Raw genomic sequence first — 72,089 nt, 5'->3', positions numbered from 1 at the left:
TGCTGTTGTTATATCATATAGTTAAAATGATAGAAAGATATTGTAACAGATAGTGGCACTTTCAAACATTTCGATTTCAGTAGCTGTGGTGATCTATGCGTGTCTGCGTCTGTCTGTCCTCACTGTCACAGTGCTCATTAAAATGTACAAATTAATTATTATAGTTCAGTTACCTTGCACTACTGAATTCCCAAATGAATAACAACAGTTTTAGCTTTTTGTTTTCCCTCAGCCTCAAGTTGTTTGTTCTGCATCTTTTGCTCTATCCTTGAAATGCCAGATGCAGGTTAAAATGCATGGACTGGAGAAATTGGGAGCAGGTGTGTTAGGAAGAAACCCTTTGGATTTAGCCTTTGCAGTTCAGAATTTCATTGCTAGTCGCCACAAACCTTTAATAGTTTGTCCCCTGACGTGTATATTTGAGAATCACGTTGAGACTAGTATTTGCCAAACGTGGCCTACATGTAACCCTCACTGCAACAAAATATGGGAACATAAGATGTTTGACAAACGAGAGAAGACCTGTTTGTTTAGCTAATTGCTAAGTTGTCTCAGTATCATATCCAAATTCTTCTTAAAGTTTGTCAAGGTTTCTGCTTCAACTGCATGTCATCACAGTTTATTCCAGATCCCCATAACTCTTTGTGTAAAGAAGTGCCCAAATGCCCTTCCACTTACTTTTTAGATTAGATAATCAATTGTACGCCGCATTGTGTATTTCTGTGGTAATTCAGGTTAATGGGGAAATTTTAAATGGATCGATGTTCATCAATAGTATTTAGCAGTCTTCCACGATTAAAAAATTGACAGTTACGCCCCTACTTACACCTCTATAGAGTATCCATCTGTTCATCACTGTTGTTGGTAGAAATTCAAACAAAGCAGTCAGAGATTAGATGTGAAGGACAATGTTTGAAAATACTGAATGTCATTATATGTCAGCTGAAGTATGAACTCATAGGTAAGCATTCATACATGGGAGTCACTATGAGTCTAAAAAGTAAAGATATCCATGAATTAAAAATAACTAACTACTTGTGAACAGTACGTTTGCACCATTTATTGTACAACTTACACATAAAACACATGTTGGCCTAATATTTCATATGTACATGAGAATGCAGATTTATTTGTACTATATGCCAAAGCTTAACAATATAGTGTTTAATAAAACTGTTTTGATATTGATGTACTGTCTATTTTTTCTGTATTTGCAATTATTAAAAAAATGTTAAAACTTTAAAATTAAAAACTTTAAGTTGATAAAGAAAATTACAAATATAATTTTTAAAGGGTAATTGCTTCCATTTTCTTGTGTTAAGATGGATCCTTGTCTGTAGACGTCTGAAAACAAAGGAAGAAAAATGAAATTTCTCTGGTAATTGTCTTTTAAATGGCAGAAAGACCCACAAACACAGAAAAAAAGCAACAAAAGTTTTTTTCTTTTACATTATAAGATTAATAAGGTTACGTATCCTTCAACACTTAAATGCCCCATGCTACATTTTGGTAAACAAGTCTTTCAGTTAGCTCACTGATTCCTGATAAGTTTGTTAAATTTAAGCACTTTGATAATCAGCTGAAAGGTTATAATCATGTAGTGATTAGAATACATTTGATAAAATTTATTATTCCAAAAGAGAAATTCAGATGCATACAGTAACAAAAACAAGGGTACAGCCTAACTGAACAAATAATACAATCAATCAATCAATCGATAGATAAATAAATGCATACATACATAAATAAAGATGAACTTAGCGAGTATATTTGGAAGAAGCATTGAATTGCCTGTGTGGCAGATGGCCAGGGCCCTTACCGGCCGGGACACGTCTACATTGGAAGGACCAGAGGAAGGAGCGTTTCCAGAGCATTGCCTTCCCAGAAGCACTAGCTGGAGTGCGGTGGTACCACGGCTTTGGTGTTGCCTATAGCACAGCTGCCTAACCCTGCTTCTATGGCATGGGATTTGTGTTAAAATAAAAATAAAATTATGAAATAAACAGTCACATGCAACACGTCTTCAATATATATAAATTAATTTGTATCTTTTGAAAAACTACATCTTTGTATATGAAAGATTTATTAAATTAAAAAATGCATGGCTAAATAAAAGGTGTCTAGGTATCATGGAAAGCTACATTTTATTCAGTTCCAATAATATACTTTTTAATTTCACTGTTTCAGGTTTTATTTCAAATTGGCCATCTTATTTTAAAAGCTGTTTCATAGTGGAACTTTTCCAGACAACACATTTAAGAATAGCTTATTTAATGCCAGCACGAATTTATTTTAAAATGTCTCTTTTTCTGCCACTTTTGTTGTCTTATCAATCAATTAATTATTTTTAGATACATTGTTGACTCGTTTATATAAATTTACTTGAATTTTTCATACAATTCATAGTTGCCTTTTAATTATAGTTTATTTAATTTTAGCACAAATATCCTTCTCTACGCTCCTGCCAATTGCCATTACCTGTCTAATTCAATACACCAGACTCAAATATTCCAACGTTCTTTCTGAAAGGAACACCTAACTGAATTTTAGCAACTGACAAAGTCACAACAGTAGAGTAAAATATTAGTAGATGTTAGATAATGTGGATAGGAAATAAGTGGATACGACTGGCAAGCTTTGTTGGGCTGAATGGCCTGTTCTCGTCTAGAGTGTTCTAATGTTCCTCGACTCAAGGGAGCTGGCTAATTAGATGACAATTTAGCTAAGACTAAAAGTCTATTGTTGAAAGCCTTGTCTTATCTTCTTGGTTTTCGGATTAGCCATTCTATATTCAGAAACCATCCAGCTGACCATTTACATTTTCTTTTTCCTCATTCTTTTATCTCATTTTGAAAAACTAAAGGTTGCAACAAAGGTTCGATGGGTGAACCAACGGTATCATGGCAGCTACTCATTTCTTTGGCATACAGTTGTAGGATCTGAATTTTGCACTACACTGGTATGTGTAGCAGTCTTAATTTACACATTTAATTTACGTGTTTTGTAGTTTTCAATAAAAAGCTACTGTATGTGCTTATTATGTCTTATTTTGTGGACTGTTAGCAGTTTGGGGTAGGTTGAATTACCAACTGGAACCCCCTCCCTATAAACACCCCTACGATGTGCACTAATAGTTCCAGAAGTACTGTATATATTTAACAATATTTTAGCAAAAAAAGCACATTTTGGGAATACAACAAGATAACTGCCATGGCACGGGCAGGCCTGGGGTTCTGGGGCTGCTCCGCCTCTGGGCTGGGGTTCTGGCTGGGTCTGGGGGGCTTGGGTCCTGTGGAGTGTGTCGCCGGGGTTGTGGGTCAGTGAATATACTTGGGCCCGGCCCTGGCGTGGGGGCTGTCAGCGCATCGGCGGAACTGGGGGCCTCGTTAGCTGGCGGGGAAGTTGTTGCCATCTGTCTGCAGGTGGTCCCTGCTTATGAGGTGCCCACTCTGCAGGCGGGGGGAGCCAACAGAGGTGGAGGATGGACTCGGCCTGGGTTTCTATTGTCATATGTAGTTTGGGAGTTGACTGAATGTTGGGATGGGCATAGTTTTTGCATGGTGGTGGGGGCCGGAGGGCTGCGCCGTTCTCCGGGTCGCCTGGTGGTACCGCTGGCGTGGGCCCTGGTCTCGTTGGGCCTGGGCCCCCTGCCCTGGATGGTTTCTGGGGAGCGGGGGTGCCTATGGGGGTCAGAAGGGGAGCTGGCACCGGGGTGGGGGTGGCATTCCCCCCCATTCTTCCTTTCCTTCCCATCCCTTAATGCTCCCCTTCTCCCGCTCCATCACAACAACACTCATGTAGGGCCTGGAGGTGCAAGTGAGTTGCTGGGGTGCAGGGGAGGTATTCCTCCTTTGTCCCCTAGTGACCACCTGTATCTCTATTTTAATTCACAACTTAGACATTCCCATTACCTACCCTTTCATGACACATACATATAGGGCCTTGGGGGTGGACACACTGAATGGTGTCAAGAGGGCGGTCTGTTCATTCATCCTTACCTCTGGCGCCAGTGTCTACTTCTCAATTTTAAATCACACATAGACAGTGAGGGTTCTCAGGAGGAGAGGTGTTCAGAGCCATATCCTCCTCCTTTTTTAAAAGCACTTCAGAACAACACTCACCAACATCATATTAGAGCGGGAGAGGCGGGGCCCCGCTCTTTCTGTTCGCCGGCTGGGGCTGGGGGCTGAGAGGAGGAGCTGGCCGTCGAGTCAGGTTCTGGGCTGGTGGGCCTCCGGACTATGCGGAGCTGGGCGGTCCTCCTGGTCTCCACTCCAGAGGTAAAGTATACATGGGGAGTGGGAGTGTGTGTACAGTGTTCATTTTTGTATGTCTCCATGTTGGATGAGTGTGTGAGCGATTGTATACGTGCACATGAAGGTGGGAACGTATGCTTGTGTATACGTGTGCCTGTATGTCTATGTCTTTGTGTCAGGTCAGATCTTAGATTCCACCTCACTCAAAACATCGCAAGCTCCCTCAGGGGAGGGGGCCTTACTCTCCCCCACTCCCTGCCGGTGGATGATCCCCCCAACTGCTGTTGTGTTGGCGGTTCTCGATGTCCTGGGCTGGATACTCGGGTGGGTGCTGGCTCACTCCCGGCGATTGCTTGGCGGGACCTGGACCTCACAGCTGTGTCAGGCCCCTGCTGGTGGGCGGGGGGCTCTTGGATCCCGGGGCACAGGGCCCGGTCCTCCTGGTGCGGCCGACTGCCGACGGGGCCCGCGGGCTAGCCACCATGGCCCCCCAGGGCTTTGGCACAGTGGCTGCTGGATGACCTTCCTCCGGGCTCTCCTCTGCTCTTTCTGAGTGGGGGCTGCAGTCATCCCTGCGTGGATCCACCTAGGACTCCTGTGTCCGGGGGTTTCTCTGGATGTCTGGGGCACGGGTCTCCTACATATCTGCTTCGGGTCCTGGGGAGCGAGGCTGCTGTTCCCCACACACACTATTACACTATTAGACATTTACATGGAAGAACCTTATGAATACAAGTGCGCTCACATATACGGGTGTGCACACAGGTGAACACGTGTGTATAATCAGGTAATCACAGACACACACTGTCTTGCCTAGTGGCTCCCTCTAATCCTATCTTGTAATATTAGTACTATGTGCTGTTCAATAGCATTTAATATTTATTAATCACTGTGATTGATACAGATGTTGGTTGCTGTGTTTTTGCCTGCTGTTTTTTTTTTTTCTCCTCTCAACAGGTATTGAAGCAGATTGTCGGTGTTTTGTTTTGTCTCCCCCTCTCTCTCTATCCTCCTTTTTATCTTTTCTTCCATTGTCCACCATCTGACTCTTTCACCACTTTCTTCCTTTTTCTTTTGTTTTTGTTTTCCCCCGGTCCTGTCTGTGACTATAACAAACCTATTTAAAAGAAAAATAAATATATATATATTTAAAAAAAAAAAAGCCATGAATGATGACAGCACAGCTACACATACATTACATATGCATGTGTCATCTGTGTTACTGACAGGCTGGTAAAAAAAGATAACTGCCATGTGCAGATTATGCGACACAAATAATGTGAGATTTGTTTTTCTTCATTACATTGTTTGCCGTTGTACAGCACTGGTCACCATTGGCTTCTATTATAATAAACTTTTTTATTTTCATGCCGCATGAAAGCATGAGATTAAAAATTCTTCTCAGCCTTCATCATAAAATTCATGAGGTAAGCACCTGAAGGCAAACCCTGTATGACTGAAAGAAAATAAAATGCGTTGTACGTACAATAAGCATTGAGAAAAACGTCTTTCCAGACATGAGTCCAAATGTTGACTGCCTAAGATGCCAGATCTTCTGGCTTTAGGCAGTTTCTACAGGAAGAGTTAAGTCCACATGGACAGGCACCGGAAGTGACGAACTGGTGTTAAAGCCTTCAATCTTCTGGTGTGCAGAGGAAGGAAAAGAAAAGCCATCAGACTGAAGGTTCTGTCAAGGGATGGGTAGACTCGGAAAGTGGTGACACATCCTTTATGTGATCTTGAATCTTTGGCTTCCCCACAATTCATAGGTCTAGGAGCGTGACAGCCACTCAGGTTCAAATTTCCACTCCCGACAAGCCTACATCTGCTTGTCTGGACTGACACTGTACCTCAACAGTACCTTGGCGTTTACAGTAGTTGGTCATAATCAGCAGCAACCTGCTTGTCAAGGTCGTAATAAGCCTTCTGAACCGGTGCCCCTCAAGAACAGTGGCAATATATGCAGTCACTCTGTATGCCTCAGTGTCATCATCTGGATGCAACGGTAGCAAGACCTGGGATGGTCCCAACAGTTGTTTCTACTGGAGTGCAGCATGCGTCTGGTTAACTACTTCTGCTCAGCAAGCTGAGTCTGTTATGAACCTGGATCTCTGCAGCCATGGCTTGCATAAGTGTAGACACATATTGTTGCTATGACATCTTTGCAACTTGTAAAAATCCTGCCGACTACACCACCAGAAGAAAAAAATGAAGAAACAAAATAAAAAGTTGGGACCCCTGAAGGCAAGCCTCATACGCTAAATACCAAATAACTGGAAGAAAATAAAACATGCTATACAATATGTTTTAAGAAAATCTTGTTTCAGATGTGAGTCTAATCTTGCCCTTAAAAGAGTATGAAATCTTGGGATGGGCAATTCAAAGAGACCCCTTACCAGGTAGGCTGGGGGTGCAATGGCCGTCAAAAAACAGAGTAAAATACAAGATGGAAACCAGAATACAAATTATCCTCTTCACAGTGCTAGATGGCTACTATAGTCATTGGTCTCATATTAAATGAGCACATCTCTTAGATGTATGTGATGAGTGGAGCTGAGAGGGGTCTGCAGATCTTTCCATAGGTTTTTGCTGGTTTTGTCACACATCACATTGGTCATATCATTGAAGCTGAAGTGAAATTGACTAATGCAGCAGGACAACGGTTCGAAGCACAGTCAAGTTTCAGTGTGCATTCTATTTCGCAATCATAAAACTGAATAAAAATGTTTTTTTGCAGGTCAAACAGAAGCAGTGAAGAATTTATACATTTTTATAGTTTTAAATGCCAACTTTTTGTTTTGTATTTTTCAAATTTCAATCTAATCTTTTTAATTTTCCTTAAAGTAATGCATTATATTTACTTGTTTATTATTTTATTCATTGTTATGAGGTTATGTTGTATTATGGAATTATGGTATTATGAAGTGTGCTTCACAACATATTATAACATATAACAATTATATTATAATTATATAATTAATTAATAACACAATTAATTATTATGTTATATTATTATAACAATATAACATATAACAATTAACATATTATGTGTAGATTAACTGTATCATCTCATGTCAGGTAAGAAGGGGGCTGCAAAAACATACCTTGCACTAGGTGGCATTATTTAATGCCCTGGGGCCTCATGTATAAACGGTGCGTACACAGAAAAATGCTGCGTAAGAACGTTTCCACATTTAAATAATAATGTATAAAACCTAAACTTGGCATAAAGACACGCACATTTCCACGGTAGCTCATACCCTGGTGTACGCAAGTTCTGCGATTCGTTTCTTGGAGAAAGAAAAGGAAAGACAGGAATTGGAAGTTAGTACATTTGCAAGAGACAGAACTGCTGCAATAAAAAATGTAATCGAAGGTCACGCACGGTGCAGCAAGCATCTTGTGAGAGGCATGAAGAATCACTGAGCCACCGTGTTCCGATGTTCAACAACATGCTTTAACTCCTATCATCATGAAAATTATATCCCGTATACATCTCAGTATTTTAATTATTCAGAGAGCTGTAATATTATGAATGTAATGAATTTGGTGTTCTGTCGAAGGAAGAGAAAGCCCGGAAGCACGTAGTGATTCACACACATAAAGCACATAGAAGATCAAATACAAAACAAAGCATTTACAAAACAAAGCAACGTTATGAGGGGATTTGAGAAACTAGTAAATTCAACGATTTTAAGATGAAGTTTATGATGTTCTACTTTAATGACAACATAAACTACGTGATTAACGTGGAAATTTCGATATTAAAGTTGACATTTTGAGCTTTTTCCCCACTGTGTGCCTGTTTTTTTCTGTGTACCCTTATAAGCTTTCATATGACTCTCAGACGGTGGGCTACGACTCGCCTTTTCACGGCAACTTTGATATGTCACAACTTCTTTTTTATTTCAGGCACTGTGCGACTTTGTGAACTTGAGCTTTCAAGTTTCTCAGACACTCTATGTCACTCGATCAACTTCCTTTTGTTGTTTATACCATTCTTCCCCAATGCTTTTCCCATTGTCTTTTCACAGAAGGCTGAGCTTAAGGGCTATTTATATTGATTTGCATATTTAAAGAGGCATAATTTTGGGAAGTTGGGTTGGGACAAAAGGCGCGTGCACGTGCGTTGCTTTTCATGCTGACCGGGATTTATGGAGTGAAAGAACATGGAAGTTGGCGTTCGCACAGATTTATTCACCTGGATTTTGTTGTGCGTAAGCACATTTCCGTTTTTGTCCGCACGCCATGTTATAGTGTGAATTCTATGCACGCCGTTATGCATGAGGCCCCTGGAAACTTTTCTAAATGTCTATAATTTGCTTGCTGTATCATTTGTTTTCATCACCATTTATCCCCAGATCCATCTTGAAAATGAATTCAAATCAATTTGATTTACTCTACTATACTATTCTTTGCGATGTAAAGGTGTAATGATCAGATCAAGCATGTAAGCCTTTCGTGAATTTTTCAAATAATTTACCGACAAATCTGCTTTCGTTATACATGCATAAAGCAATCTGAAGCTATTTGACAAAAACCTTGACTAATATTCATTAAATTATTGTGATATTAAATGTGTGTGATAATTGAATACAATAGGAAAAGGTAATTGTGGCTAAAGATTCGTGAAAGTGTTGAGAATTTTGATTAGGGATCAATGAATTTTCTTATTAGTTTTGTGCTGTTAGCTATGAAAAGTTTAGGCCTGAAACAACTTTAAAAGGACACCATTAATTTTGTTAAAGAGGCCTCTTGGCTGCCTGTCCTTCGTACTTGCTTTGTTTTCGAGTTTCTGCAAGGCAAGCTGTGAGACGAGGTTATCATGTTCTTTCGGAGGAAGCAAGGCAAACTTTGTTTTGAAAATTGCAGGAACGGAGCTTTTTCTAAGACTAAACAAACTGCATGTAAGGCCTTTGCCTATGTGAGTAAAGGTTAAGCTCTTAAGCTAGCGTATAAAACATATAAGCAATTTAATGGCATGTAGAATAGAAGCATTAGAGTTCATTAATAGCTTAGGCAATAAAATACAACACCATGTATTATGATATTAGTTAGTTTTGAACACTATATGGATTTAAGAGTTTAAGAACTTTTTCCTGAACGTGTGCCGTGTCGAAAGCAGCAGGTTGGCCTCTGTCAGACCACCGGGCAGCTGTGTGCCATGACTTAACAGTACTGCTGTCTGCGTTCATGGGCTTTTTATATTAGTACACACATATATATTTTACATTAGCATTTGCGATATTTCTTTATATAGCTTAGTGATAATAGATAATAATAATAAGATTTAGAAGCAGATATGAGTGAGCGTACAGAAGCAATTTTTAAAAGCTTGTCTTTTTTCTTCTCTCTCAAGCGTGAAGCACTGTGCCATGTCAAGTTTGTTTTGCAGCTTAGCTCTTATCAGTGCAGCTGTGTGCTGCCGCTCACTGGCACAGCCGCTGACTAAGTTACCCTTAGCCTTACAGGACGCTAGTGCAACAAGTAATCATTTATTGAAGTAATCAGTTATTGAATTATTAATTAGGCAGTCCAGTCCAGTTAGTTTTTATTTATGGGTCCCCCTCATCTCAATTTAATTGTTCCTCAACTTAATTGTTAAGTTCGGAGTTGATTAACAACTGAAAGGCCATTGACCTTACCAGCCAAGGATTAGGTCTTAAAAATAGAGGAAGGAGTAATCAGGTGATGTTTATTGCCAGGTGGCAAATATGTCCTGCCAGCAATATAATATATAATATTGTTATGAAAAGAAGACGGTTATGGGGATGTCTCCAGGGGCAAGAATATTGTTATGAGAAGGTCTGGGACACCAGGTGATTGTTATGGGTAAAGGTGCTGAGTGGGGACAACATCATGGGAACCTCCATAAAGTAGATGCTGGGAACCTAGTCTGGAAGAGGGCATTTAGAGATAAGAACTGTAATATATGTGGGGCACTCTGGACACTCAGGGCTCACTTCATGAATTGAGACAGGCTTCATGTGCTCCGCAATTGTTTTCTCTGCTTTGCAATAAAGTCTTAAATTCTGACTGCCTTTCTGAAGACTCTGCTTGTTTTTTCTGAAATTTCTCCACAACAAAAGCTACAGTGGTAAATTCTTATTTATGTGATTTGGATTGCTAGACACTGTGACACAAGACTAAGATTTTAGAATGCAAAATAATAGTAAACCTAATCTAAACCTTAAGTGTTCGCCCATGAAACTAAGATTAAATTGAAAATCAAAAATGAAAGAGAAGAAGAAAATGAGAAAAAAAACAATGCACAAGTTTAATTAATCATTACTATAATCAGTTGCGAACAGGCTGTGCAACAAACACTGTATACAGTTTCACAGGATGGCATTTATGATCGTCCCCAGAGGTGAACCTGCTTTTAAATAAAGTGTCAGAGCCACAGAGACATATTTTCCAATACATTTGATAAGAATCATCACGTTTATTGCATTCTGATGAAGGCAAGCTATACAATAATAAAATAAATTACTCAACAAGCTGAGTTGGAGTTTACTCTACTTTTAATTAAATCTGGAGGCAAAAAGAAAGTATATATCATTTATGAAAAAGAATAAAATCCGAGCAGCAAAAAAAAACAAAACACAAAGTCTGATCTCAAGTGAAATCGATGGATTGCCATTGTGCTTGTTTGCTAACTAAACAGATATAATTTCAACGGAAACTAAAGAATCCAACCACAAAATAATCCAATACAACCTCGAATAACATCGTGAAGGTAATTTTTTTTTCTAATTCAAATTGATATTGATGCTCTGCTTTAGTTGTAGCTGCATTTGTTGAAGGTTTCCAAAATAATTAAAAATACAGCTACTGAGAAGAATAAAGCATTAGTATGATGCATACAGTATATTAAAAATTCCATAGCCTAAGTGTTTTTGTTTTGAATGTTTTGTAAAATTCAAATCAAAAAGTTCATACAACAACAAAGTCAATGATTGTTCACAAGCAAGTGTACAAACATCTTTTGTATAACGTTTCTGTTTTAAGGCTGAAGTATCCTAGTTAAATTTCTTAAAGTTTTATATATATAACCACATACACTATGACATACATGCATAGAGTTAGAAAACTATATACAGTATCTCTTACCTATACCTTTCATTCATGTTTCTGTCTGTCTACTTAATGAGATGAAATCATTCTGAAGTTACCCCAGAAATACAGGAGAATATTAACGAAATTCCAAAATGTTATCTTAAGGAGGATTAAACAGAATCTTCCATTATTTATGTAGTGTTGTGAAACTTGCATTTTATCAAATTGAGCAAAAATGTATTTGACTTTACCATTAACATTAACCTAGAAACCGCAGACCTCACCACGGTCACACTTCCCTTGTACATATCCTGTACTCGCAAAATACCTGCGCTTCGCAGCGGAAAAGTAGTGTGTTAAAGAAGTAATGAAAAAGAAAAGGAAACATTTTGAAAATAACGTAACATGATTGTCAATGTAATTGTTTTGTCACCGTTGGAAGTGATGAGTGTTGCTGTCATATATATACATATATATATATATATACTTATATACACATACATCCAAATATATATACATATATACATATACATATCTACATATACACACATACATATACATACACACAAATACATATATATATATATATATATACATACACACACATATATAAACATATATATACAGTACATAAACATTCATATCTACATATATACATACTGTATACACACACATATATGTATATATATATATATATATATATATATATACACACACTCTTTGGGGTGCGAGCAACTGTTGCTGAGGGTGCCAGAATCCATCAAGGAAGAAAAATGAAAAACATTATTTGTACAAAATCTTAATTTATTTATCCATTCCTAAACAATTAAATGGGCAGGCTAATTTGTATCAGTGCAAAATGCTTCTTGTTAAAACGGATGACTCCCGCTCTTATGAGCAAATATGCGTGGATATTATGAACTATCGTATCTGTTCAAGTTCTATTTAAATTTTAAATAGAAGGAATTTTTATTTAGTCGACAGAAATATCTTTGGTAGGAATGTAAGTTAAATGTAGGCATCATTGCATAAATTTTTCTTCACCATAGAAATGTAAAGAGTATATTCGCCTTACATTTCAACCAAAGATATTTGTGTCGACTAAATAGAACTTGAAGAGATATATTTTTTCGAATGTGATCGCCCAATTTAGATCGAGTTGACACGCACTACATCAAGCCCGCATGCTATTGTGCTTTCGCCTGCGTGCCTCAATAAGTCACCCTCCCCTCGCTCTTACTTTTTTACCATTCATCTAATGATTACACTGAGTATGGCTTTACCAAAACAATCATTGATGGCGAATAAAGTATCCATTATTCATAAAGCTTCAATTGGTGATCTGTCTTTCTGTGTTAACCGCAAATTTTTTCATACTTCTCAAACCAAGGGGGTGATAAGTGCTGATATATATGTAGGTGTGTGTGTGTATATATATGTATGTATATACACTCAGCTAAAGGATTATTAGGAACACCTGCTCAATTTCTCATTAATGCAATTATCTAATCAACCAATCACATGGCAGTTGCTTCAATGCATTTAGGGGTGTGGTCCTGGTCAAGACAATCTCCTGAACTCCAAACTGAATGTCAGAACGGGAAAGAAAGGTCATTTAACACTAGAATTACCAGAGCCTACGAAAAAACTTGTAATTCCGTCCCACCTTAAATCGCTTCTTAAATCCCTTCACACCTCTCCGCAAGCACCCTTTGTCTTCTAAATGTGCTGATAAAGAGAAGCTAGGAGCAGCTGGCTATTCCGTCCCCCCACCAATTTAGAACGTGCACGAACTTCTCCCAGCTCATGCCTTGATTGAGTATCTGGGAGTGAAGTGGAGTTTTAGACTGGAAATAATAGATCGTTATTTGGAACACACGCATTTCATGTCTGTTCCGTTTCTACAGTAATCTGTGTAAAAACATTGTTAAAACAGAAACGTTTTTTATATTCTAGTAGTAGATGACAAAATGTAGGCATAAACTATATAATGTATGAAGCCTGAAGTCGAAATATCAAAGGAACATTTTCATAAAAGGTTCAAATATAACAACAATTGCGCTTTTATTCAAAAATACAACTGCAGAAACAAAAAGCCGCTTTAACATGCGACATTGACAGTAGTTAATTATAACTGCCTCCATGGTGCAATGGAATCAGTTCTCGCCTTGGAATCAAAAGGTTGGGAGTGCAATCCTGCACTACTCTCTTTTGAGAAGTAAACTGCTCTTAGTCTTACTATTTTAGAATAAAAGCATACATTTGATTTCAGTCTGTAACAGCCGGTGCAATTTATGATCCTTGTAAAGGTTAGCTTTTTTTTAAATTCACTTTTCATTCTCTCAGTCACGTTCAGAATCAATCCATACAACCCCATCTGACACGGCTCTTTTCACTAAAGACGCGCTATAGCTCTGCAGTGTACCACGATGCATACTAACGCCTAACCTCCCCCAACCGGGTTCTGACACACAAATGCTGGCGAAGCTGCCTTCTTCTCACCGTCACTTGCTTTTCTTTTTATTCAGTTTTACTGAGTGTTCCTGCCAGTCCCCGCATGTTGCTGTATGCTGTTTCTTTTGTACTCCAAGACATGCAGAGGAAAGAATGGTAAAGAGCAGTAACTTCGGCGCTATATGCAATCATCAGACACTCCCCATCTGCCCGTGTCGTTCAAACACAGGAACATATATTGGTGTAAAAGTATAACAAAAGTGCACTTTTATTCAAGTGCACTTTTTCCATCGCCTTTTCCTGTAAGAAGCAATGTACACACTTCTCTCTATGCTGTGGTTTCTATTACACACCTGAAAGAAAGAGACAATATATGTGAAAATATAATCGCACTAATGCAATATTATTTGAAAATGAACAGCGTCAGATCGGGTGTGAATTTATGCAGGAACTGGAAATTCTCTGATGCGGGACCTTGTAAGTACAGTGTCAGGTGCTCATTCAGTGTAATAGAGAGGTGTGTACACTGCAACAAGTACACGTGTTGTAAATGTAGGAAGGATGGTCCTTGGGTGTGTGGGAACTGTTAATATTTGAATGTGATGATTTTATATAGCACGGAATGAATATCAGCACTTCTTAGCATTGCACCATGCAAGCTGTCGTATCAATCGCCTACTGTAACTTGCTTTCTTTTTTCTTCGGTTATACAGGTAGTCTTGAATAAAAGGGCACTTGTTTTGTTTGCGAAATGAAGTGTCTGCGTGCACTTTTCGTGGCATTACACGTGTATTTTTTGAGCATGCCCGTTTGAGCAGTGTAAAAAGTATTGAAAAATATAACAAAACAACGGGCAGATGGGGAGTGTCTGATGATTGCATATAGCGTCGAAGTTACTGCTCTTTACCATTCTTTCCTCTGCATGTTCCTGTGTTTGAGCATGCTCAAACAGGCATGCTCAAAAAATACAAGTGTAATGCCATGAAAAGTGCACGCAGACACTTCATTTCACAAACAAAACAAGTGCACTTTTATTCAAGACTACCTGTATAACCGAAGAAAAAAGAAAGCAAGTTACAGTAGGCGATTGATACGACAGCTTGCATGGTGCAATGCTAAGAAGTGCTGATTTCCATTCCGTGCTATATAAAATAATCACATTAAAATATTAACAGTTCCCACACACCCAAGGACCGTCCTTCCTACATTTACGACACGTGTACTTGTTGCCGTGCACACAACTCTCTGTGCTATGGTTCCTATTACACTGAATGAGCACCTGACACTGTACTTTCTTCCCTGGGGGAAGGTCCCGCATCAGAGAATTTCCAGTTCCTGCATAAATTCACACCCGATCTGACACTGTTCGTTTTCAAGTAATATTGCATTACTGCGACGATATTTTCACATGTATTGTCTCTTTCTTTCAGGTGTGTAATAGAAACCACAGCATAGAGAGAAGTGTGTACATTGCTTCTTACAAGAAAAGGTGATGGAAAAAGTGTACTTGAATAAAAATGCACTTTTGTTATACTTTTACAAGGATCATAAATTGCACCGGCTGTTACAGACCGAAATCAAATGTATGCTTTTATTCTAAAATAGTTAGACTAAGAGCAGTTTACTTCTCAAAACAGAGTTGCGTAGGATCGAACTCGTGATCTTTTGATTCCCAAGCAGGAACTGATTCTATTGAACCACAGAGGCAGTTACAATAAATGGCTGTCAATGTCGCATGTTAAGGCGGCTTTTTGTTTCTGCAGTTATATTTTTGAATAAAAGCGCAATTGTTGGGTTATTCTTGTGAAAATGTTTCTTTGATATTTGGACTTCAGGCTTCATACATTATATAGTTTATGCCTACATTTTGTCATCTACTACTAGAATATAAAAAACGTTTCTGTTTTAACAATGTGTTTACACAGATTACTGTAGAAACGGAACAGACATGAAATGCGTGTGTTCCAAATAACGATCTATTATTTCCACTCTAAAACTCCACTTCACTCCCAGATACTCAATCAAGGCATGAGCTGGGAGACGTTCGTGCACATTCTAAATTGGTGGGGGGATGGAATAGCTGGCTGCTCCTAGCTTTCTTTATCAGCACATTTAGAAGACAAAGGACGCTGGCGGAGAGGTGTGAAGGGATTTAAGAAGCAATTTAAGGTGGGACGGAATTACGAGTTTTTTCGTAGGCTCTGGTAATTCTAGTGTTAAGCAAATTTGAGCGTGGCATGGTTGTTGGTGCCAGACGGGACGGTCTGAGTATTTCACAATCTGCTCAGTTACTGGGATTTTCTTACACACAACCATTTCTAGGGTTTACAAAGAATGGTGTGAAAAGGGAAAAACATCCAGTATGCGGCAGTCCTGTGGGCGAAAATGCCTTGTTGATGCTAGAGGTCAGAGGAGAACTGATTCAAGCTGATAGAAGAGCAACTTTGACTGAAATAACCACTCGTTACAACCGAGGTATGCAGCAAAGCATTTGTGAAGCCACAACATGCAAAACTTTGAGGTGGATGGGCTACAACAGCAGAAGACCCCACCGGGTACCACTCATCTCCACTACAAATAGGAAAAAGAGGCTACAATTTGCACAAGCTCACCAAAATTGGACAGTTGAAGACTGGAAAAATGTTGCCTGGTCTGATGAGTCTCGATTTCTGTTGAGACATTCAAATGGTAGAGTCAGAATTTGGCGTAAACAGAATGAGAACATGGATCCATCATGCCTTGTTACCACTGTGCAGGCTGGTGGTGGTGGTGTAATGGTGTGGGGGATGTTTTCTTTGTACACTTTAGGCCCTTTAGTGCCAATTGGGCATCGCTTAAATGCCATGGGCTACCTGAGCATTGTTTCTGACCATGTCCATCCCTTCATGACCACCATGTACCCATCCTCTGATGGCTACTTCCAGCAGGATAATGCACCATGTCACAAAGCTCGAATCATTTTAAATTGGTGTCTTGAACATGCCAATGAGTTCACTGTACTAAAATGGCCCCCACAGTCACCAGATCTCAACCCAATAGAGCATCTTTGGGATGTGGTGGAACGGGAGCTTCGTGCCCTGGATGTGCATCCCACAAATCTCCATCAACTGCAATATGCTATCCTATCAATATGGGCCAACATTTCTAAAGAATGCTTTCAGCACCTTGTTGAATCAATGCCACGTAGAATTAAGGCAGTTCTGAAGGCGAAAGGGGGTCAAACACCGTATTAGTATGGTGTTCCTAATAATCCTTTAGGTGAGTGTATATATATATAGAAATAGTTTTACTGTGAAATAATGCAAAGAGTACGCAACACAAGTTTCACCCTAATTTTGGGGTCATCAGGCGTACACCCTCTCTCAGGAATCAAACCTTGGACGTCAGTGCTAAAGACAAAGCCTCTTCCATTGCACCACAGCATGTGGCTTGTCTATTTGAGAGTATGTAGCTCGGGGTAATATATATATATACCCGCGCTTTGCAGCAGAGAAGTAGAGTGTTAAAGAAGTTATGAAAAAGAAAAGGGAACATTTTAAAAATAACGTAACATGACTGTCAATATGCAGTAAATGTTTTGTGAGTGTTATGAGTGTTGCTGTCATCAAGGATTTGATTATCATTATGTCTTTCAATCAGGTTCGTATTTGTACGATGTGTTGTGTTCAAGTTACATTCCGTGTTTGTCAATCGTTGTAAAGATAACAGGTTTCATTCATCGATTCGTTTCTTACTGCATCAATAAACAGCTTGTCTTCCTCTTTAACTGAGACGTGACACACTGCATGCACAGGTTTTTTTTACGCTGTCTTCCTTTAGCCGGACATTGACTTTTTCCACCGTGTGCTTTGTTTCCGCAGTAGCTGCACTTATGAATATGCTTGTATGTGTCACACGCTTCATATTTTTTTGCTGCCTTCTCAATTGTGTAATTCGGTTTTTGTTCAGCACTCTTTGGAACTGTTGCTTTTTGTCTGTGTACTGTGTCAGTTCACGTGAGCCGCTCGGTGTACATGCATCGAAGGTTCCCAGCTCTGCTTGTGCCATCTTGTGCGATGTCCACTTAAAAGTTTCTCTTGCAGTTTCACTGAGTTTGTGCCAAACACCACCCTGACCATCTCATCTTCGTCTGCATAAGCACAGTCCTTCACCCATGAATATTTATCGGCAGTGTTTCTATTGGATTGCCACTAACAGACGGCCTTATATGAGCAGGCACTAAATTACGTGGCACGGCCATCGAGCAGAAGTCTATTATAGTATATGGACGAAAAAATAGGTTCCAGTTATGACCATTACGCGTAGAATTTCGAAATGAAACCTGCCCAACTTTTGTAAGTAAGCTGTAAGGAATGAGCCTGCCAAATTTCAGCCTTCTACCTACACGGGAAGTTGGAGTATTAGTGATGAGTCAGTGAGTGAGTCAGTCAGTCAGTCAGTGAGGGGTTTGCCTTTTATTAGTATAGATAACTCTTACAAACTGCTTTATGTACTCACAATACAGATCTATTTGAAAAGGTAGAGCAATTTCAATTTTAAAGGATGCCAATAATGCGATGTCCATTAAATATTAAAATCAATTGAAAGCTTTATTTTTTGTGTCATACATATCTTCAACAATCACATAGAATCACAATATTTAAATTGTACATGTTAATATTTTTTGTAACTTTAGATGTTGTTAAAATGGTAAACTTCACACAGATTTGGAATGAGAAAATGTATTGTAATGTTCCAAGTCATTAGTGTCACATTTCTTTTTTCTTCATAATGTTTGTTTTTGTTTTTCTTGTCTTTCAGTTGAAAAAGCTACCATGACAAATGCGACCTTTGTTTCAGTGTCTGAGTTTGTGTTGGACTGTGTGATTGACCCAGAGAAGAAAAACCTGACGATGGCGATTCTTGTTCTAATCTACTTGGTAACTCTTGTTGGAAATTTTCTGGTTATTCTGGTTATATTAGTGAACCATCAGTTACAGACACCCATGTTTTTCTACATTGGTGCCTTAGCTGCAATTGATTTGGTAAACAGCAGTAACCTCATCCCCAAAATTATTTCTCTTCTTCTGTTCAACTACTCAGTTGTTTCAAATGATGTTTGTTTGCTGCAGATGGCTCTCATTTTCCACTTGGATATAATTGAACCCCTGCTTTTAGGTTTAATGGCATATGACCGCTATGTGGCTATTCTACACCCTCTAAGATACCCTTCCATTATTACAAATAAAACTCTTCTTGCCTGTCTTATACTTTTTAATTGTTTTGGAGTCGTTGACTTGTCACCATCTCTGTTTTTTGCTAAAGAGCTTTCTTTCTGTTCTACCAATGTCTTACCATATTGCTTTTGTGATTTTACCACAATGGTTCGTATCGCTTGTACTAAAGACCCTAAATATTTAGCTGTTTTGTCCGCATTATCTGCTGTTCTTGGCTTTGGGACTCTATCCCTGATCCTGTTTTCGTACGGTCGGATTGCTTATGCAGCTCTTAAGATCTCCTCGAGTGAAGGGAACAGCAAAGTTTTTAGCACCTGTGTGACTCATCTATTAGTGGTTGGACTTTTCTATTTTCCTTTGTTGTTTTCTTATTTTCTCCCAGGAACCGGAGTCAAACTGTCAACTGAATCCTATAACACAATGGTCATTGTGGCTAATATTATTCCTCCAATGCTGAATCCATTAATTTATAGCTTCAGGAACCAGAAAATTAAAAAAGGTATTTATAAACTATTTACAGGAAAAAGAAATGCTACACCATAAATAACAATGCTACAATATTGCGTACTGATTTCAGAAAATTGGTATTGATCCTCCACCCAGCAGAGTCGAGCAGAAGCAAGTTGGTTGATAGGGTGCCAGTCCATCCCAAGGCCTGCTTACTCATTCAGGGCCACAGATGAATTGAAGAATAAATATAATGGGAATACAAAAATTAATAGTTTTGTGCACATTTTGTAACATTAAAAGACTCAAACTGGGATGAACATATAGATGTTTCAAAAGGTGAGTGAGCAATGGGCTAGATTTTAAAAAATCTAAACTAAAAAAACTATTCATACAAGGACTAAAAAAACTACTCGATGGAGACCAACTCTAGGAAAAAAGAACCAACAGTAGATATGGAAAAGTCCTGTCTGAGTAACCTGAGACATTCAAAGTGTAATAATATAGAGGATGAGGTCAGTAAAATTAGGCTAAGAACTTAGATAAGCGGAAGATGTCCCCAATCAAGCGGGTGGAAGCAGAGGAGCCATGGAGTCATGAAGCGCATTCCAAAAATGTAAAATCCTAAACTAACTAAGTTTGGCTGTATTAATACCTAGTGTGCAGTTTAGGTCTCCAGGTTACAAAAAGGATATAGTAGCGCTGGAAAAGTCCAGAGAAGAGCAACTATGCTGATTCCAGGCCTACAGGGGTTGAATTACAAGGAAAGAGTAAAAGAGCTGAGCCTTTACAGTTTCAGCAAAAGAAGATTAAGAGGTCACATGACTGAAGTATTTAAAATTAGGAAGGGAATTAGTCCAGTGGATCGAGAAGGTGACTTTAAAATAAGTTCAGCAAGAACACGGGGCACAGAGTTGGAAACTTGTTAAGGGTAAACTTCACACACACCTTAGGAAGATTTTCTTTACTCAGAGTTCCATACAAACATTAAAAAAGTGACCAACGAGTGTGGTATACAGTAGAACTTTAGGGACTTTTAAAATTAGACCAGATGCTATTTTTTACTTTAGTCTTGCTGAAATCAGATGCATAATCTATAAGTCTGGAGACAACCAAATTTTGTTTCAAACTCAGTGGAAACAATTAGACAGTTCATGGAGTGTCACATTTTTAAACCAATCCAATACATCATGATGGCTGCGCTCAAAGTAGGGGTGGTGATTTTGAATTGCAAAGATCAGAGGTGCTCTCTTTAACCCGGTCCAGCAGAGAGAAAGCTGTTTATCATGAACTGTCTATAGTTGAAAAGACTCCTAAAGAAACCCTATTAGACAAATAATTGTGTGTCATGTTTGTGGAGAGCACAATGGATGAGTGGTAAACGTGAACAATTTGTTGTTGCAGGTGCTGTGTGCTCTCTGTTGTTCACCATTACGATGATAGTGTAGGAGTCAATGTAAGCCTGAAGGAACTGGCAGCCATATTCATGAAAATATGAAGTGTAAAATTTGCATTTGAAGTACATGATGTGCCACACTCAATCAAAAAGTCTGACATTAAAGAGAGCTGATAATGAAGAGCCACAGAAGATGCAGATTTCAGTACTCAAAACACCTGAATCAACAAATCTGTCAATGAGGCTGCTCAACATCTATCTTCTGACTGCACGTCTAAAGAAATAGCTAAAGAAATTTAACATTACTGTCTAATTGGAAATGCAACCATGATGTGACAAAATAGCTGCAGTGTTTTAACCCGCTGTATACTATAGACAACAATGCTTGTCTAAACTCAATTTGCTGTTCTTATATCATACAGTTAAAATGATAGAAAGATATTGTAACACATAGAGGCACTTTCAAACATTTCGATTTCAGTAGCTGTGGTGATCTATGTGTGTCTGCGTCTGTCTGTCCTCACTGTCACAGTGCTCATTAAAACGTACAAATTAATTATTATAGTTCAGTTACCTTGCACTACTGAATTCCCGAATGAATAACAACAGTTTTAGCTTTTTGTTTTCCCTCAGCCTCAAGTTGTTTGTTCTACATCTTTTGCTCTATCCTTGAAATGCCAGATGCAGGTGAAAATGCATGGACTGGAGAAATTGGGAGCAGGTGTGTTAGGAAGAAGCCCTTTGGATTTAGCCTTTGCAGTTCAGGATTTCATCGCTAGTCGCCACAAACCTTTAATACTTTGTCCCCTGACGTGTATATTTGAGAATCACGTTGAGACTAGTATTTGCCAAACGTGGCCTACATGTACAATACAATACAATACAGTTTATTTTTGTATAGCCCAAAATCACACAGGAAGTGCCGCAATGGGCTTTAACAGGCCCTGCCTTTTGACAGCCCCCCAGCCTTGACTCTCTGAGAAGACAAGGAAAAACTCCCAATAAAACCTTGTAGGGAAAATGGAAGAAACCTCGGAAAGGCAGTTCAAAGAGAGACCCCTTTCCAGGTAGGTTGGGCGTGCAGTAGGTGTCAAAAGTAGGGGGTCAATACAATACAATATACACAACAGAACAATTCCTTAAGACAGCATAATAAAAATTTTAGAATTACGGTTTAACAGTAGATGATATGACATAATTAGGTTTGGATATTTTTAGAGTCCTGGAGACCTCATCCATCTAGCTGCATCTCCATTTGGCCATGCCACGGCTGAAACATTGCTCCGATGAAAGGACCTCTCTTTCCCATGATTCCTGTGATCCTCCATCAGGGATGACTTTACCATAGGCAGGCAAACAACTTGGCAGGTGGGCCGTGGCACCAATGGCCACATTTGGGTACCGAGAAAAGAAACAGAATAGGTGAGGGTTAGTATTCAAATATAATTATCATGTTACTTATGTTATAGTGCTAATGACTAACAACAGAGATGCAGTATGTACAGTTAATCAGCAGCTCTAGTCAGGATATGCTAAACTGAAGTAGTGAGTCTTCAGCCGGGATTTAAAGGCTGAGACCGAGGGGCATCTCTTATGGAAGCAGGAAGACCATTCCACAGTTTAGGGGCCCTGTAACTAAAAGCTCGACCTCCCACTGTTATTTTATTAATCCTTGGAATCCTAAGCAGACCGGCATCTTGAGATCTTAATGTGCTCAGGTTTGTAAGTCATGATAAGTTCAGACAAGTAAGCGGACCTTGGCCATTTAATGCTTTATATGTTAAAAGGAGGATTTTGAAATCTGCCCTAAATTTAACTGGGAGCCAGTGTAAAGATTTAAGAACTGGGGTTATGTGTTCATATTTTCTTGTTCTTGTAATAATTCTTGCAGCGCATTTTGGATTAACTGGAGGCTGTATAGAGAACAGTTTGAACAGCCAGTGAACACCGCATTGCAGTAGTCAATCCTACTAGAGATAAATGCATGAATTAATTTCTCACAATCCTGTTTATTTAGAAAGCGCCTTAATTTCCTAATATTTTTAAGATGGAAAAACATGTTTTGGACGACTTTGTAATATGCTTTAAATGACATGCTAGAGTCAAAGATAACTCCTAGATTGCGGGCTGATTCAGTAAAATTAATTGGGATTCCAACTGAGTTAAATGACGACAAAATATTGCTGTGATCAGCGTCATTCCCTCCAACAATTAACATCTCTGTTTTATCTGTATTTAAAGACAAGTAGTTCTCATTCATCCATTCCTTTAATTCACTAACACAACTAATTAAAGACAACATCGGAGAAACTTCATTTGATTTAAATGAAAGGTATAACTGGGTGTCATCTGCATACAGTGAAAATTAACATTATGTTTCCTAATGAGAGATCCCAGTGGAAGCATGTAAAGTGAAAACAGTAAAGGTCCCAGTACTGAGCCCTGCGGGACACCATATTGAACTTCTGTGTATAATGATGGAGTACTGTCAGCACATTTCTGTACATACTGGAATCGATTTGATAAATAAGAACTGAACCAAGCGAGCACGGGCCTGTAAGCCCAACATCGTTTTCTAGCCTGTGCAGTAAAATAGAATGGTCAATGGTGTCAAATGCTGCACTTAAGTCCAACAACATAATTACAGTGGAATTTCCTTCATCAGAGGATATCAGAATGTCATTTACAACCCGTGTTAGTGCCGTTTCTGTACTATGACCAGTGCGAAAGCCAGACTGGAATTTCTCAAATAAATTGTAATGCTAAGGTGTGACTGAAGCTGACTGGCGACTACTTTCTCTAGTATTTTAGAGAGAAATGGTAAATTTGAAATAGGCCTATAGTTATTTAGTATGTGTGGGTCTAGGTCTGACTTTTTAAGTAAAGGTTTAATGACTGACACTTTTAGTGCATCAGGTACTGTGCCATGCAGTAATGAACTATTGATAATGTTTAGAATTGGTGCTACAAGAACATCCATTGCACTTTTTACTAGTTTTGTTGGCACTGGATCTAGGGAACAAGTAGTGGGCTTCGTTTTAGTAATTAAAGTTAAGACTTCCTGCTCAGTTACAGGATTAAAATTATTAAAGTGCTGAATGCAATGTGAGCAGGGTCTGCTAAGCTAGTATTTGGTTTGTACTGTGATGCTGAGATCTGGGATCTTATATTTTTAATTTTCTCATTGAAGAAGTTCATAAAGTCTGTACTGCTAATATCTGTTGGTATTTTGCACTGTTGATCTGAATTCCCATTTGTTAATTTAGCCACTGCTCTAAAAAGTACCCTAGGATTTTTATTATTGCTATCTATTAATGTAGAATAGTATTCTGAGCGAGCTTTAAAGAGGGCTTTTTATATTTATTAACACTCTCTGTCCATGCAATTTGAAAGACATGTAGCTTTGTTGTTCTCCATCTGCTCCAGTTTTCGACACTCTAATTTAAGAGCTCGAGTGTTTTCATTAAACCAGGGAGAGTTTCTATGTGCTTTGATCACTTTTGTTTTAGGGAGCCACTGTGTTCAGAGCATCTCTCAGGGTCACATTATAATGTGATATTAGCTGATCTAACTTGTTTTCCACGTTTACATTTGATGTTAACTGATCTAAATGGTTTTCCACAATTACACTCGACTTACTCAAGGTATCTATAAATTTTGAAGCAGAATTACAATCTAGATGTCGCACTGTCTTTGTTTTAATCTGTGAGTGCTGGCATGGGCAGAACTAAATCAAACGTAATTAAGAAGTGATCGGAAATAACTACATTTAATGGAGTAATATTTAAATTTTGAATTTCAACTTTGTAAGTTATAATTAAATCTAATGTATGGTTATGATTATGAGTTGGACCTTTGACAATCTGACAAAATCCTACTGAATTTAACAAATAAGTAAAACATTTGCTAAAAGTGTCAGTTTCCACATCAATGTGTACATTAAAATCCCCATCAGAACTACGTGATCATAATTTATAGCCAAATCAGACAGAAGGTTGCTAAATTCAGTCATGAACAATGAATATGGCCCTGGTGGTCTGTAGACTAGCACTATAATTGTGTTGGAATCTGTTTTCATATTTAAAATGAATGCCTCAAAGGATGTAAAGTTGCCTAAATTTTTAGGAGTGATTTGCATTTTGTTACAATGAATTATTCCAAGGCCTCCTCCTCGACCAGAATCTCTAGACTTATGAAGGAACGAGTATCCATCTGGTGACGCCTCAGCTAGGGGAACAGTGTCACATTTACTAAGCCAGGTTTCAGTAAGAAGACACAGATCAGATTTTGTACTTAATATTATATCATTTACCAAAACAGCTTTAGTGCCAAGAGAGCGAATGTTCAATAAACAGCATTTAAAACTGCATGGTTCTTTCTGAACTGCTGATATATTTTTGTTTTAATTTGAATTAAATTTCTATTACAGATGCCCCTGGTGGAGTGTCTGGTTTTATCCCTTGGTCTAATTATACACCTTATTTTTGGTTATCAATTAATTTATGGTTTGTTCAAGACTAAATTTACTGGATGCCCCACAACAGGGATTATGGGTAACAGCTTCAGGAAAATAACAGGTGGGATAAAGAACAGCCTGTGATTTAAGATCACATGACTGCGGCCTGGATGGTGCTCTAATCAGTCAACCAGGCAGTTTTGCTGCCATATTTTGGGATAATACATAAGATCCCTCCAGTTAGGATGAAGACCATCTCTTCTGAAAAATCCAGGCCTTTCCCAAAAATCATCCCAATTGTTCACAAATGCTATGCTTTTATTTGCACACCAGGTTTCTAGCCAGCAGTGAAAGGAATGCAATCTGCTATAAATCACATCCCCTCTATACAATCTTGGTAAGGGACCAGATACAATTAAATTCCGACATTTTGTTTTAGCTTTGGTGCATAGAGAGATGAAGTTCCGCTTTAATACCTCAGATTGCTGTAAATAAATATCATTAGTGCCGACATGCAGCAATAAGGTAGATACTTCATCGTCGGCAACACGGTCCAATGCGGCCTTTATGCCAGAAATCTTGGCCCCTGCAAGGCACTTAACATTAACTGCTGGTTTAACATAGTTTGGAATTCTAACATTCCGCACTATGGAATCGCCAATTATGAGCACTTTATTATTCTCAGTTTCCACAGGCGCGCTGCGGAGAGCTGAGAACCTGTTCTGGGTCCGAATTGGTGACCTGGGTGCTGGGGGACTAAATTTTGGATTCTTAGACCCCGTCTTACTGTTACCCACTCGCCCTGTGGCTGAATTGGTGCTGCTGATTTCGGCCTCGCACTGACTACAGTGGGACCTGGAGAGACTGAAGCCGAATCAGATGTAGCCGAATTGTCTAAACAAACCGAGTCGATCCAATTTTCGGTTTGCCTAATCGCTATCAGATTCCTAACGCGGTCCTCCAATTCGCGTATTTTCCCGACCAACTCTAAATTAACTAAACATTTTTGGCAGGTGAAGCTATCTGCACTGTCGGCCGGAAAACCTGAGCTGTACATACTGCAGGACACACAACATATAAACGTGCCCTCGATGGGCAGAGAGCAGATAGAACTTACATTAAATGTTGAAGTCATCTTTGCCGTTTTTATAGGTGCTTCTGCGCTTTCCGTGTTGAGCTGAATCACCGTCGCTTTTAAGTTTCCACCACCCGCTAAGCGATCGACTTTAATTTCTCACTGCCGGTTATTTCTACTGGTCAGCTGCGGCTTTACCTCAGGTGAACTTGCTCGGTGCTTTCAAGGGCTACGTGCCTGTGGGAGACGCCGCCGCTCTCTGCTTCCGCTCGCTGATCCGCTCTCTGCTTCCGCTCGCTGATCCGCTCTCTGCTTCCGCCGCTGATCCGCTCTCTGCTTCCGCTCGCTGATCCGCTCTCTGCTTCCGCTCGCTGATCGCTTGCATGTAACCCTCACTGCAACAAAATATGGGAACATAAGATGTTTGACAAATGAGAGAAGACCTGTTTGTTTAGCTAATTGCTAAGCTGTCTCAGTATCATATCCAGATTCTTCTTAAAGGTCGTCAAGGTTTCTGCTTCAACTGCATGTCACGACAATTTATTCCAGATCCCCATAATTCTTTGTGTAAGGAAGTGCCCAAATGCCCTTCCGCTTACTTTTTATTGGTTCCTCGACTGCGTGATTGACCCTTAAGTTGAAGAATTCTGCCCAATCTCCTTTTTCCATGCCTTTGAGGATTTTCAACACCTTGATTAGATAATCAATTGTACGCCGCATTGTGTATTTCTGTGGTAATTCAGGTTAATGGGGAAATTTTAAATGGATCGATGTTTATCAATAGTATTTAGCAGTCTTCTACGATTAAAAAATTGACAGTTACGCCCCTACTTACACCTCTATAGAGTATCCATCCATTCATCACTGTTGTTGGTAGAAATTCAAACAAAGCAGTCAGAGATTAGATGTGAAGGACAATGTTTGAAAATACTGAATGTCATTATATGTCAGCTGAAGTAGAAGATGAACTCATAGGTAAGCATTCATACATGGGAGTCACTATGAGTCTAAAAAGTAAAGATATCCATGAATTAAAAATAACTAACTACTTGTGAACAGTACGTTTGCACCATTTATTGTACAACTAACACATAAAACACATGTTGGCCTAATATTTCATATGTACATGAGAATGCAGATTTATTTGTACTATATGCCAAAGCTTAACAATATAGTGTTTAATAAAACTGTTTTGATATTGATGTACTGTCTATTTTTTCTGTATTTACAATTATTAAAAAAATGTTAAAACTTTAAAATTAAAAACTTTTAGTCGATAAAGAAAATTACAAATATAATTTTTAAAGGGTAATTGCTTCCATTTTCTTGTGTTAAGATGGATCCTTGTCTGTAGACGTCTGAAAACAAAGGGAGAAAAAAGAAATTTCTCTGGTAATTGTCTTTTAAATGGCAGAAAGACCCATTAACACAGAAAAAAAAGCAACAAAAGTTTTTTTCTTTTACATTATAAGATTAATAAGGTTCCTTTTCCTTCAACACTTAAATGCCCCATGCTACATTTTGGTAAACAAGTCTTTCAGTTAGCTCACTGATTCTTGATGAGTTTGTTAAATTTAAGCACTTTGATAATCAGCTGAAAGGTTATAATCATGTAGTGATTAGAATACATTTGATAAAATTTATTATTCCAAAAGAGAAATTCAGATGCATACAGTAACAAAAACAAGGATACAGACTAACTGAACAAATAATACAATCAATCAATCAATTGATAGATAAATAAATGCATACATACATAAATAAAGATGAACTTAGCGAGTACATTTGGAAGAAGCATTGAATTGCCTGTGTGGTGGATGGCCAGGGCCCTTACCGGCCGGGACGCGTCTACATTGGAAGGACCAGAGGAAGGAGCGTTTCCAGAGCATTGCCTTCCCAGAAGCACTAGCTGGAGTGCGGTGGTACCACGACTTTGGTGTTGCCAATGGCACAGCTGCCTAACCCTGCTTCTATGGCATGGATTTGTGTTAAAATAAAAATTAATTTATGAAATAAACAGTCACATACAACATGTCTTCAATATATATAAATGAATTTTTACCTTTTGAAAAACTACATCTTTGTATATGAAAGATTTATTAAATTAAAAAATGCATGGCTAAATAAAAGGTGTCTAGGTATCATGGAAAGCTACATTTTATTCAGTTCCAATAATATACTTTTTAATTTCACTGTTTCAGGTTTTATTTCAAATTGTCCATCTTATTTTAAAAGCTGTTTGCATTTCACAGTGGAACTTTTCCAGACAACACATTTAAGAATAGCTTATTTAATGCCAAAACAATTTATTTTACATGTCTCTTTTTCTGCCGCTTTTGTTGTCTTATCAATCAATTAATTATTATTATATACATTGTTGACTCGTTTACATAAATGACTTGAATTTTTCATACAATTCTTTAATTCATAGTTGCCTTTTAATTATAGTGTACTAGCAGAATACCCGCGCTTCGCAGCGGAGAAGTAGTGTGTTAAAGAAGGTACGAAAAAGAAAAGGAAAAATTTGAAAAACAACGTAACTTGATTGTTAATGTAATTGTTTTGTCATTGATATGAGTGTTGTTCTCATATCTATCTATCTATCTATCTATCTATATATATATATCTATCTATCTATATATATATATGTTGTTTTCATATCTATCTATATATATATATCTCTATCTATCTATCTATATATATATATATATATATATATATATATATATATATATAGCAGCGGAGAAGTAGTGTGTTAAAGAAGGAAAGAGAAAGAAAAGGAAACATTTTGAAAATAACGTAACATGATTGTCAATGTAATTGTTTTGTCACTGTTATGAGTGTCGCTGTGATATATATATATATATATAGCAAAATACCCGCGCTTCGCAGCGATGTCATGTGTTAAAGAAGTTATGAAAAAGAAAAGGAAACATTTTAAAAATAATGTAACATGATTGTCAAAGTAATTGTTTTGTGTATTTGGCGGCAGCGTCACAAAGTTTTTTTAGTCTAGCTGCATCAGAAAATGTACCACAACGTCTGACATGCCTCCTTTTTAGTGTTTTCTCACAGCTTGGATTGCTGCTGTCATATATATATACACACACATACACACAAACACACACACACACACACATACATACATATATATACACATACATATCTTCATATCTACATATCTATATACATATCTACATATACACATATATATATATATATATATATATATATATATATATATATATATATATATATATATATATATATATATATATATATATACATACCTATCTAGGTGTATAGCTTTGGTCACTGAGTGCAAGGGAAAAATAATAAAATATAGTCTATAAGTTATTAAACAGTAAAACATTAACGTTTTTAGAAGTACAGGTACATTGAGCACTACTGGAGTGGTTTCAGGTAAACTACATTTTAAAGACTGTGTAACACAACAGGTAAGTAACTAACAGCAGCTAAAATGTATATGGATCATCTCTCGGTAGTTGATCCCTTTTGAAAGCGCTACACGACGGCTGTGGTATAGAAATTACATTTTCTATGTGAGCGTTCAAATTTGTGCCTGTGGTAATGTGCCTTACCGGCATTTAAAGAAAATTAGTTTTGTGTCCTCTGCAGTGTTAAGAGAGAAAGGCTTTGGTTTGGGATAAAAGGAAAAAGGTGTAAAGAAAGGAAAGTTGCCTTTTTCTTTTATATAGTATAGAGATGTGTTCGCTGGCGTTATGATCGCCTTGTGTAGACTGGTGAGACGTCCCGCCATTAATCGGCTGTGATGGCACTGTCAGTCCTCCACTCGTGTGCGTGTTTTCATAATCCAAGGTGAGGACCTCATAATCGTATATGTGCAAAAGAAATTGTGAATCGCCTTAATATTATTTTGCCGTGGTGTAGAAAAGGGGTCCCGTGTTTGCACTTGTCTGGGCTATAGCGCAGGGGGAGGATGAAAAAAATTAAAAGTGCTCACTTTGACTTAAAGCAGAAGCGCAGTCAGCGTCTCAAAGGCCGGCACAGCTATGCGTGCGCTGGCTGCTCGACTTTGCTAGGCAGGAGACCACAGTTTTGCAGACACGTTCATGATATCAAAAGTCTCAGCTCTTTGGAGGTCATTCATATATTATATATATAGCAAAATCCCCGCGTCTACTTGGCGAAGTAGTGTGTTAAAGAAGTAATGAAAAAGAAAAGGAAACATTTTAATAATAACGTAACATGATTGACATTGTCATGAGTGTTGCTGTCATATATATGCCTGCCTAAATAAGTCACCCTCGCTTTGCTCTTACTTTATTTACCGTTCATTTAATCATGGCTATTGGCGGAAAAATTATAAAATGGAAGGAGGATGGCTTTACCAAAACAATTATTGATGGCGAATCGATTATTCATAAAGCTTGAATTGGTGATGTTTTTCTGTGTTAACCTCATATTTTTTCAGACTTCTTCTCAAACTAAGGTGGTGCAAGGATAAAATGAATCGGGATGCGCTGATCAAAGTAATCGGTGTACCAGGAAATCAGGCATTGACAAAAGCTCTCCTTTGCTTGTAATGCAAAGTGTGATTAAATGCATTATTTTTTAACGCGTTATGGAGCACATGCATCGAAGCTTCTCAGCTGTGCTTGTGCTAAGAAAAGGACAGATTTTAAAAATAGCGTAACAAGATTGTCAATGTGACCTTTTGTAAGTAGTGTCTGGAGGATTCAGTGTGGAGAAACTCTATAGAGACAGCGTGTGTATTAACTTGTGGATTTTTCTGTGAGTATTTGGTGGCAGTCTGACAAAGTTGCTTCGAAGACGGCATTAGCCGCGAGCTCAGCTCAGACCGAAATTAGATGAATGGGAGGGAGATGATGGCGTGACTCCCCACCCGCCTTAACTGTCAATCCCCCACAAACACAGTCTCTCGGAATTTGCATAAGCACACCCCTTCACCTACAATTTTAACTTAGTTACAAAGTGATCAAAACTCGTTTATATCCTCGTCCTCTCATTAAACTTGTATCCCGCATTACCTGCGGGCATGTGAAACGCCAGCGGTAGCCTGTCTATGAACTTAGTTTAAAGTTTAGGTTTACACCTTGCTTTCTTTCGAGGCAGCAACACTCATGAATATGGTAGTATATGTCACTTTCGCTCGCTTCTTATTGTTTTTCGCTGCGTTCTCAATTATATAATGCATGTTTTCTTAAGCGCTTTTTGCAGGTCTTCCTGGTTTTCTACGCACTGCGTTGACAATCAGTTCACGTGATTACGTGGGAGGCGTGATGATGTCACACGAAACTCCGCCCTTCCAGCTCAACTCCATTACAGTTAATGGAGAAAATACCTTCCAGTTATGACCATTAGGCGTAGAATTTCGAAATGAAACCTGCCCAACTTTTGTAAGTAAGCTGTAAGGAATGAGCCTGCCAAATTTCAGCCTTCTACCTACACGGGAAGTTGGAGAATTAGTGATGAGTGAGTGAGTGAGTGAGTGAGTGAGTGAGTGAGTGAGTGAGTGAGGGAGTGAGGGCTTTGCCTTTTATTAGTATAGATTTAATTTTAGCACAAATACCCTTCTCTACACTCCTGCCAATTGCCATTACTTGCCTAATTCAACACACCGGACTCAAATATTCCAACGTTCTTTCTGAAAGGAGCACATAACTGAATTTTAGCGACTGACAAAGTCACAACAGTAGAGTAAAATATTAGTAGATGTTAGATAATGTGGATAGAAAATAAGTGGATAGGACTGGTGAGCTTCATTGGGCTGAATGGCCTGTTCTCGTCTAGAGTGTTCTAAAGTTCCTCGACTCAAGGGAGCTGGCTAATTAAATGAAAATTCAGCTAAGACTAAAAGTCTATTGTTGAAAGCCCTACCTTATCTCCTTGGTTTTCGGATCAACCATTCTATATTCAGAAACCGTCCAGCTGACCATTTACATTTTCTTTTTCCTCATTTTTTTATCTCATTTTGAAAAACTAATGGTTGCAACAAAGGTACGATGGGTGAACCAACAGTATCATGGCAGCTACTCATTTCTACGACATATAGTTGTAGGATCTGAATATTGCACTACACCGGTATGTGTAGCAGTCTTAATTTAGACATTTGATTTTCGTGTTTTGTAGTTTTCAATAAAAAGCTACTGTATGTGCTTATTATGTCTTATTTTGTGGACCGCTAGCAGTTTGGGGTAGGTTGAATTATCAACTGGAACCCCCTCACTGTCTACACCCCTGCAATGTGCACTAATAGTTCCAGAAGAATATATATAACAATATTTTAGAAAAAAGCACATTTTGGGAATACAACAAGATAAATGCCATATGTGGATTATGTAACACGAAAAACATGAGATTTGTTTTTTTTCATTCCATTGTTTGCCGTTGTACAGCACTGGTCACCATTGGCTTCTATTATAATAAACTTTTTTATTTCCATGCCACATGAAAGCATGAGATTAAAATTCTTCTCATCCATCACCATAAAGTCCATGAGGTAACAGAAAAGAACAAGTAATTTTTGGGTGAAGTATTCTTAACACTAGAATTACCAGAGCCTACGAAAAAATTCCGTCCCACCTTAAACTGCTTCTTAAATCCCTTCACACCTCTCCGCCAGCACCCTTTGTCTTCTAAATGTGCTGATAAAGAGAAGCTTGGAGCAGCCGGCTATTCCATCCCCCCACCAATTTAGAACGTGTACGAACTTCTCTCAGCTCATGCCTTGATTGAGTATCTGGGAGTGAAGTGGATTTTAGAGTGGAAATAATAGATCGTTATTTGAAACACACGCATTTCATGTCTGTTCCGTTTCTACAGTAATCTGTGTCAACACATTGTTAAAACAGAAACGTTTTTATATTCTAGTAGTAGATGACAAAATGTAGGCATAAACTATATAATGTATGAAGCCTGAAGTCCAAATAGCAAAGAAACATTTTCACAAGAATAACACAATTGCGCTTTTATTCAAAAATATAACTGCAGAAACAAAAAGCCGCCTTAACATGCGACATTGGCAGCAGTTTATTGTAACTGCCTCCGTGGTTCAATAGAATCACTTCCTGCTTGAATATCCAAAGGTCACGAGTTCGATCCTGCGCCTCTCTGTTTTGAGAAGTAAACTGCTCTTAGTCTTACTGTTTTAGAACAAAAGCATACATTTGATTTCAGTCTGTAACAGCCGGTGCAATTTATGATCCTTGTAAAGGTTAGCTTTTTTTTTTTTTAATTCACTTTTCATTCTCTCAGTCGCGTTCAGAATCAATCCATACAACCCCATCTGACACGGCTGTTTTCATTAAAGACGCTATAGCTCTGCAGTGTACCACGATGCATACTAACGCCCCAAAGGGTTCTGACACACAAGCGCTGGCGGCTGCCTTCGTATCTCACCGTCACTTGCTTTTCTTTTTATTCAGTTTTATTGAGTGTTCCTGCCAGTCCCCGCATGTTGCTGTATGCTGTTTCTTTTGTACTCCAGGACATGCAGAGGAAAGAATGGTAAAGACCAGTAACTTCGGCGCTATATGCAATCATCAGACACTCCCCATCTGCCTGTGTCGTTCAAACACAGGAACATATATTGGTGTAAAGTATAACAAAAGTGCACTTTTATTCAAGTGCACTTTTTCCATCGCCTTTCCTGTAAGAAGCAATGTACACACTTCTCTCTATGCTGTGGTTTCTATTACACACCTGAAAGAAAGAGACAATACATGTGAAAATATCCAGCATACAGCAACATGCGGGGACTGGCAGGAACACTCAATAAAACTGAATAAAAAGAAAATCAAGTGACGGTGAGATACGAAGAAGGCAGCTTCGCCAGCGTCTGTGTGTCAGAACCCTTTTTTGGTGCGTTAGTATGCATCGTGTACAACGCAGAGCTATAGCGCGTCTGTATTCTGTTTCTTTTGTACTCCAGGGCATGCAGAGGAGAGAATGGTAAAGAGCAGTAAGTTCGGCGCTATATGCAATCATCAGACACTCCCCATCTGCCCGTTGTTTTGTTATACTTTTCAATACTTTTTATACTGCTCAAACGGGCATGCTCAAAAAATACACGTGTAATGCCACGAAAAGTGCACGCAGACACTTCATTTCACAAACAAAACAAGTGCACTTTTATTCAAAACTACCTGTATAACCGAAGAAAAAAGAAAGCAAGTTACAGTAGGCGATTGATACGACAGCTTGCATGGTGCAATGCTAAGAAGTGCTGATTTTCATTCCGTGCTATATAAAATCATCACATTCAAATATTAACAGTTCCCACACACCCAAGGACCGTCCTTCCTACATTTACGACATGTGTACTTGTTGCAGTGCACACACCTCTCTGTGCTATGGTTTCTATTACACTGAATGAGCACCTGACACTGTACTTTCTTCCCTGGGGGAAGGTCCCGCATCAGAGAATTTCCAGTTCCTGCATAAATTCACACCCGATCTGGCGCTGTTCGTTTTCAAATAATATTGCATTAGTGCGATTATATTTTCACATATATTGTCTCTTTCTTTCAGGTGTGTAATAGAAACCACAGCATAGAGAGAAGTGTGTACATTGCTTCTTACAGGAAAAGGCGATGGAAAAGTGCACTTGAATAAAAGTGCACTTTTGTTATACTTTTACACCAATATATGTTCCTGTGTTTGAACGACACGGGCAGATGGGGAGTGTCTGATGATTGCATATAGCGCCGAAGTTACTGCTCTTTACCATTCTTTCCTCTGCATGTCCTGGAGTACAAAAGAAACAGCATACAGCAACATGCGGGGACTGGCAGGAACACTCAATAAAACTGAATAAAAGAAAAGCAAGTGACGGTGAGATATGAAGAAGGCAGCTTCGCCAGCGTTTGTATGTCAGAACCGGTTTGGGGCGTTAGTATGCATCGTGGTACACTGCGGAGCTATAGCGTGTCTTTAGTGAAAACAGCCGTGTCAGATGGGGTTGTAGAATGAAAAGTGAATTAAAAAAAAAAAAAAAAGCTAACCTTTACAAGGATCATAAATTGCACCGGCTGTTACAGACTGAAATCAAATGTATGCTTTTATTCTAAAATAGTAAGACTAAGAGCAGTTTACTTCTCAAAACAGAGGGGCGCAGGATCGAACTCGTGACCTTTTGATTCCTAAGTGGGAAGTGATTCTATTGAACCACGGAGGCAGTTACAGTAAAGTGCTGTTAATGTCGTATGTTAAGGAGGCTTTTTGTTTCTGCAGTTATACTTTTGAATAAAAGCGCAATTGTGTTATTCTTGTGAAAATGTTTCTTTGCTATTTGGACTTCAAGCTTCATACATTATATAATTTATGCCTACATTTTGTCATCTACTACTAGAATATAAAAAACGTTTCTGTTTTAACAATGTGTTGAGACAGATTACTGTAGAAACGGAACAGACATGAAATGCGTGTGTTCCAAACAACGATCTATTATTTCACTCTAAAACTCCACTTCACTCCCAGATACTCAATCAAGGCATGAGCTGAGAGAAGTTCGTGTACGTTCTAAATTGGTGGGGGGATGGAATAGCCGGCTGCTCCAAGCTTCTCTTTATCAGCACATTTAGAAGACAAAGGGCGCTGGCGGAGAGGTGTGAAGGGATTTAAGAAGCCGTTTAAGGTGGGACGGAATTACGAGTTTGTTCGTAGGCTCTGGTAATTCTAGTGTTAAAGGTGAGTTTTCCGTTAGTTATGCAAATTCTATTAGTGTATTGAGAAAATTTACATTGTAAGGAAAGAATACAGAAATCAAATAAAGGGTTGGGGCACCAAAAGCAAACATTTCATAACTGAAAGAAAATAAAACGCATTGTAAGTACAATAAGTATTGAGAAAAACATCTTTCCAGATGTGAATCCAAATGTTGACTGCCTAAGATGTACAGATCTTCTGGCTTTAGACAATTTCTACAAGAAGAGTTAAGTCCAGGTAGATACACACCAGAAATGATAAACTGGTGTTAAAGCCTTCAATCTTCTGGTGTGCAGAGGAACGAAAAGAAAAGTCATCAGACTGAATGTTCTGTTCTGTGATAGGTAGACGTGGATAGTGGTAACACATCCTTACGTGATCCTGAAACTTTGGCTTCCCCACAATTTATAGGTATGGGAGCATGGCAGCCACTCAGGGTTAAATTTCCACTCCCGACAAGCATTCATCTGCTGGTCTGGACTGACGCTGTACCTCAACAGCACCTTGGCTGTTAGTTGGTCATAATCGGCAGCAACCTGTTGGGTTGGGGGTGCAATGGCTGTGAAAAAATTGAGTAAAATACAAGATGGAAAACAGAATAAAAATGATCCTTTTCACAGTGTTAGATGGCTACTGTAGTCATTGGTCTCATATTAAATGAGCACATCACTTAGATGTATGTGATTGGATAAGCTGAGAAGGGTCTGCAGATCTTTCCATAGAAGACTTTTGCTGGTATTGTCAATCACATTGGTGATATCATTGAAGCTGAAGTGAAATTGAGTAATGCAGCATGACAAAGGTTTAATAAAGTATCTATCTATCTATCTATCTATCTATCTATCTATCTATCTATCTATCTATCTATCTATCTATCTATCTATCTATCTATCTATCTATCTAAGTTTCAGTGTGCATTCCATTTCACAATCAGAAAACTGAGTAAAAATGTTTTTTGAAGGTCAAACAGAAGTATGGTGTAGCGGGGTCCACAGCTCAAGTCTTAAAGGCCACTTTTTAAAATAAATAATCGCCGCCCTCGCGGCTTATAGAGAGGGCGTGGTGGTGTGGCAGGAGCGGTTCTCGGATGTTTTGCGGTGCGGGCAGGCCTCGCTTTAGTGCACAGGTGAGGAGTCATCCGCATTCGTAATTGTTGTCGGGAGCTGCTAATTGTCACATCTGATCCATGTCCCGTAATAAATAGAAGCGCGAGGCAGATAGAGGGGAGAACAGAAAGAAAAGAGAAAAAAAGAGTGTTAGGTTAATTGAGGAGAAGGAAGCAGGAAGGAGAAAGCCGGTGCAGGAGAGCGAGCACGTGCAGGCTTGTGCTGTTAGCAGGCAGCTGGACGGTGAGCCCTCACAGGGTGTTTGGCTGGCACCCGGGGACAGTCGGTAGTGGTCGCTCCCGCTGAGCATTGTTTAGAAGCGGGAGTGACCGGAAGGAGGATGGCTCGCCGCATGAGGCCAACAAGGCAGTGGGAGTAAGCGTGAGCACCCTGGTTGCTGGGGAGCCCAAGTCACGGTCTGGTGAAGCCTACTGGAGCCAGGGATCAGAAAGGTGAACAGACCAGCAGGAGAAAGTAGAAAAAATGTCAGCTGCACGTAGGGTGGCTCCCCTGGTGCATAGCCTGGATGGGAGAAGCAGGGGAATCACCAGAAGAAAGGCACCAGGCTTTGTTTCAAAAGATTGTTTTTAGCCATTGTTTTAACCTCGTTTTTTTAAAAGATTTATTTATTGTGGTTTTAACCTCCACCTATCACTCATTTTTATGGATTATTTATTTATTAACTTTGAAGTACTGCAGTAGTTCAATGGATGTTCTTGCAGCGCCTATTCTAAACATTATCAGTAGTTCATTACTACATTGCACAGTACCTGAATCACTTAAGTGACAGTCATTAAACCATTACTTAAAAAGTCAGACCTAAACCCACACATACTAAATAATTATAGGCCTATTTCAAATTTACACTTTCTCTCTAAAATACTAGAAAAAGTAGTCACCAATTAGCTTCAGTCACACCTTACGTATTACAATTTATTTGAGAAATTCCTGTCTGGTTTCCGCACTGGTCATAGTACAGAAACGGCACTAACGTGAGTTATAAATAACATTCTGATATCCTCTGATGAAGGAAACTCCACTGTAATTATGTTGTTAGACTTAAGTGCAGCATTTGACACCACTGACCATTCTATGTTACTGCACAGGCTAGAAAATGATGTTGGGCTTACAGGCACCGTGCTCGCTTGGTTTAGTTCTTATTTATCAAATCAATTACAATATGTACAGAAATATGATGACAGTACTCCATCATTATACACAGAAGTTCAATATGGTGTCCCACAGGGCTCAGTACTGAGACCTTTACTGTTTTCACTTTACATGCTTCCACTGGGATCTCTCATTAGGAAACATAATGTTAATTTTCACTCGTATGCAGATAACACCCAGTTATACCTTTCTTTTAGATCAAATGAAGTTTCTCCAATGTTGTCTTCAATTAGTTGTGTTAGTGAATTAAAGGAGTGGATGGATGAAAACTATTTTTCTTAAAATACAGATAAGACAGAGATGTTAATTGTTGGAGGGAATGATGCTGATCACAATATTTTGTCATCATTTAACTCAGTTGGAATCCCCATTAATTTCACTGAATCAGCCCGAAATCTAGGAGTTATCTTTGACTCTAGCATATCATGTAAAGCGCATACTGTAGATCCCGGAATACAAGCCGACCCGGTATATTGGCCGACCCCCTTCTCTGCCTATTAAATTACATGTATTTGCCGATGACCGGTATTTAAGCCGACCCCCTTCTCCAAGCAAAATTTTCTAAATTTCCTTAAAAGTGTCTCTGTGGGTATATTTATAATGTTTATCGGCGAGAATTTGAGACTGCCGGCATTTTTGATCGAAACCAGGAAGTAATTGCGGAGAAGTTTGGTAAAATGAAACCTTTGTGTTGTAACTATATACGCAAATATGGTACATCGGCGGGTGGATTTCTGGAGACTCGTTATAAATTTGATTAACTTAAATACGCAATACAGTGGACCCTTGACTTACGAACTTAATTCGCTCGCAAAAGGCTAACCCATAATGCGTTCTGAACCTACCACTGCAACACTTACTTAACCTTTTCATAATAAAAAAGGGTTGTATAATGTGCATAATTTACCAAAACACCAATAATTTTTGTAATGTATTAACTAAAAAGTTATAAAAAGTGCCTAGCCTAGTTCGTTTAAGCTAGGAGCATGGCGGCGCGCATGGTCGCAGCGGCTCAGGGCTCTCCTTTTCAGTGCACTTTTTTGTTGTTTTTGTACTTTTTTTTTTGTCCTTATTTGTGCACGATTGGTTCAGCAAACATCCTCTACACCCGTCAGAACCTTATAGACATCGGTGTCCAGAGCCAGACATCTGTTTCGTGTGTTTTTCATCACACGCACAACATCCCAGACAACATAGCGAGACCAGCGGGCTCTCCGTGAATTGTTGTCAGGTCTAGGAGACGACACAGACGGAGGAGGGAAAGAAAGCAGAAGCTGGGCCTCAGATCCGGCGTTATGCTAAGGCTAAAAAACAACTATACAAGCCCTATACAGAACTTTTTTCTGCACTGAAGGAGCTGCTTTTAATCTCATTGTAGATGTGTATAGTGACAATAAAAGGCATTCTATTCTAGAAACAATTTCATACTGTACTCACCATTTAATTTGACATCTTTGGGCTACAGGAAGAGAGGAGGAGATATTTCCGCACAATGTCCATCTTCATTTCGATTGTGACCGCTTTCTTTACCTTCTCTTCCTTCCTTAGCAATTATGTGTCTTGCTTGCATGGTCTTAATGAATTATACATATAGGTAAATCACTGCAAAGACAGAAATTACATCCACAAACACATGTATCTGGGCTCCGACTGACGCTACTAACACTCTCGGTTGTTTGTTTATAATCGCACAAGCGGATACACGTGACTGCATCCGTTTCGTAACGCAAGATGTTGGTCGTAAATCAAAACAAAAAAATTCATTTAAAACTTCCCGATAATTAATTATAAATTTTATTAACAAAATCAACAACTAAAACACTTTTTTGAATAAATTCTTTATTTAATTTAAAGTACCGGCATGCAAAGTTACTTCTATATCTGAAAGATGGCTCTGTGGTTCCGTCATTATTTACTTCCGTATTCATTGGCAAAACCGGCATTGCGCTGGAAATCTTGAATCTGAAACGATACTTGTTGTATAAACCGACCCTCAAACTCCAAGCCAAAAATCTAGGACGAAATTCTCGGCTTATATAACGGGATCTACGGTATTACAAAGTTGTCCAAATCATGTTTCTTTCATCTTAAAAATGTTGGAAAATTAAGGCGCTTTCTAAATAAACAGGATTCTGAGAAATTAATTCCTGCATTTATTTCTAGTAGGATTGAATACTGCAATGTGGTGTTCACTGGATGTTGTTTCCTTTAGAAGCAAAAGCTCCCTTGCTGGAATGAGTTCTTTTAAATTGCGGCATTTTAAGTAACCGAAAATATAGAGATATGATATTAAAAGGCGATACCCCTTCCATAGTGATTACGGCGGTACAAAAAAAATCACATAAGAGAATTATACTTAGCTTTCTTCAATGACAGTTTACACGGTATAACAGACGAAAGGAAGCTTATAGCAGACACTACCAAGGTCGGATCTTGATCTATAGAGTCTGCCATTTTCGTCACTACGCTGAAAGGATTTTTGGGACGAATGATGATATCATCCGCCCGTCAGCTTCAAAGTGTCTTGGCAGCAGTCCAAGCCTTATATACTGTCTTCTCCACGTGCTGGTCTTCTCTGGTCTCCAAACAAGGACAGTAAAGACTTAACCCCACCTCCAACAAGAATAACGCAATGCTTACACTGCAGTTTGTTCATTCTTCAAACTGCTACAGTAATGGTTTTCTAAATTCAGGCAGACTAGCCCCTGTGTTCCAAACTTAGCCTGCACATGTGAATGAATTCTTTAACAGTGTTTTACAGAGACAGTGACATTAACCTTAATATTATAGCAAAATGCATTATAACAGATGTTCAAACTGTTCTTTATACACTCTCCAGGTAATCCAAAATGCTGCTGCAAGAAATATTACAAGAACAAGAAAAGAAAAAATAACTCCAGTTCTTAAATCCTTACACTGGCTCCTGATTAAGTTTAGGGCAGATGTCAAAATCCTCCTTTTAACATATAAAGCATTAAATGGCCAAGGTCCGGCTTACTTGTCTGAACTTATCATGACTTACAAACCTGAGCGCACATTAAGATCTCAAGATGCTGGTCTGCTTATGATTCCAAGGATTAATAAAATAACAGTGGGAGGTCGAGCTTTTAGTTACAGGGCCCCTAAACTGTGGAATGGTCTGCTTGCTACTATAAGAGATGCCCCTTTGGTCTCAGCTTTTAAATCCCATCTGAAAACTCACTACTTCAGTTTAGGAGACCCTGACTAGAGCTGCTGATTAACTGCACAGACTGCCTCGCTGTTGTTAGTCATTAGCACTAAAACAAACAAGTAACATGATAGTTATAATTGGATACTAATCCCCAACTATTCTGTTTCTCTTCTCAGTACTCAAATGTGGCACTTGGTGCCAAGGCCCACCTGCCATGTTGTTTTGCATGCCTAAGCTAAAGTCATCCCTGATGGGAAAGAGGAGTCCTTTCATTGGATTAGCGCTATTTCAGCTGTGCAATGGCCGAATGGAGGAGGCAGCTTGATGAATGAGGTCTCCAGGACTCTAAACAAATCCAAATCATATTATGTGATATCATCTACTGTTAAATTCTACTCCGTACTTCTAAAATTTTTAATTTTTTGGTTGTATTGAGGATTGGTTCTGTTCTGTGTATTGTACTGTATTGTATTGAAGCCCTTTTTGACAAACACCATCCCCTTTCTTTGTTGTGGCTCACTACCTAGCTCATTGGTGACATTACCGACGGTGTCGGGTTCAAGGGCTCCCAGAAGGAAGATGAGAGCATGCACAAGAAGCAGTGAAGAATTTATACATTTTTATAGTTTTAAATGCCTAGTTTTTGTGTTGTATTTTTCAAATTTCAAGCTAATCTTTTTAATTTTCTTTAAAGTAAAGCATTATTTTTACTTGTTTATTATTTTATTCATTGTCATGCAGTTGTTTTGTATTATTTGATTATAATATTATGAAGTGTGCTTCACAACATGTATTGTGTTTAGATTAACAGTATCATCTCATGTCTGGTAAGATGGGGTCTTCAAAAATGTACCTTGCCTTAGGTGGCATTATTTAAAGCCCTGGAAACTTTTATAAATGTCTATAATTTGCTTGCTGCATACTGTTTTCATCACCATTTATTCCTAGATCCATCTTGAAAATGTATTCAGATCACAATTTACTATACTATTCTTTGCTATGTAGAGGTTAAATGATCAGATCAAACATGTAAACCTTTCGTCAATTTTTCAAATAATTTACTGACAAGAGCTGCTTCGTTACACATCAGTCAAAAAGCATAATGCAATCTGAAGCTATTTAGGAAAAACCTTAAACAAATGTCTAATATACATGAAATTATTGTGATATTAAATGTGTGTGATAATTGAATACAAGAGGAAAAGGTAATTGTGACTAAAGATTCATGAAAGCTACAGTGGTAAATTCTTATTTATGTAATTTGGAGTGCTAGACACTATGACCCAATACTAAAATTTTAGAAAGCAAAAAAATAGTAAACCTAATCTAAATCTTAAGTGTTCGCCCATGAAACTAAGATCAAATTGAAAATCAAAAATGACGGAGAAGAAGAAAACGAGAAAAAAAAATAGCACGAGACAAGTATGATTAATCCTTAGTGTAATCAGTTTCAAAGAGGCTGTGCAACAAACACTGTACACAGTTTCATGCGCATAAACCTCTGAGCTCCCAATTCACAGGATGGCATTTATGATCGTCCCCAGAGGTGAACCTGCTTTTAAATAAAGTGTCAGAGCCACAGAGACACATTTCCCAATACATTCGATAAGAATCTTCACTTTTATAGCATTCTGAGGAAGGCAAGCTATACAATAATAAAATAAATTACTCAACAAGCTGAGTTGGAGTTAACTGTACTTTTAATTAAACCTGGGAGGCAAAAAAAAATCTATATATCATTTATGAAAAAAGTAAAATCTGAGCAGCAAAAAAAAAAAAAACAGACTGTAATCTCAACAGAAATCGATGGATTGCCGTCACTTGTGTGGTAAACAAACAGATATCATTTCAACGAAAAAGAAAGAATCCAACCACAAAGTAATACAATTTAACCTCGGATAACATTGTGAAGGTAATTTTTTTTTCCAATTCAAAATGATATTGATGCTCTGCTTTAGTTGTAGCTGCATTTGTTGAAGGTTTCTAAAATAGTTCAAAATACAGCTACTAAGAAGAAAAAAGCATTAGTATGATGTATACAGTATATTAAAATAGCCTAGGAATAAACAGAATCTTCCATTACTGATGTAGTGTTGTGAAAACTTACATTTTATCAAATTGAGCAAAAATGTATTTGAATTTACCATTAACATTAACCTAGAAAGACTACTTATTTTATTTAGATTGAAATTAACCACTCAAAATTGAATTTTAGAGTCATAGTAGGGTTTCTTGTTTTAGCTTGGAAAAAATTTGATGTTTTCCTCAGATAGACTCCTATAACTTACTGCCTTTAAAGATGAAAATGTGGATTTAGGAAATAATAAATAGATGAATATCTTTATTAATGTCCAACATACAGTTAGAAGTTGTTACTGTGAGAAGAGTTACCACATGTCAGTTAAATATAAGGCACATTGTCAATTTTAATGAACATATATTGATAATTATTACATTTAATTTTAATTCCTATTCGATTTATTTTTGTTTAGTGCTCTTCACAAAAATGCTGTAATAACATCAATGCTAAACAAAATTACTTCTTCTTCTTCTTTCGGCTGCTCTTGTTAGGGGTTTCCACAGCGGATCATCTTCTTCCATATCTTCCTGTTCTCGTCGTCTTGTTCTGTTATACCCATCACCTGCATGTCCTCTCTCACCACATCCATTATCCTTCTCTTAGGCCTTCCTCTTTTTCTCTTGCCTGGCAGCTCTATCCTTACAACAACAACAACATTTATTTATATAGCACATTATAATGCAAATAATGTAGCTCAAAGTGCTTAGCATCCTTCTCCCAATATATTCAGCATCACTCCTCTGCACATGTCCAAACCAAAGCAATCTCGCCTCTCTGACTTTGTCTCTCAACTGTCCAACTTGTCCTCATTTCTAATCCTATCCATCCTCGTCACACTCAGTGCAAATCTTAGCATTTTTAACTCTGCCACCTCCAGCTCTGACTCCTGCTTTCTGGTCTGTGCCACCGGCTCCAACCCATATAACATAGCTGGTCTCACTATCATCCTGTAGACCTTCCTGTTCACTCTTGCTGATACCCAGCTGTCATAAATTACTCCTGACGCTTTTCTCCACCCATTCCACCCTACCTGAACTCCCTTCTTCACCTCTCTTCCACAATACCTGTTATTCTGTACTGTTGATCTCAAGTATTTAAACTCATCCATCTTCGCCAGCTCTACTCTCTGCATCCTCATCATTCCACTGACCTCCCTCTCATTTACACATATGTATTCTGTCTTGTTCCTACTGACCTTCATACCTCTCCACCCTAGATCATATCTCCACCTCTCCAGGGTCTCCTCAACCTGCTCCCTACTATCGCTACAGATCACAATGTCATCAGCAAACATCATAGTCCACGGGGACTCCTGTCTAATCTCGTCTGTCGACCTGTCCATCACCATTGCAAATAAGAAAGGGCTCAGAGCCAATCCCTGATGTAATCCCACCTCAGTCGCTCCTACTGCAGACCTCACTACTGTCACACTTACCTCGTACATATCCTGTATAATTCTTACAAATTGCTTTATGCACTCACAATACAGATCTCTTTGAAAAGGGAAAAGAGCAATTTCAATTTTAAAGGATGCTAATAATGTGATGTCCGTTAAATATTAAAATCAATTGAAAGTATTATTTTTTTGTGTCACAGATATCTGCAACAATCACATAGAATCACAATATTTAAATTGTACATGTTAATATTTCTTGAAACTTTGGATTTTGTTAAAATCGTAAACTTCACACAGATTTGTCTGTCTTTGAACTGCCTTTCCTAAGGTTTCTTTCATTTTTTCCCTACAAGGCTTGCTTATCTTTGGGAGTTTTTTCTTGTCTTCTTAGAGAGTCAAGGCTGGGGGGCTGTCAAGAGGCAGGGCCTGTTAAAGCCCATTGCGGCACTTCTTACTTATACAAAAATAAATTGTATTGTATTGTATTGTATTTGGAATAAGAAAATGTATTTTGATGTTCTGAGTCATTAGTGTCACATTTCTTTTTTCTTTACAATGTTTGCTTTTGTTTTTCTTGTCTGACAAATAAGACATTTGTTTCTGTGTCTGAGTTTGTGTTGGATTGTGTAATTGACCCAGAGAAGAAAAACGGGATGATGGCGATTCTTGTTCTACTCTACCTGGTAACTCTTGCTGGAAATTTTCTGGTTGTTCTGGTCATAGAAGTGAACCATCAGTTACAGACACCCATGTTTTTCTACATTGGTGCCTTAGCTGCAATTGATTTGGTAAACAGCAGTAACCTCATCCCCAAAATTATTTCTCTTCCTCTGTTCAACTACTCAGTTATGTTTGTGTGCTGCAGATGGCTCTCATTTTCCACTTGGATATAATTGAATCCCTGCTTTTAGGTTTAATGGCATATGACCGCTATGTGGCTATTCTGCACCCTCTAAGACACCCTTCCATCATTACAAATAAAACTCTTCTTGCCTGTCTTATACTTTTTATGTTTTTTATACTGTTTTGGAGTTGTTGACAAGTCAAAGGCTCTATTTTTTGCTAAAGAGCTTTCTTTCTGTTCTACCATTGTCTTACCATGTTGCTTTTGTGATTTTGCCACAATGGTTCATATCGCTTGTACTAAAGACCCTAAATATTTAGCTGTTTTGTCCGCATTATCTGCTCTTCCTGGCATTGGGACTCTATCCCTGATCCTGTTTTTGTACAGTCGGATTTCTTATGCAGCTCTTAAGATCTCCTCGGGTGAAGGCAACAGCAAAGTTTTTAGCACCTGTGCGACTCATCTATTAGTGGTTGGACTTTTCTATTTTCCTTTGTTGTTTTCTTATGTTCTCCCAGGAGTCGGAGTCAAACTGTCAACTGAATCCTACAACACAATGGTTGTTGTAGGTAATATTATTCCTCCAATGCTGAATCCATTAATGGATTTTTACAGGAAAAAGAAATGCTACCCCATAAATAACAATGCTACAATATTGTGTACCGATTTCAGAAAATTGGTATTGATCCTCCACCCAGCAGAGTCGAGCAGAAGCAAGTTGGTTGATAGGTTGCCAGTCCATCCCAAGGCCTGCTTACTCATTCAGGGCCACAGATGAATTGAAGAATAAATATAACGGAAATACAAATGTTAATAGTTTTGTGCACATTTTGTAACATTTAAAGACTCAAACTGGGATGAACATATAGGTGTTTCAAAAGGTGAGGGAGCAATGGGCTAGATTAAAAAGAATCTAAATTAAAAAAACTATTCATACAAGGACTAAAAAATGTACTCGATGGAGACCAACTCTAGGAAAAAAGAACCAACAGTAGATATGGAAAAGTCCTGTCTGAGTAACCTGAGACATTCAAAGTGTAGTAATGGAGAGGATGAGGTCGGTAAAATTAGACTAAGAACTTCAATAAGAGGAAGATGTCCCCAATCAAGCGGTGACAGCAGAGGAGCCATAGAGTCATGAAGCTCATTCCAAAAATGTAGAATCCTAAAATTAGTAAGGTTGGCTGTATGTATTTACCTAGTGTGTAGTTTTGGTCTACAGGTTACAAAAAGGACATAGCAGCGCTGGAAAAGTCCAGAGGAGAGCAACTAGGCTGATTCCAGGGCTACAGGGGTTGAATTATAAGGAAAGAGTAAAAGAGCTGAGCCTTTACAGTTTCAGCAAAAGAATATTAAGAGGTCACTTGATTGAAGTGTTTAAAATTAGGAAGGGAATTAGTACATTTGATCGAGACTGTTATTTTAAAATGAGTTCATCAAGAATACAGGACACAGTTGGAAACTTGTTAAGGGTAAACTTTGCACAAACCTTAGGAAGATTTTCTTTACTGAGAGAGCCATAGAAACACGAAATAAGTGACCAACGAGTGTGGTATACAGTAGGACTTTAGGTACTTTTAAAATTAGACCAGATGCTATTTTTTATTTTAGTCTTGCTGAAATCAGATGCATAATCTATAAGTTTGGAGACAACCAAATTTTGCTTCAAACTCTGTGACTGAGTGTCACATTTTTAAACCAATCCAATACATCATGATGGCTGCGCTCCAAGTAGGGGTGGTGATTTTGAACTGCAAAGATCAGAGGTGCTCTCTTTAACCTGGTCCAGCAGAGAGAAAGCTGTTTATTATGAACTGTCTATAGTTGAAAAAACTCCTAAAGAAACCCTATTAGACAAATAATTGTGTGTCATGGGTGTGGAGAGCACATTGCATGTTTTACAAATAAACATAGCCTGTTCTCAAAATAAATAGCCTGATACAAGGGAAAAATGTTTCTGTAACATCAATAGACGAATGTCATATGTGAACAATTTGTTGTTGCAGGTGCTGTGTGCTCTCTGTTGTTCACCATTATGACGATAGTTTAGGAGTCAATGTAAGCCTGATGGAACTGGTAGCCATAGTCATGAAAATATGAAGTGTAGAATATGCATTTGAAGTACATGATGTGCCAAACTCAATCAAAAGGCCTGACATTAAGAGATCTGATAATGAAGAGCCACAGGAGATGCAGATTTCAGTACTCAAAACATCTGAACAACAAATCTGTCTATAAGGCTGCTCAACATCCATCTTCTGACTGTACACCTAAACAAATAACTAAAGAAGTGTAACATTTCTGTCAAATTGAAAATGCAAGCATGCTGTATATCTATACACCACAATGCTTGTCTAAACTGTATTTGCTGTTGTTATGTCATATATTGATACAATAGTTCAGATGACCAAAAGATATTGTAGCAGACAGAGGCACTTTTCAAACATTTGGAGCTGAGTAGCTCTGGTGGCCTATGTGTGTCTGTGTCTGTCTGTCCTCACTGTCACAGTGCTCATTACAACATTCAAATTACTTACTAAGCTTCAGTTACCTTGCACTACTGAACCCCTGAATGAATAACAGCAGTTTTAGCTTTTTGCTTTCCTCAGCCTCAAGTCATTTGTTCAGCATCTTTTGCTCTATCCTTGAAATGCCAGTGGAGGTTAAAAATGCATGGACTGGAGAAATTGTGGGCAGGTGTGTTAGGAAGAAGCCCTTTGGATATAGCCTTTGCAGTTCAGGATTTCATCGCTATTCACTACAAACTGTTAATAATTTGTCACCAGACTTGTATATTTGAGAATCACGTCAAGACTAGTATTTGACAAATGTGGCTTACATTTGCAACAGAATAAGAGAACATAAGACATTTGACAAATGAGAGAAGACTTGTTTGTTTAGCTAATTGCTAAGCTGTCTTAGTATCGTATCCAGATTCTTCTTAAAGGTTGTCAAGGTTTCTGCTTCAACTACATGTGACCACAATTTATTCTAGATCCTCGTAACTCTTTGTGTAAAAAAGTGCTTCCTGTCTTCAGTTCCAAATGTCCTTCCACTTACTTTTTATTGGTTCCTGGACTACGTGATTGACCCTTAAGTTGAAGAATTCTGCTCAATCTCCTTTTTCCATGCCTTTGAGGATTTTCAACACCTTGATTAGATAATCAATAGTATGCCACATTGTGTATTCCTGTGGTAATTCAGGTTGAAGGGGAAATCTTAAATGAATCGATGTCCATCAGGAGTATTTAGCAGGATCAAAAAATTGACAGTTACACCCCTACTTACACCTCTATAGAGTATCCATCCGTTCATTACTGTTGTGTGTAGAAATTCAAACAAAGCAGTCAGAGATTGGATGTGAAGGACAATGTCTGAAAATATGTCATTATGTGTCAGCTGAAGTAGAAGATGAAGTCGTATGTAAGCATTCATAAATGGGAGTCATTATGAGGCTGAAAAGTAAAGATATTCATGAATTAAAACAGTAAGTTTGCACCATTTAGTGTACAACTAACACATAGATCAACTGTCGGCCTAATGTTTTGTATGTACATGAGAATGCAGATTTATTTGTAGTATGTGCCAAAGAATAAAAATATAGTGTTTAATAAAACTGTTTTGATATTGATTTACTGTCTATATTTTCTGTATTTACAATTATTAAATAAAAAATTAAAAAATGTAAAAATAAAACATTTAAGTTGATAAAGAAAATTACAAATACAGGTAAAATTCCATTACAACAAACTCCCAGGGATCTAAAAAAATATTTAGTTGTAACGAGATTCTGCATTTGTTACTATAGTGCTTTCTTTAACTTGTGCCCAGGCGTTTGCAATCATTTCAACAGCTTCTTTCGCGTTAATTTTAATCTCCTCCTGCCTAGAAGTTATGCTGACGAGAATTTTTCTCAGCATTTCCTTGCAATAATATACTTTCAGGATGTGAATAATGCCCAAATCCAATGGCTTAAGCACTGCTGTGCAATTGGGTGGGAGGAATTCAACGTGAACATTATCTAAATGTGGAAGCATGTTGTGGGCAGCACAGTTATCAACCAAGAGCCGAAATATTCATTTTCTTCTTCATTTTGTGAGGTTTCTGAACTCCTTTGAGACCCCCACCACTCCCACTCCAACAGGAACGACACGCTGAAGTGCATCCTGAAGCGCAATTGCAGCATTTGTGGAAGATTGTTTGTCTGTTGCCGAGGCAGGGCAAAAACAGGCTCATTGCGCTGCAGTGAAGCGACACAGAAGCAAATCATGAAAGAATAGGGTCGCTCTATACACCCAAAAACACAAGGTTGAGTCTCAGTACTTTAGCAGAACCAGCTTTATTCAGCTTGAAACAGAAATGGCACTCTTTTTTATTGTAGCGTGATCTGCCACTCTGCTATACACAGACACAGCAGTCAGGCAGGGTTGTGACCAGATCAGTGATCAAGTAATCCTGTTATCTACATTTACAATATACCTTGCATCACCCACCGATATCTTTTCTGTTTGCTTTGGCGGTGAGAAACAGCATAGCTTTGAGCCTGCTGTTGCCCCAGCAACAGATAAACAGTCTTCCAGTCTTTGGGACGCTCTTCTGCATGCTGTCTAGTTGGGGGAGGTCCCAACAGAATTTACAAACCTCACATTTTCTTGAATTAGTGCCGCAATAATAGGACTGTTTCTTGAACAAGCATCACTGAACCACATAAAAATGCTTTTTCGACGTCTTCAAATGTAGCAGTTCAGTTTTTGCTCGGTATTTCAAGAAAGTTGACAGCGTCCATGGTCAAATTCCTAATTCACTGCCAACGTCTTTTTTCTTTTTGCCGCAATCGAGAACTGCAAAAATGTATTTTTTTTTTTAATATGAACTGTTATTGTTTTTTCGTGTCTGCCATTTCTATAGGAGGGTGACAATGAGCTAAATTCCAATGGATGTTTTTCAAATGTTGACTAACAATAAACAAAAGGTGTTACTGAAAACCGCAGGAAACAAAAAAGGAAAAAAAAAAAAAAACAGTATAAGGAAAGTTCGAAGAAAGAAAAAAAAATTACAATGTTTCTGTTTGGGGATTGTTCTGCACATATGAGCTGCTCTGTGGATGATTCATACAGGCATTTCAAGGTCTTTTGGTCACTTCGTTGTAATGAAAGTATCTGCTGAATGGACTTCGTAGTAACAAGATTTCCATAGACTTGCGTCATATGGGTAAACTGTCAGGACCATAAAAATACTTCATAGTAATGAAAATTTCATTGTAAAGATATTCGTTGTAACAGAATTTTACCTGTATGAATTTTAAATGGTAATTGCTTTAATTTTCTTTTGTTAAGATGGATCCTTGTCATTAGAAGTCTGAAAACAAGGGGAGAACAAAAATCTATGGTAATTATCCTTTAAATGGCAGAAAAAACCCCAAACACCACAGGAACAAAACAACAAAAGTTTTTTTTTTGTATTCTTTTTATCTTTATTCTTTACTTTTATAAAAGAATGCCGGCAGCTCAACCCGGCTGGGACACCCCTGTGATATAAGAATGGGGGAAGGCAGATTTTAAAGGACACTGCCTCCCCCAAAACGCTAGATGGCAGCTCCCCAGGAGTGTAACGATGCCTTGTATTCTCACAGGGCATCTTGGGACTTGGAGTTCGGTTGCTCAGCCCTGTTGGGTACCTTGGGTGCCGCCAGGAGGAGCTGTGAGAGGACTGGAGGAGCCATGCCTCATCCATAGCTCGGAAGTACTAGGAAGTCATGTGAACGGGAGTCCTGATGTACTTCCAGGCTGATTAAAGAACTTTAATTCTCCGTATGACCCGGAAGTGCTGGTAAGTCATATTGATGGAAGAGTAGAAGCACTTCCAGGTTAAGGACAATTTTGATTTAGTTGGAGACCCAGCAAGTGAGTCAGAGTTGGGAGGTAAAAGACAGAGCTTGCTGGGAGGTTTGTTTATTTGTTTATTGTGGTGGAGGTGCTTTGGGCACTATTTATTTAAAGAAAAGAAATTAAACAACTTCTTGGTGCTTTTAAAATGTGTTGTCAGTGTCTGTGTGACAGATTAAGCACTGGTATAGCACCCTCTACGGTTACACTCTCTTCTTTTACATTGTAAGATTAATAAGGTTACTTTTCCTTCAACACTTAAATGCCCCATGCAAAATTTTGCCAAACAAGTCTTTTCAGTTAGCTCACTGATTCTTGATGAGTTTGCTAAATTTCAGTACTTTACTAATCATCTGAAAGGTTATAAACATGTATTAGATTAGATTTATTTTAGATAAAATTTATTAATCCAATAGGGAAATTCAGATGCATACAGCAACATAAACATAAAAAAAGAATACAGACTGGACAAATAATATAATCAATCAATCAATCAATTAATTAATATGAACGTAAGGAGTACATCTGGAAGAAACATCGAATTGCCTGACAGCAGAGTACATCTGGAAGAAACATTGAATTGCCTGACAGCAGAGTTGCTTCTTAACACACAGTGGTGGAATGAGCCTGGCTACTATGGACTGGTAGAACATTTTCAGAAGCTTGCTGCATAAAGATCCCAGTCTCCTTAATGCTGGATATTGAACCTGTCTTGACTTCATAGTGGTTCTGATGAGCTTAAAGATTTGTTCTTTAAAATTTTATAAGTCTTAAACAGACACAAAAGGCACCATCAGTTTTGTGTTGTACACCAACCAGGAACCATATTTTTCAAGCAAACTGAATTTGTATGTACTGTTTAAGGAGCATGAAGTAAGGAGAACAGGGTTCACGTCCCAGGTCCTCCCTGCGTGGAGTTTGCATGTTCTTTCCGTTTCTGTGAAGTCCAAAGACATGCAGGTTAGGTCAAATGCCAGTCACTAAATTGTCCCTGGTGTGTGTGTGTGTGTGTTTGGTGTGGGAAGGAGTGTGTGTGTGTTTGTTTGCCCTACATTGGACTGTTGCCCTGTCCACGGTTTGTTCCTGCCTTGAGCCCTATGCTAGCTGGGACCCCCTGCATCCATGTTCAGGACTAAGCGGGTTAGACAGTGACTGTCTGTATTTATATTGCTTGCTATATATAATTTCTATTTATTTATTTACTTAAATGTTTCTGTTTTTCCTGAGCAAACATCCCAGTAAGTACGTACAAATCACATTAAACTGGACTTCGTGCCAGTGAATATGAAGGTAGGCATAAGAATTCCACTCAGCAGTTTCTTCCACTCCCGTCTTCTTTATTGTTAGAAATATTTTTGGACTAGAAAAAACTAAATCCCAGAAAGAGTTTTTGGCAAAATATAAATGACAATTTTTAGCAGCTCATAAACTTTATTACACATTACAGTATTACTTCTTTGCCCCAATTTGTGCAACAGTTCTTTTTCCTGTAAAAAGCTTAGAAATGCTTTTTTTAATTTCTTGGTTCCTAAAGCTGTAAATAATTGGATTTAACATCGGAGGAATGGCATTACTCAGAAGAAATATTGTGTTGTATTCTGCGGTTGAAAATTCTATGCCAGTGGCTGGCAGCATGTAATATATCATCAAAGGACCAAACTGAGTTCCGATCACCAAAAGTTGTGTCACGCAGGTGTTGTAAAGTTTGCTCTTTCCTTCAGATGAAGGGATCTTAAGAGCTGCATGAGCAATCTTACCGTAAGAAAATAGGATCATTGTCAAGGGTCCGGTGCCAAGGACAACAGTAACGAGGAACAAACTAAGTAAGTATTTTGGATCATCAGTACAAGCAATACGGACCATCGTTGCATACTCACAGTAACAAAATGGCAAAACGTCAATATTGCAGAAAGGAAGCTCTTTAGCCAAAATTATAAACGGTATCTCGCCTATGATTCCAATACAATTAAAAAGCAAAAGGACAGCAAAAACAGTTTTATTTGTAATAATAGAAGGGTATCGTAGAGGATTAAGAACTGCTACATAGCGGTCATATGCCATTAAGGCTAAAATAAGGCATACTAATACCTCCATGTAGCCTACAATGGCATTCAGCATCAAACATAAACGATTTGGTACAACTGAGCCTTTTAAGCAGAAGGGCACAAATCATTTGTGGGATAAGGGTACTGCTATTTACTATGTCAACTACTGACAAGGCACCTACATAGAAAAACATTGGCGTCTGCAGCTGATGGTTTAGTAGTATGACCAAAATTACAAGAACATTTCCAAAAAGAATCGTTAAGTAAATGAAGGCAAGGGCCGCGGCTGTAAGGCTTTTCTTGTCGGAGTCAATCCTGCAGTCCAACACAAAGTCTGGCTCTTGTATAACAGTGTTGTTCATTTTTATTGTTCTTGTACAACTGCAAGAAAGAAAAATAATATTAGGGTTTCATTCAAAAGAAATCTGATATGAAATGTTCATAGTGGTAAATAAAGACATTTAGTTCAGGCTCAAAACTAGAAGCCACTCAGTAGAACAAGGTCTTAAGAAGACTGGCAGCCTATTTATTTCCATTAAGGTGTGTAATGTCCACTAGTCTACATCTGAACTGCTCTCTTCAACTAACTTTAGCAGTGGATAAACGGAGCAGGTCAACGATTTTTATTTATTTATTTATTTTATCCACCCCAGGCAGATCTTCCATTTTTTTCCTCTGTTGTTAACAAGAAATATGATAGCTCAGCTGCGGTGGTCTGGCGTCCTGCCTGGGGTTTGTTTCCTGCCTTACTCCCTGTGTTGGCTGGGATTGGCTCCAGCTGATCCCCGTGACCCTGTAGTTAGGATATAGCGGGATGGATAATGGATGGATGGATGATAGTTCAGTGTTTTAGTATTACTTTGTAATACTTTTATTATTACTTTGGATTTGTCTCCACTTTTAAAATCCTGTCTAGAAATTAATGTAAAGAGGAAAGGAATTATGTTGTCTGTAAGCAATTACGTTACACTGAAAACAACCTCACAGCATATTGTAATGGAGTCAGTATTTCTATGAATTTATCTGCAAAACTCCAGACCTGCTGTCTATTATGGTCCAAAGCAGCCAACATCTTTACCTTCTGACTTCAGCTAAGATTATAATTCTCAATCAGGTAATGTACGGTCATGATATGCTTGAGAAATCTGAACTACAATTAGCCACAGATCCTCCACAACCAACAGCTAACAACAGCACATCAATCGGTGCCATTTTGCTGTCTATGAATGTTATTGAGCCCATCTGGGTTACCTTTTTAACAACAAGATATTGTGAAGTGTTGCTAAGAAACATATACAGTATGTAACATAATCAAGTGATATAGAGTACACCCCAAAAATTTGCGGGGGTTACGTTCCTAGAGCACCCGCAAATTGTGAAAAACCGCAAATTTTGGATGTGGTTAAAAAATGCCCATTTTCTTAGTTTAAACCCTAAATATGCCCCCAAAACACTTTAATTTCAGACTCAGCTTAATACATTACTTAAAAATAAAGAATGTAAATGTAAACCCATATACTGTACAGTACTGTACTGCTATGTCTTCTGCAGTGCTAGAATGTAAAATACCGATGTTATTGCTATATGTTCTGTAATTCATGCAAGCGCGTTTTCATTGCCAAAAGCCTTAGACGGTGCAGCTTGTTTCGGCGGCATCTTGGGGCATTAACCCTTACACTGCCACATACTTGAGCATTAACATTATCCCTGGATGCCAAATACTTTTTTGCTGCACTTTAAGTAAACGTCGCAATTAACAAAGAAAAAGTTAAATTTTAATGGAACACATATATTTTCATGCAAAGAGCATCACAATTACTGCAACACTGATCATTTTACACACTCCTAATGAACTGTAAAAAGTATTTTAAAAACTTCCTTAACAATATGTACAAAGTGCAACTGACGCCATGGATGAAAAAAAAAAATCACTGAGTCAACTGCGCTTGAACAGACTGCATGCAAGCACACAGAGGTAAGTATTGACGCTGTCAGGCTCGTCCAGTGCAGTGGCTCAATCCCAGGGGCAGTGAGGCTTGCAGGATGTCACACCTGGGTCACAGAATTGCACAGAAACACAGGAGATTGTACAGACAGGAACTTTATTCAAACACTTCAAACAAACATGTCTCTTTCTGGAGTAAAAGGAGCTGAGTATGCAGTTAGGTATCAATTAAAGAATAGACAAAAATCATAGGGGAGCACAACCCTCAACAGGAGCAGAGAATGTCTGGAGGAGGAGAGAGAAACAAAGCAATCAGCCAAAAAGGACAGGTGCTGTTCATGCTTTTAAGTAAGTGTAGCATCGCGCGAGAAGCTGCAATTGAGAAGGCGGTGGTTTATTTATTTTTATGGTGGAGATTCCAGCCTTGACCCGACACGCGCACTCACAAATAGAGACAAAAACTAAGCAAACCGGTAATCAAACAGCAAATAAAGAACGTAATGAAAACAAATGAAATAAGAAAACAGCGATACCACCCCTGTTCCCCTTACGGAGATTACACATTAAATACAACAAAGCACAGACAAAACGTAATGATGAAAATAGATAGTCCAGAGATCCGCACGTTGAATGGGAATGTATAGATAGTCCTATCGGTAGTTCCTGAAATGGTAAAGATGGGTGGACGGGTTCAGGAGCGCTCCTTTCTTTGCAGGATGGCCATGAATCCACTTACAGTCCTCCTGTACACAAGCAGACTGCAGACAATCCAGACGCACGAAACGATCCAGGACAAAATTAATAAGTACAGGTAACCCAACAGAAGGCAGACAGACAGGAACTTGAAACACAAATTACAAAAACTATTTTTTTGCTTTTGGTCACCAGCCCCATTTTTAAAAGCCGCGCTGACATCCTTTGACCTCAACAGCCCCAACATCCTCAGCAGAAGACCAGTCAGAGCCGCTACAGGGACTGCTGAGAGTTGCAGCTTCAAATTCTATTGGCTACTTTCACCATCCCAGGTCACGGTTCTCTCTACTGTACAGTATTGCCACGAAAAAAACCCATACAAATTGTGGATGATATTTGCGGTTTCCACTAACAATTATTAGTTAGGTTCTAAGGAAAAATCCGCGAATGACTGAAGCCGCGATTTCGCGGGGGTCTACTGTAAATTATTGCAGTTTATTACCGGACTCATTGTTACAAAAAATGTCCTAAACAAAAATGTGATAACTGACTCTCTGAGGAAGCAACTAAAAATATTAAAAATTCTTGAACTTTCAAAATAGTTAACTAAGTCCTCAAATGCACCTGAATGTTATGCCATTTGTACATTTTCGAAACTGTTTAAAAAGAAAAAAAATACAAGAATATGGGACAAAAACATCAGTCAGGCCTCTTCTCATATGGCTTGTTTTACACCAGTTAATCAGAAGATAAATCTGTACACTGTTAAAAATGATGATCACAATAAAGTGACATAAAAACGTGACATAAAATTGTTGCACAAAATCGTTACACTTTTAGGCTTAGGATTTTATATATATAGAGTAGATATAGGAATACATACACACAGTATATACAGTCAGGTATATATGTATTTGGAAAGTGACACAGTTTTCATAATTTTGTCTCTGTAAGTCACCATAATGGATGTGAAGCTTTGATTAAATTGTAGATTTTCAGATTTAACTTAATGGGTTTGCCAAAAACATTGCATGAGCTGTTTAGGAATGACAGTCATTTTTCTGCATACCAAGACCCCTCCCCCAAGTATCTGAATGACATGCTGTTCCATAGCCGGGTGTGAGCAGGTCCCTTTTTATTTCATTAACTATTAAGCAGGTAGAAGGTCTGCAGTTGATTCCAAGTGTAGAATTTGCATTTAAAAGCTGACACTGTGAACTTTCAACATAAGATCCAAAAAGTTGTCCTTGCAAGGAAAAACAGGCCATCTTTAGGCTTTGAAAGCAAAACAAACCATTTAGACAGATTGCAGAAACACCAGAAGTGGTCAAATCAACTATTTGTTAGATTCTCAAAAAGAAAGAACACATTGGTGAACTCAGCAACAACCAGAAGGTTTGGAAAACCACAAAAGACAACTGTGCTGGATGACTGCAGAATTCTGTCCTTGGTGAAGAATAACCCCTTTCACGACATTTAGCCAAACCAAGAACACTATCCAGGAGGTAGGCCTATTATTACCAAAGACTACAATCAAGGGAGGACTGCATGAAAGTAAAGACAACAACTGGTAATCATCAAGCACAGGAAGGACATTTTTTAAAAGCCAGTGCTGGCTCTGAATCATTTTTCCTTGGACAAATGAAACTAAGATCAATATATTACCAAAATGATGGAAAAAGAAGAATATGGAGAAGAGAAGAAATGGCTCATAATCTGATGAACACCACATCATCTGTGGAAGATGGTGGAGACAGTTTTATGGTATGGTCATACATGACTGGTAAAGGAAGTCGTTCACTGGTGTTTATTGATGATATGACTGCTGCCAGAAGTAACAGAATGAATTCTGAAGTATACAGGACTAGGCTGTCTGCTCAGATTCAGCCAAATTCTACAAAACTGATAGGATGACATTTCACAGTACAGATGGACAATGAGCCAAAATATACTGTGAATGCAATTCAAGTGCTTTTCAAGGCAAGGCCTCGACCCAAGTGGACACACATTTCACTTACTGAAGTCAAACTTGATAGCAAAAAGTCCAACAAACAGACTTCAGGCAGCCATTGACTATAAAGGATTTTCAACCAATATTGATTATATTTATGATTGTTCATTTGTCCAAATATTTTTGAGCCCCTGAAAATAGGGGGACTATGTATAAAAATATCAGTCATTTCTAAACAGCTCATAGGATATTTTTGTTAAATCCCTTGAATTAAAGCTGAAAGTCTATGCCTCCATCACATTTTTGTTGCTTTGTTTCAAATCCATTGAAATGAAAATTTTTGAAAATAAGAAAAAATTGTCACTGTCCAAATACTTGAACCTGACAGTATATACAGGGTGAGTCAAAATTATGTTAACATTTGAATGGCGGAAACAATTTATAAGCAAAACAAACTTTACATGTGCAAGATGATTTACATTCGCAAACTGTAGTTCTGCAAACTTTTGACAAACTACAGTCGGTGAACGATACACTTCCATCAAGCTTGCAACCACTCTACTTTGCTTTAGTGTTAATCTGTCACCCATGTTGTACGTCAATCTGCAGAAGAAAAAATAATCCCTTTAGTGTTAACGTAATTTTGACTCACCCTGTATTTAGATTTCTACCTGCAAAGCATGTGTCACATAATGAACACTTGCACTGCTACAGAATCAATAATAAATTGCAGCAATCATACTACACGTTTCAAACACCTAATATATATGTCTGTAACTCTATCCAGAGTGGCTTCTAGAATTGCTGTAGGGTCAATTTCAGCAACCCATGACACTTATTTTGCTATATACTGGTTCAAAAATTGGATGGATAAATAGTAGATTTAAAGAAAAAAAGTATAGCATTTTGAGTTTCTCTCTGACTCACGTTTTTTAAAAATCTAGCAGTTTAAAAGACACTTGCGATTCAATCTAACAAAGCTTAAGAGCATCTGCCAGGAAAAATGCGATACACTGCCCAAATCCAGTTGTGAAAGGTTATAAGAAACTTACCCACGAAGACTTGAAGCTGGTATTGCTGCCAAAAAATACCTTCTATTAAGTACTGTACCAACTCAATTAAAGTTCAGGGATATCAATCTGTACAGTTAGGAAGCATAAGGGATTGAGAATCAACTTCTTCTCCTTCGGTACAAATGAAAGTGATGCACGTCAATAAGGCTTAGGCCTTACCGGTTGTCCTTCCTTGGACTACTTTTGGTAGGTGCTAACCACTGCATACTGGTGACACCCCACAAGACCAGCCCTATTGGAGATGCTCTGACCCAGTCCTCTAGTCAATCATAATTTGGCCCTAGTCAAAGTTGTCCAGATCCTCATGCTGCCCATTTTTTCATCTTACAACAAATCGCCTGCAAGGACCTGACTGTTCACATGCTGCCTAAAGCATCCCACACCTTGACCGGTGCCACTGGAATGAGATATTCAATGTGATTCACTTTACCTGGCAGTGATTTGAATGTTGTAGCCGATCAGTATATATGTTTACTATATACTATTATAGTTTACTGATATACTATTATATTATTATTATATATAATACGCAACCGTGGCTGTTTGTTTGTCTGTCCACGATTTTAAATCACTTGTAGCTCGTAAACCGTTTGACCTATTGACATGAAATTTGGTACAGATATACTGACATCTATTATCCGCTTTCGGGGTGATCATTGACCTCCAAGGTTATTCCTCTTTTTATTTTTATTTTATTTTATTGTATAATCAACTCTTGGCAGCAGCCAGTACATACATACGTGTGCTGTTCTCATCCCTACTATCTTCGCTGTCATTTCCTCTACCTCTTCATATCTTAAATCATTCTTGAGGCAGATTGAAGAGTTAAGTGCCATCTTAACTGAAAAATTAAGGAAAACGTACAAAGTAATTTCAAACACAAACACTAACTTAATCAGTTTTAAAACGTGAAAAGATGCCGACGAAAGAAGAGAAGAAGCGGGCTGCTAAGGTGGAGAAAAGAAGAGCTGCTCAGAAAGCAACAAGCACATCAACCTCTGAGCAAATGAATGATAAACATACAGAGAAAGAGTAAAAATATCATAAGTCAAGTGTATTCACTGCACGTTATTGTGTAGTCTGCCGTTACTGGTATATATATATGTGTGTGAGTATATAAAATAACAATGAATGACATATATATATATATATATATATATATTATATATAACTATATATAACTATGTATACTATAGTAATGTCACAAAGGTAAAGAGTAATGAGGAGTCTATACATTAAAAGAAGCCTCTTAGTAAATTTAGGTCACACTTACATTACCTTACCGGCGGTATCTACAATGGCAGCTGTCCTTTGTGATGAAAATGCATGTCTTCTTATATCTTAAAATAATTTTGAAAATCCATAGATAGCACTGGTATTTTCCTTTGATGTGCACCTTCAGAATATTTTTGGCTTAATGAAATAAATTTTCAAGTTGCTGGAGTTTATCTGTTGTATTATTTACCAAAACAGTAATATGATAAGAAGTTGTATTAAAAAACAAATCTTTCAATTTTTCAAGCAGAGTGCAATTTAACTTTTATATTTTTTCCCTGAAGCTCATTGAGTGTAAACGGGATATCAAAACAACCTTTTCAAGTGTCCTGCTCAAGCGTTCCTTTCTTACTGATGCCTTATTATTAAACCACCCGGGCATTATCTTGCCATAATTGCAATTATAAGGAACTGTGAATTGGGAGTTTATCAGCACGTTGTGTTTGTACTCTAGACACCTTTACTGTTTGTTTATTTCTCACATATTTTACAGCTGCCTTGGACTTTCATTAATGGTACTTTCTATGAAAAAGAAATGTAATTTCAGGCAAGTTTGTGTAATGGCTAAGGACTTGACCACAGATTTTAAATACACATTACTTTTGTGACTCTTGTCAAGTCTTTCTGCCTACCCAGTTTTCTTGGAAACATGTTTTGAGATTATTTTAAAAAGAAAAAGTGGTTTAAACATAAACATTCTGTGGACTGTGAAGCAAAAGTTTGAATTTGACTTATTCAGTGTCTGATCCCTAGTGAGCGCCAGGTAACCTTCAAGTATGCCATTGCAGCATGGACTGAGGAACGCATACAATACAGAGGGTACAATACATAGGGCAGCAGTATAAGATCATGTTATGAAGATGATACATGAAAGTCTAAAATTATAATTGAATTATCATAAAATTAAGGCCTTTAATGACCTCTTTAGCACAGCCATCAGCAGTGTGTCTGTCTGCGGAGAGGGTGTCAACCTTGTCGAGAGGTTTACTTACCTTGGCAGTGACATTCATGTATCTGTTGCCTCTTCCTATGAAGTCAGTAGACGGATTGGGAGAGCATGGGGGGTCATGAGGTCGCTGAAAAGGAGTGTGGGGTGTTCCCGATATCTCTGCAAAAATGGACGCTATCCAGTGACCTGAGATGAAGACTGGACTCTGCATTGTGAGGGAGCGTCAGGTACGCCACTACGGCCATGTGGCGCGTTTCCCAGAGGTTGGTCCAGCTCACAAGATCCTCATTGTTGGGAGCCCAAGTGGCTGGACAAGGCAAAGGGGTTGCCCACGTAACACCTGGCTGCTGCAGATACAGGGTCATTTCTGGAGGGTGGGACTGGACTGCATGTCTGCCTGGGGGGTTGCCAACCGGGATCCCAAGTTGTTTCGTCATGTAGTGGGTGCTGCAATGCTCTGTACCAGTGCATGCTCCCCAACTTGACTTGACTTGATCATAAAATTGATAAAATTATTATAAAATTTAATGACTGTTTACCAACAAGAAACAGTAAAAGTTAGTAAAGCCATGCACCATTGTTCTCTTTCTACCATATTCTGACAATCAGCCTGTGCCAACAACATCCAACTTCATTCTTTGCACCTACAAAAATGTAGCGTCATCAGTTAGTTTCAGATTTATTGTCATTTGTTCATAATACAATGATATTCCTATCTGCACATTTGATCAACATGTACCAGACTGCTGCTGTCTTTGTGGATTCATCTATTATTTTTAAAACTCACCGGGAAAATGAAGGCTATCCAAATGAGCATCAGGTAAAAGGCAAGTACAATTCTTGGACAGGACACCAGCCCAGTGGTCCAAATTTAACAATGTAGGCTATCTAAAATATAACCTCACAAAATATAGTAGGTACTGAAGAGCAAAGCAGTTTCCTTTCACATAGAGTCATTTTGTGAAACTGATGCTAAAATTTATTTCACAGGCACAAAACTCATTAAAAAGTGCTTTTTGGTCATTTTAACCATTTTAGGCATTGAAGAAATGAACATACTGCCCCTGTAAATTTCTCAAAAATTGTCCAAATGAGAATAAATGCAGAAAAGGCTTCTTTTGCAGATTCAACATAGCTAAATACAACCGAAAATGGCTAACCACAGCCTAAAATAAGCCAAAAAGACTTACTGCTGGATAAAAGATGTAATCCAAATTAGATATGAAGAAAACGGTGTAACTGCAGACTTAATTGAGATCTTGCTTTTGCAAGTGATATTTAATTGTTTTGCATGATGATGAAGGCATCCTCCCATCAGCCCCAGTGCATTTTTGCTGCCTGATAGGAATGGTAGTTCCTACATCAGGCACTGCCATAATGTTGTAGATTAGATGCAAACACATGGGAAAGGGGTTTTATATACAGTGATCCCTCGCTATATCGCGCTTTGACTTTCGCGGCTTCACTCCATCGCGGATTTTAAATGTAAGCATATCTAAATATATATCACGGATTTTTCACGCGGTCAATGGGTCTTTTAATTTAAAGTACCTGCTTCCTCAGTTTGTTTGCCCAGTTTATTTGATACAAGGGACGCTATTGGCGGATGGCTTAGAAGCTACCCAATCAGAGCATGTATTACGTATTAAATAAAACTCCTCAATGATATACGATGTGCTTCCCAAGGTGCTTGACTGTTTGCTTTTCTCGTTCTCTCTCACTCTCTCTGACTTTCTCTGCGCCTGACGGAGGGGGTGTGAGCAGAGGGGCTGTTTGCACAGAGGCTGATTGCCTAGAAGATACGGACGCTTCTCTAAAAAATGCTGAAAGATTACCTTCACATTGCTCCCTTCTTTGCAGCTGCTTTATCGCGGTGCGCATACTTAAAAGCTCAACAGCACGTATTGATTTTTGGATTGTTTGCTTTTCTGTCACGCTCTCTCTCTCTCTCTCACTAACATTCTCTGCTCCTGACTGCGCTCCTTTAAAGAGAAGATATGTTTGCATTCTTTTAATTGTGAGAAAGAACTGTCATCTCTGTCTTGTCATGGAGTGCAGTTTAAACTTTTGACTAAAGGGTGTTATTTAATGTCTAGAGGGCTCTAATAATGTTAACAGTGTGGGAGAGTTTATAAGGGCTTAAAATATATGAAAATAACTATACAAACATATGGTTTCTACTTCGCGGATTTTCACCTATCGCGGGGGGTTCTGGAACGCAACCCCCGCAATCGAGGAGGGATTACTGTATACAGTGCAAAACTCCTTTTTTCTTTGGTCAATGGAGTGAATTTAGCAATTTTATTTTTTGCGAAGGTTAACTTAAAAGCTTAAAAGTTTTACTGCAAATTCAGTTTTACTCACTCTTTGTTGCTAATACTGTGAGATGTTTAAGGTCTTTTGAGACCCTCTCCAACAGTGTTGCAGGCCAAAATGCGATTGATGTGTCTGTCAAGGGTTGCTTGTCCGTCGCTGAGGCAACCACTGGTTTGGAGCACCACTGAGACAACTGCGAGTTCTCAGCCTCCCCACGTAACACATTTGTCGCCCGATGGGTGATGCGAGGAACATTATAACCAGGCCACATCCCTGCACTTTTGCTGTGTCAGTGTGTATTGAAGTGGTGGCTCTCATTTGAATAAATACCCTGACTGTTCCTATTTTGATTGGAATAAAGTTGGTTTTCTTGAAGCCTTTGGACTCAGCGTCTTCTCTCGGGTGCAGGACAGTGATTCAACGTCACATGGTACCTGGAGTGGGGTCCTGCACTGATGGATCCTCAGCAGGTGCATGATGCTCCATTTTACAGGAGCCGGATCAGGCTCCAGCAGACACCCCTGCCCTTGCCCATCCCAGAGATATGTTGGTGAAGATGGCTCCCACAGATTGACCCAGAGAGACATCTGCTGTCTCTCGCTCTAACTTGGTTTCTTTGGCAAAGACCCAGTCTCCCAGAGTCATGGATGCCATTGCTGGGGACACACAAACCAACACCACAGGCAGAAGGCACTATCACAGGAACTCCACAGCTAAGATCGAATGACCCAGGTATACAGGTTGTTGATTTCCCCCAGGGAGTGGAAGAAAGACAGTTTTTCAATCTCTGTTAAGTTCACCAGATAAAGTTGGTTTTCTTGAAGCCTTTGGACCCAGGACAGTGATTCAAGCATCACATGGTGCCTGGGGTGAGAATATGAGACTATTGTAGTCCCTCTGAAATTTAAAGGGAGAAACTTTAAAGTTTGGACTGCCATATGAGATACTTCACCCTGGCCTCTTTTAATCAGGAAGAAGAATGCCCTCTTCTAATGTGTCCTAGCCACTTGCAAAGCACCTGTCTGTACTAGATAGAGAAGGGCTCCCCACTAACAAGGTCAGTCAAGAAGGCTTATTTGTTCAGTGAGGTAGGGGAAGACCTCTGACCTGAGAGTACAGGGACGACTGGAGGGCTCTTTGAATCAGGCACTCGCATAATCAATCTCCACAAGCCAGCCAGCAGCTAAGGACTCCAGAGAAACAATAGCTGGAGAAGAGCAGTGCGCCAAGTCTGGCCCTGAGGAAGCAGGAACCGACACAAACGGCAGAGTTTGCATACCTGCAACAGGCCGATAGCAGCCTAGACTTTACATTTAAACAACTACAATTGCAAACTTTGCTTACTATAGGCAGGGACTGAATTTCAAAACACCACACTTTTTGATTATGGATTGTTTATTATATTGGGTGATTTTTGATTGCACAGGGGAAGGGCAGATTGAGCAATTGGTGGTCCCAAGCAGACAAAGAGATAAGGTTTTAAAACTTGCTCACACCTATGTCTTGGGGGGCCATCTCGGCATGGAGAAGCCAAGGGATCACATTTCAAAACGCTTTTATTGGCTGAAAATGGGCAAACATGAGGGGTAGTTTTGAAGTGCCTGTCCCGAGTGTCAAGTTGTGTTCGCTCATAGACCTACTGGGGTTCCCCTCCCACCACTGCCTATTTTGGATGTCCCCTTTAAGAGAGTTATATATTGAAGTGCCCTTAGTGGTGTTATGCTTTTTAGTGTAATTTATTTGTTACTTTGCAAGTGATTGTTTGTGTGTATGTGTAATAGTAGACAGTTTAGCCTTAGATACAAAATTAAAATAGTGTGTTTTCATTTCAGATATTGTATTGAAAAATATTGTGTGATAGACACTGCTCCAGGCTGGTGGTAAGACTGTCTTCCTTGCATTGCAAGCAATCGTTACTTCCATCTGAGATCCCAATTGACTGGAAACAGAACTTATCATCTCTATCTGGAAAGGGAAGGCTGATCGCCTGGACTGCGGCAACTACAGGAGGATAACACTGCTCTCTGTGCCGGGAAAGGTCCTAGCTAGGGTCATTCTCAATAGGATCTGCGATCACTTGCTCACCTACCAGTGACTGGAGCAGTTTGGTTTTATGCCTAAGAGGTCTACCATCGACCGCATCCTGGCACTGAGGATTCTCATGGAGCGCAAATGCGGATATCAGCAGAGTTTCTTTGCAGCCATTGTCGATTTTCGTAAAGCGTTCAATCAGGTGATTGAGCTGCCCTGTGGGACATTCTAAGACTTCACGGGAGTCCCTCAAAATTGCTGGGTATCATGGCCGGCCTGCACACTGGTACTGTGAGGGCTGTGCATAGTGGAGGTAGAACCTCTGCGTTTTTCCCAGTTAATTCTAAGGTTTCTCAGGGTTTTTTTCTTGCTCCTACTCTATTCAATGCTTGAGTTGTGGAGTCCAGCAGCTGTGGGACATCTGTTGGTGAAGAAAGATTCACTGATCTTGACTTTGCTGTTGATGTTGTGATCTTCGAAGAGTCAATGGAGGCTCTTATTGGGGCTCTCAAGAGACCGAGTTAGGGGTCTTTGTTTCTGGGTTTGCGAGTGTCTTGGATAAAAACTAAGATCCAGGCCTTTAACAGTAGAATCCCTGAAGCCTGTGAAAAAAGTCATAATGTCGTGCCACCTTCAGTTCCTTTGCACCTCTTCATCAGCGTCTTTGTTTTGCAAATGTGTCAATCAGCACAGGCAGCAAGCAGCCTGCTATTCTTTCCCCCACCGACGCAGCTGAATTTCTCCCAGCTCAAGTCTGTTTATCTGGGTGTGAGGTGCCTTGAGTTGTATAGGGTAATAATATATTGTTATTTGGAATACATGCATTTAATGTGTTCCGTATCTAAATGATCTGGGTAAATGTAGGATGACAACACATAACTAAAACAGAAACTTTTTTCATGTTATAGTAATAATTGACAAAATGCTGATGTGAAATGTATAATGTGTGATGACTGAAGTCCAAATATCAAATAAACACTTTCACAAGTGTGTCTCTTTGGAGAATCCTTGAGTACCGCTGGTTTGTGTTGAATGAGCGGTTACTCACAGAGGCACATTACCTGCATTGTGAGTTACGGTACTACGGCCATGTGGCGTGATTCACTGGGAGTGATCCAGTTCACATGATCATTATTGTTGAGGACCTGCGTGTCTTGCCAGCTGCGTGTCTTGCCAACCAGGATCCCAAGCTGTTTTGTCGTGTGGTGGGTACAGCAATGTGCTGTACCAGTGCATGCTCCCCAACCTGATCTGACACTGTAAGGCTTTTAAGCTGGCTATTAATTTATTTATTTATTACATTCAAATATTAACAGTTCCCACACACCCAAGGACCGTCCTTCTTACATTTACGACACGTGTACTTGTTGCCATGCACACAACTCTCTGTGCTATGGTTTCTATTACACTGAATGAGCACATGACACTGTACTTTCTTCCCTGGGGGAAGGTCCCGCATCAGAGAATTTCCAGTTCCTGCATAAATTCACCCCCGATCTGACGCTGTTCGTTAAATAAATAATATTGCATCAGTGCGATGATATTTTCACATGTATTGTCTCTTTCTTTCAGGTGTGTAATAGAAACCACAGCATGGAGAGAAGTGTGTACATTGCTTCTTACAGGAAAAGGCGATGGAAAAAGTGCACTTGAATAAAAGTGCACTTTTGTTATACTTTTACACCAATATATGTTCCTGTGTTTGAGCGACATGGGCAGATGGGGAGTGTCTGATGATTGCATATAGCGCCGAAGTTACTGCTGTTTACCATTCTTTCCTCTGCATGTCCTGGAGTACAAAAGAAACAGCATACAGCAACATGTGGGGACTGGCAGGAACACTCAATAAAACTGAATAAAAAGAAAAGCAATTGACGGTGAGATACGAAGAAGGCAGCTTCGCCAGCGTTTGTGTGTCACAACCCGGTTGGGGGGGGCGTTAGTATGCATCGTGGTACAACGCAGAACTATAGCACGTCTTTAGTGAAAACAGCCGTGTTAGATGGGGTTGTATAGATTGATTCTGAACGCGACTGAGAGAATGAAAAGTGAATTAAAAACAAAAAAAAACTAACCTTTACAAGGATCATAAATTGCACCGGCTGTTACAGACTCCAAGCAGGAAAAGAGATACGGTTTTAAAACTTGCTCACACCCATGTCTTGGGGGGCCATCTCGGCATGGAGAAACCAAGTGATCACATTTGGCTGAAAATGGGCCAAAATGTGGAGTAGTTTGAAGAGCCTACTCCGACTGTCAAGTTGTGTTCGCTCATAGACCTGCTAGGGCTCCCTTTTCACCGATGCCTATTTTGAATGTCCCCTTTCAGAGGGTTGGTTAGATATTGTTGGTCCACATCCCAAGAGTAAAAATGATTATTAGTACACGTTCATGTTCACTGATTATACAACAATGGCCGCTCTTTGGAAGGCCAACACCCAATCTATTGCTATGGCTTTGTCAGAAATATTCACACGTATCAGTATTCCTCACAAGATTTTAACTGACCACTCTTCACATTCCGTGTTTTGAAGCAGCTATGTGAAAACCTTGCAGTTAAATAAATGAGCACCTCTGTTTATCATCCACAAACAAATGGCCCTGCTGAACAATTTAACAAGACTTTAAAACAGATGATTGCTCTTTCTCCTGTTTGCTATCCGTAAGTCCCTCCAGGCATCCAACAGCTTAAATCAATGAGATGTTTTATTTGGCCACCATTAGGGGTGTTGGATATTTTTCAACAGCTTAGGATTCATAATACATTTTATTTGGCCACCGATCATTAGGGGTGTTGGATATTTTACTCCAAGAAATGCAGGGTTTTCTCAGTTGAACTCATAGGGTGAAGATCTGTCGATTGGTCATTTCACTCCAAGAACAGATTTCTAAATTATTCTCAGTTGAGCATCAGCAGCACAAACAGGAAGGATGATTGGTTAGTGGTTTTGATCCCATCTGACCCACATAAATTTCAGGTGACGTAGCTAGGTTTGGCAGTTGTGGAAGAATATGTCTCCCGTAAATTATGTAAGGATTCCAGGCTGACGAAAGCCCATACAAATCTTATATATGAATCTTTTGAAAGACTGGCATGAGCCCCAGGAGGTGTTGACTACATCAGCTGCAATCTTTCAGACAGAGGTTACTATTGGTGACAATTTCACGGACAACCAGAAGGCTAAATTGTTGTTGCTGATCGGAAGGAACTTGGATGTCTTTTCAGCCATATCTGGCTGGGCACAAATTCTGGAACACAAGATTGTAACAGAACCTAGTCCATATTGTCTTCTGGAAGTGCAGAAGAAGGTGATATGGAGAGGAGGTGAGGCACATTCTCAAACAGGGTGTAATTCGTAAAAGTAAAAGAAAGTGGCGAAGCCCAGTTGTTCTGGTCCCAAACTGGATGACTCTGTTTGGGTCTGTATAGATTTCAGACACTTAAATAAGATCTCCAATTTTGATCCCTATCCAATGCCATTATTGATGACTTGTTGGAGAAACTCAGACAAGTCTTGTATATTTCCACCCTGGATCTCATGAAGGGATACTGGCATGTACCACTAGAGGAGCCCAGTTGTGAGAAAACTGCATTCGTCATTCTGGATGGGCTGCTCGAATTCACCAGGATTACATTTTGGCTCCATGGTGCTCCATTTACTTTTCAGTGGATGATGGATCAGATTCTGCGACCCCATTTAAATATATGCTGGAGCATATATGATGTGGTCATTTTTAGTAATGATTGGAGGTCACATCAAATGATACACTACACCCACCTCAGCTATCGCGCCTGTCGAAAGTCTTGGGTTCAGTTCATACCAAAAGAATTGCCCATCAGATTCTTGTTTTGAAAGACAGTTTCTTAAGAGATATAATACATATTGGTTCCTTATATTCTGGCAGACTTCAACTAGTATTTTTACTTTGTTTTTACCTTTAACTAGGATCTGTATTTCTCAACCACTAGTTTGTGCCCTACTTTTCAGTTGTGGGCTACCGCAATTGGATCCTAAGTTGCTGTTGTTTATAGTAGTAGTGAGTTGCGGTGGGTCATGATTGGGTCGTACAGAGGGTCTGTCCCGATGATCAAGCTTGATTATCCAAGGGTTATTCCCCTACTCTCCCCTCAGTTCACCAAGAGGGGGAGCTTGGACGATTGTGTAAGGTTCATCAAGGGGGACATTTCCTTCCGACTATGATGATCATGCAGTGGCGTAGCTGGGGGAGTGGAGGAGGCGGTCCGCCCCGGGCGGCACATTTTTGGGGGCGGCATTATTGGCCACAAGGCTTAGTACAATTTGTGTGTAAGCAGCAGGGTTCAGAAAAATATCACTCATGCATGAAAAAAGTCAAATTCTCTGATTTTTTAACCACAAATGCTTGAAAAAATAATGTTCAGACTGTCCTTCTGCATCAGACACAGCAGTTGAAATGTATGAGGCAATGACAAAAATAGACATAAACATCACACCGATAATAATTTCTAGGAAGATAAACAACTAATTTACAATTTATAATTTCGTTATTAATCCGAATGCGTTCTTGCTCTGCGCAGAAAACATCTCCACCTATCACTTGTACCCTACTTTGGTTGTGGCTTTCGTAGCGTAATTATATTAAGCTAATAATCAGAACACGGCAGAATCAGTGCGTCTATACTATATTCTTGTCTAGTTGATGCTTATAAATGTATATAAAAAAATTGCTTTTTCTTTATATATGAATAAATCTATGCAAAATGTATCTTAATTTTTCTCTATACGTCATTTTAATTTTCTATTTAAATAGTTTAACATATTCAGATATGTTGGAGGACGGTAAATTGAAGCACCGCCCTGCCCCGCCCCGCCTCAAGCAGCACAATCTCGAGCTACGCCACAGTGATCATGCTCAATTTAGCAAGGGGTCGCGACATTAGAAAGACTAAGAAACACTGGTCTAGGTAAACCTTAATTTGACTGCAAAAATTAACTTTAAAAGTAATAATAACAGTGTCAATTTTAATATTCAAAGATGAGAACACTTTTGTATGACAGAATTTAGCAGTGCTCATTTAATGTAAGACCATTAATGAAAAATATTGCCATTTATTTATTAACTTGTTATGATTATATTGAAAATAATTGCTACATTATTGTATGGTTGTCTGTGAGTGCACATTCAGATCCAGATGTGTCCACAAACATAATGTATTTTTATAAAGGATTCGCTCACTGAATAGTTTCATACTTCATTTTTGAAAGAACAAAAGTAACATAAATATGTAAAATAAAAAGTACTTAATAAAAATAATTTTGAACACGTTTTATAAACGTTTTAAAAAGTAAAAAATAACATTTAATATATTACTACTTAAAAGTGAGCTTTAATGTGTTTAATTGTTTGACAATTAAAGAAAGCACATTTCTAGGAGTATTCGGAAATTAAATAACTGAAAGTCACACAATGAAACAAATTACTGCATAATGAAAGTTGTAGTGAAGAACGTGACATGCTGTACATATACTGCATATGTCAATTTCAAATTCTTCTATGAGAACCCTGAATACCATGAGGATTGATTGAGGTCACTTATGTTACGTAGAATGCCCAGAGGGGGCTGGGTGGTCTTGTGGCTTCAGAACCCCTGCAGATTTTATTTTTTCCTCCAGCTGTCTGGAGGTTTTTTTTTGTTTGTTTTTTTCTTTCCTCCCTGGCCATTGGACCTTACTTTTATTCTATGTTAATTAGTGTTCCCTAATTTTAATTATTTAATTTGTCTTTTTTCTCTTTCTTCATCATGTAAAGCACTTTGAGCTACACTGTTTGTATGAAAATGTGCTATAGAAATAAATATTGTTGATGTTGTTGTCAACTCAATTAATTTTTGTAGAAGACACCATTAACAATAATTCAAGTCAACATAACATGCAAAAATGAAGTAAACAAAGTACAAAGAGTAAAGATGTCAAGAGATTAGAAACAGACAGTAGCATATTAAAACTCCCAATTCCCACTTGTTGACATGTATTGTGTTCTGACGCCCAGAGGTGAAGCTGGCTAATTAGTGTGGAGTCAGTACCGCAGGCACATCGCTCCAGGACAC

The sequence above is a fragment of the Polypterus senegalus genome, chromosome 2 (genome assembly GCF_016835505.1).
Source record: "Polypterus senegalus isolate Bchr_013 chromosome 2, ASM1683550v1, whole genome shotgun sequence".
In the NCBI taxonomy this organism is placed as follows: domain Eukaryota; kingdom Metazoa; phylum Chordata; class Cladistia; order Polypteriformes; family Polypteridae; genus Polypterus; species Polypterus senegalus.
This window is presented reverse-complemented; position numbering follows the sequence as displayed.